Genomic DNA, 72,089 nt, shown 5'->3' with positions numbered 1-72,089 from the left:
TCTTTTTGATTTGCTGCTGAACTTGGTTTGCTAGTATTTTGTTGAAGATTTTTTCATCAATGTTCATCAAGGATACTGGCCTAAAGTTTTCTTTGTTTGTTGTGTCTCTGCCAGGTTTTGGTATCAGGATGATGCTGGCCTCATCGAATGAATTGGGGAAGTATCTCTTCTCAGTTTTTTGAAATAGTTTCACCAGAAATGATACCAGCTCTTCTTTGTACATGTGGTAGAATTTGGCTGTAAATCATCTGGTCCTGGGCTTTTTTTAGTTGGAAGGCTATTTATTATTGATTCAATTTCAAAGCCCTGTTATTGGTCTGCTCAGGGAATTAATTTCTTTCTGGTTCAGTCTTGGGACAGTGTATGTGTCCAAGAATTTATCCATCTTTTCAACGTTTTCTAGTATTTTGCATAGAGGTGTTCATAGTAGTCTCTAATGGTTATTCGTATTTCTGTGGGGTCAATGGTAACATCCACTTTGTTATTTATAATTGTGTTTATTTGGAACTTCTCTCTAGTCTTCTTTATTAGTTTAACTAACAGCATAGCTTATTATTTTCTTCAAAAAACCAACTCCTGGCTTCATTGATCTTTGTAATGGTTTCTTTTCTCTTGATCTGCTTCAGTTCAGCTTTGATTTGGGTTATTTCTTGTCTTTTGCTAGCTTTGGAGCTGATTTGTTCTTGCTTCTCTAGTTCCTCTAGTTCCGATTTTAGGTTGTTAATTTGAGATCTTTCTAACTTTTTGACGTGGGCATTTAGTGCTGTAAATTCCCTCTTAACACTACCTTGGGAGTATCCTGGAAATTCTGGTACGCTGTATCTTTGTTCTTATTAGTTTCAAAGAACTTCTTGATCTTTGCCTTAATTGCATTATTTACCCAAAAGTCATTCAGAAAGACGTTGTTTAATTCCCATGTAACTGTATGGTTTTGAGCAATTTTCTTAGTCTTGATTTCTATTTTTATTACGTTGTGGCTCAGGAGAGTGTTTGGTGTGATTTCAATTCTTTTGCATTTGCTGAGGATTGTCTTATGTCTGATTGTGTGGTCAATTTCAGAGTATGTGCTATGTGGCAATGAGAAGAATGTCTATTCTGTTGTTTTAGGGGTGGAGAGTTTTGCAGAGCTTTATCAGATCCATGTGGTCCAATGTTGAGTTCAAGTCCTGAATTTTTGCTAATTTTCTGCCTTGAAGATCTGTCTAATACTGACAGTGAAATGTTGAAGTCTCCCACTATTATTATGTGGGAGTCTAACTCTCTTTGTAGGTCTCTAAGAACTTGCTTTTTGAATCTGGGTGATCTTGTGTTAGGTGCATATGTATTTAGTATACTTAAGTCTTCTTGTTGATTTGGACCCTTTACCATTATGTAATGCCTTTCTTTGTCTTTTTAAATCTTTGTCGGTTTAAAGTCTGTTTTGACTGAAACTAGGATTGCAACCCCTGTTATTTATTATTTCCATTTGCTTGGTAGATTTTCCTTCATCCCTTTATTTTTATTTTTATTTTTATTTTTTTGAGATGGAGTCTCACTCTGTCACCCAGGCTGGAGTGCAGTGGCACAATCTCAGCTCACTGCAACCTCCACCTCCCAGGTTCTAGTGATTCTCCTGCCTCAGCCTCCAGAGTAGCTGGGATTACAGGTGCATGCCACCACACCCAGCTAATTTTTGTACTTTCAGTAGAGACGGGGTTTCACCATGTTGGTCAGGCTGGTCTCAAACTCCTGATCTTGTGTTCCACCCCCCTCTGCCTCCCAAAGTGCTTGGATTACAGACATGAGCCACTGTGCCTGGCCAATCCCTTTATTTTGAGCCTTTGGATGTCACTGCATGTGAGATGGGTCTCTTGAACACAGCTTACCATTGAGTCTTGCTTTTTTGTCCAGCTTGTCACTCTGTGCCTTTTAAATGAGACATTTAGCCTGTTTACTTTCAATATTAGTATTAATATGTGTGGATTTGAACCTGTCATTGTCTTGTTAGCTGGTTATTATGCCGACTTTTTTGCATGGTTGCTTTACAGAGTCACTAGTCTGTGTACTTAAGTGTATTTTTGTATTGCCTGGTAATAGACTTTCCATATTTAGTGTTCCTTTCAAGATCTCTTGTAAAGCTGATCTGGTGGCAACAAACTCCCTCAGAGTTTGCTTACCTGAAAAGTATCATTTCTCCCTCACTGAGGAAGCTTAGTTTGGATGAATATGAAATTCTTGGTTGAAGATTTTTTTTTTTAAGAATGTTGAATATAGGTCCTAAATCTCTTCTGGCTTGTAGGGTTTCAGCCAAGAGGTCCACTGTTAGCCTGATAGGGTTCCATTTGTAGGTGACCTGCTTTTCTTTCCAGCTGCCTTTAACGTTCTTTCTTTCATTTCAACATTGAAAAATCTGATGATTATATGTCTTGAGGATGATCTTCCTATGTAGAATCTTGCAGAGGTTCTCTATATTTCCTGAATTTGACTGTTGTTCTCTCTAGTGAAGTTGGGGATGTTTCCATGGATGATATCATGAAATATATTTTCCAAGTTGTTTACTTTCTTCCCATTCTTTTCAGGGATGCCAATAGTTGCTAAATTTGGCCTCTTTACATACTCTCATGTTTTAGGGAGGCTTTGACCATTGCTTTTCTTTCTTTTTTCTTTATTTTTCTCTGTCTAATTTCAGAGAGCCAGTGTTGAAGCTCCAAAATTCTTTCCTTCGCTTAATCTATTCTGCTGTTAATACTTGTGGTTGTATCATGAAATTCTTGTAGTGTGTTTTTCAGCTCTATCAGATCAGTTGGGTTCTTTTTTATAGTGGCTATTTCATCTGTTGTCTTCTGTATTGTTTTATCGTGATTCTTACTTTTTTTAGATTGGGTTTTGCAGTTCTCCTGAATCTCGATGATCTTTGTTTCTATCCACATACTGAATTCTATTTCTGTAATTTCAACCAACTCAGCCTGGTTAAGAACACTTGTTTGAGAACTAGTGCAGTTGTTTTGGAGGACATAAGACATTTGTTGGAGAACTAGTGCAATTGTTTGGAGGACATAATACATTCTGTTCATTTGAATTGCTGTAGTTACTGTGTTGGTTCTTTTTTATCTCTGCATGTGGGTGTTCCTTTAACTGCTGGGCTGCCTCTGATTGAAGTGGTCTGGTGGGGTCAGGGTGGTTGTGCTGAAGTCCAAGGTAAGATGACCCTAACCAGTGAGGACCAGAACCTGCAAGGAGAACTGTCGGCCTCTTTTCCATGAAGTGAATGCTCTGTGCTGGGGGTCCAGACCAGCTCCTGGTCCCTGTGGACTCTCCAGAGACTGTCAACAACAAGGGCAAGGACTGTGAAAAAGCAAAGATTGCAATCCACCCCTCCCACTGGGAATTGCAGAGCTGCTACTGTCCCAAAGGCCCCAGCAGAGTGTGCCTGGAGACCCAGGACCCTCCCAGTGAGGAGATACAAGATTCGGGGCCCATGTAACAAAAAATCTGCATGGTGGGGTTCCACTCCAGTCCCTGGTCACATTAGAGTCTCCAGCACCTAAAAGTATTAACAGTGAAGGCTGCAAAACAGCAAATATGCCAGCCTTCCCCTTTCTCGGGAGCTCCGTCTCAGGAAGGTATAGACCTGTTGCCAGCCTAAACACACCAGTAGGGGTGGTTGTAGTCCTCAGTCAGGAGATTCCACTCAGTGAAGAGAAACAGGATCTGGGACCCCCGTGAAAAAGCAGTGTGGCTACTCCTCTGTAGAACTGTTGCACTGTGCTGGGGGACCACTCCAGTCCCTAGTCACCTCAGACTCCCTAGAGCTTGAAGGCAACAATGGATTAGGCTGTGAAACAGCAAAGATGGCAGCCCATTCTTCTCCCTGGGAGCTCCATCCCAGGGAGGTTCAGAAGCACTGCCAGCTGGAAAACACTTGTGGGGGTGGCTGGTGACCCCAGTTGGAAGGTCCTACCCAGTGAGAAGAAGCAAGGTCAGGGATCCATATGAGAAAAGCAATCTGGCTGCTTTTCCTACAGAAGCTTTACTGACGGCAATGAGGGCTAAAGCTGAGAAACAGCAAATATAGTGGCCTGCCCTTCCCTCTGGGAGCTCCATCTCAGGAAGGTGTAACACTGCTACTGGTGATTGGCTGGAGTTCCAAGTCAGTGGGTCTTATCCTGCAAGGTGCCATGGAAGTGGGGCTTGAAGATCATTGCTGCTCAGCCCCCTGAATTCAGCCCCTTTCCTAGGAGTATTTAAAAGGGGCTATCCTCCTGCTTTGCCACGGTTGCAGCCACTTTTGCTGGGAAGCTCAGATATCTAAAGCTCCCAGGGCTCCAAGTGTGCCTAAGCAGCTGCTCTGCTGAGACTCCACATAGCTCTTCATGTCAGACAGCAGGCCCTGGTGGAATGGGTTCACAAGGGGGTCTCCTGACCCCAGGGTTACAAAAATCCATGGGAGAAGCATGGATCCCAGAGTCACTCACTGCTTCCCTGGCTCCCCTGGCCCCATGTTGCTCCTGGGTAAGCAGTCGTCCTGCCTTGCTTTTCTCCATTTTCTAAGAGTTGGGTTGTTTTCTTGATGAATCCCAATGTGTGTGCCTAGACATTTCAGTTCAAAATGCTTTATTGACTTACGCTTTCTATTTCTCTCTGTGAGAGCGGTACACATTAGCTGCTTGTAGTTGACCATCTTGGCCAGGTTCTTATTTATTTTTTAAAAGATGAGGTCTCCTTCTGTCACCTAGGCTGGAGTCTAATGGCGTGACCTTATATTGCATCCTTGAACTCTGGGTTCAAGTGATCTTCCTGCCTCAACCTCCCTGAGTAGCTGAGACTACAGGTACAGGTCACCATACCCAGCTAATTCTTTTAAATTTTTTAGACACAGGGTCTCACTATGTTTCCCAGGCTGGTCTCAAACTCCTGGACTCAAGTGATCCTTCCACCTCAGCCTCCTGAGCAGTTGGGAATACAGGTGCAAGCCACTATGCCCTACTGTTTTGCCCATTTTAAAATCAGATTATTTGTTTTCTTGCTATTGAGTTGTCTGAATTCCTTATATATTCTACTTATTAATCTCTTGTCAGATTAACAGTTTGAAAACATTTTCTCTGCTCTGCCAAAGCTTTTAGCTTGATATAATCCCAATTGTCTATGTTTGCTTTTGTTACCTGTGCTTTTGAAGTCTTAAACAAAATATCTTTGCCCAGACCAATGTCCTGAAGCATTTCTCCAGAGTTTCCCTATAGTAGTTTCATAGTTGTAGGTCTTACATTTAAGCCTGTAATCCATTTTGAGTTGACTTTTGAATATGGTGAAAGATGGGGATCTAGTTTCATTCTACTGCATATGGATATGCCAATTTTTCCAGCACCACTGATTAAAGAGACTGTCCTTTATCCAGCATATGTTCTTGGTGCCTTTGTTGAAAGTGAGTTGGCTATTAAGTATGTGTATTTATTTCTTGGTTCTCTATTTTGTTCCATTGGTCTATATATGTGTTTTTATGCCAGTATCATGCTGTTTTGGTTACCATAGTTTTGTAGTATAATTTGAAATCAGGTAGTGTGATGCCTCCAGCTTTGTTCTTTTTGCTCAGAATTACTTTAGGTATTTGGAGTCTTTTGTAGTTCCATACAAATTTTAGGATTGTTTTTTCTACTTCTGTGAAGAATGTCAGTGGTATTTTCATTGCATTGAATCTGTACATTGCTTTGGGTAGTATAAACATTTTAACAATATTAATTATTCCAATCCATGAGCATGGGATATCTTTCCATGTCTTGTGTCCTCTTATATTTCTTTCATTGATATTTCATAGTTTTCCTTGTAGAGATCTTTCACTTCTTTAATTTATTTTTATTGAGGTAGCATATAAATATGTAATTTACATCTTTAACATTTTTAGTGTACAGTTCAGTGGTAATAAATACATTTATATTTTCTTAATTTCCCTCCTGTCCCTTTTTCCAGGCCTCTGATAACCACCAATCTAGTCTTGTCTTCATGAGATCCACATTTTTAGCTTCCACATATGAGTGAGAACATGCAGTATTTGTCTTTCTGTGCTTGGCTTATTTTACTTAACATAATCACTCTAGTTAAAACCATATAAGAACCATATAAGAAATAAAAAGGATTCTATTCCTTTTTATGACTGAATAATATTTCATTGTGCATATATATGACATTATCCATTTCATCCATTGATGGACACTTAGGTTGTTTTCATATTTTGACTATTAACGAATAATGCTGCAATAAACATAGGAGTGTAGGTATCTCTTTGATATACTGATTTCTTTTCTTTTGAATATATAACTAGTAATAGAATTGCTAGATCACACTGTGGTTCTATTTTTAGTTTTTTGAGAAACCTCCATACTGTTCTTTACGGTGACTGTACTACCTTACATTTTTTTCAACAGTGTATGAGGGTTCTTTTTTCTCCACATTCTCACCATCTCTTTTTGATACAAACCATTTTAGCTGGGGTAAGATGATATCACATTATGGTTTTGATTTGCATTTCTCTGATGATTACTGATGTTGAGCATTTTGTCATATACCTATTGGCCATTTGTATGTCTTCTTTGGATAAATGTCTGTTCAGATCTTTTGCCCTTTTTTACATTGAATTATTTGTTTTTTTGCTATTGAGTTGTTTGAGTTGCATATATATTCTAGTTATTAATCCCTGGTCAGATGAATACTTTGCAAAACCCCCATTCTGTGGGCTGTCTCTTTGTTGATTGTTTCCTTTGCTTTGCAGAAGCTTTTTAGCTTGCTATAATCTCACTTGTCTGTTTTTGCTTTTGTTGCTTGTGTGTTTGAGTTCTTAAACAAAAAATCTTTGCCCAAATCAATGTTTTACAGTGTTTCCCCAATGTTTCTTCTTCAATTAGTTTCATAGTTTTAGGTCTTAGATTCAACTCTTTAATCCACTTTTATTTGATTTTTGTGTATAATGAGAGGTCAGGTTCTAGTTTCATTCTTCTTAATGTAGTTACCCAATTCTTTGGTTAAATTTATTCCTAAGTATTTTACTTTTTGTAGCCATTCTAAATGAGATTACTTTCTTGATTTCTTTTTCAGATTTATCGCTGTTAAGTGTACAGAAATGCTGCTGATTTTTGTATGTTGATTTTGTATCCTACAACTTTACTAAATTTGTGTATCAGTTCTATGAGTTTTTTTAATGGAGTCTGGTTTTTCTAAATATAAGAGTATGTCATCTGCAAACAATAATAATTTAACTTCTTTTTTTCAAAGTTGAATGCCTGTTTATTTCTTTTTCTTGCCTAATTTCTCGGGTTACAACTTCTAATACTATGTTGAATAAAAATGGGGAAACCAGCACAGTATATTAACTGTGTGATTATTATATATAGCCTTTATCATTTTGAGGTACATTGTTAATAGAATCAAAAACAAAAACCATATAATTTTTTCAATAGATGCTGAAAAAGCATTCAATAAAACTCAGAAAAGCCTCTTTTGCTCACCATATTACCTTCAGATTCTTGCATAAAACATCTTATTATATATATTCTATCCTCTTAAGAGTTACTTCTACTAACTTGTTAAAATTAAACCTTACGAAGTGCAAGGGCAGACAACAGAAAGAGAGAAGATGACAACAGGAAGAGAGATGACAAAAGAGGTGGAAAATAAAAGTAAAAGCTTTACATGAAAACCTCATCTACCCACCAGAGCTTGTTATCTTTAAGATGGAGAAAGATTGCTCCAGAACATGACTGGGAAAGCCTGAGCCACTCCATTTTAAAACCACCACTAATGTTCAGTTTTGTTGTTTCTGTAGGAGAATTCCCAGGGGCAACTCTGACCCTAGGTTGGCTCCAGACAAGCTGTCTAGACCTTGAAATTTTCTGATAGCCCCTCTGACCTTCCCTGAGCAGCCTAAATATTTCCCAATTTTTCCAGCCTAGCAGTTCCCTATTCCTTGGCCCCATACCATTCTGTTTGAGTTATGCAACAGGAAGTTTGAAGTCAGGTTAGGAAAGAGATAAACAATACCAAGAAAGTGGTGTCCCAGATGCCAAGAAATAGAGGTGTTTTTATGAGAGAGTAATGTAAATATATCAATGAATAGAAATTTTATTAAAAGAGATTTTAAAAAACACTAAAATTGAATAAATAATTAGGGTCAAATGGTGATAAGGGATATGAAGAAAATGAAACAGGGATGGGGAGAGAAAATGGCAAAAAAAGGAGGAGGACAGCAATGCATTTAATCATGCAATTAGGGAAGGCCTCTTTGAAAAGGTGATGTCTGAGCAGAGATCTGAATTATATCAAGAAGTAGGAGAAGAGCATCAGCATTAAGGGAAGAGGTGTGGAAAGGCTCTAAGGCAGGAAGGAGCACAGATGGTTTGAAGAATGTCGAAACAGTAAGTACAGCACAAGCGGAGGGAGTCAAGGAGAAAGTAATAGGAGAGTTTGACCACACTAGATAATGCAGAATAACGGGCTTTATTCCAAATGCAATGGGAACCAATGAGAAGCTGATCGCAGAAATGGCACAAAAGAAACATGAAGCCCAGTGAAGAGGCTATGTTGGGAGGCCAGGCCTAGCATGACAGTCAACTGTTCCAGGATGGATGGGAGCAGTGACAACAGTGAGGGGTGATCAGATTCAGGATGTATTAGAAAAGCAGAACCAACAGCGCTGGTTAACGGATTGGGTATGGAGGATAAAGAAAAGAGAGAAATCCACTATGATTCCTAGTTTGAGGACCAGAACAAAATATAATGCTACTTATTCAGTTAGAGAAGCTTAGGGAATCATATGTTTTGGGTAAGAATATAAAGAATTATGTTTTGGACACGTTAACATTTGAGATCTCAAGTAGACATTCAAGCAGAAACTTAAAATAACCAGTTACACCCACAAATCTGAATCTCAGGAAGGAAGTCGTGACTGAAGAATATAAATTTTAGCATACTGAAGGTGTTTAAAATCATTACACAGGGCTGAGCGCAGTGGCTCATGCCTGTAATCCCAGCACTTTGGGAGGCCGAGGCAGGTGGATCACTTGAGGTCAGGAGTTTGAGACCAGCCTGGCAAACATGGTGAAACATCGTCTCTACTAAAAATACAACAATTAGCCAGGCATGGTGGCAGATGCCTGTAATCCCAGCTACTCAGGAGGCTGAGGCAGAAGAATCACTTGAACCTGGGAGGCAGAGGTTGCAGTAAGCTGATATTGCACCACTGCATTCCAGCCTGGGTGACTGAGCAAAACTCCATCACAAAAAAAAATTACACAGAATAAGGTCAGCTAGGAAAAGTGTACAAGTGGAAGAAAAAGGAGAGCTGAGGACCTGAAACCTGAGGTGTGCCAACATTGAGAGGTCAGGGTTGGGAAATAAGCTAGTCAGGGGAAGGAGCAATCAGTGAGGTAACAAATCCCAAGAGAGTGGTGTCATCTCTGATGCTCAAAGAAGGAAGCATTCAAAAAGGCGAGAGTGGTTGACAGTGCCAAATATTACACAGGGCACAAGCCAGGAGGTGACAGAGAACTGACCTTTGGCTTGTCAAATGGGGAGGTGAGTGGTTTTATGAACAAGAGCAGTTTCTGTGAAATAGTGAGGGTGAAAAGCTGATTACAGTAGGTTCAATATATTAAGAATATATTGAGTATACCCAGTCATGGTAGGAATGTTACTAAAGAAGAGCAAAGAAGTGGGCTAGACATGGGTATGTGGTCAACAGAGGGTTTGTTTTTATTTAAGACAAAAGGCCTTATACTTGAAGCCTCATGGGAATAATTTAGTTAGATAAAATAATGATGCAAGAGAGAGATGATAGTTGTGGAAGGATGGATGGGACCAGTGACCTTAGAAGAGCACAGGACTCCTCATTTTAACAAGAGAAAAATTGATATACAAGAACATGTAAAGGTTGGTCAATTTGGTGATGCAAGGATGGGATCATTTTCTTCTGAATGCTTCTGTTTTCTCAGTGAAATAACAAATGAGGTCACCAGCTGATAGTGAAGAATGGGAAAGTGAAGTTGAAAGTTTGATGACAGAGGAGATGACATCAATTTGCCTTCTCAGAGATGAGGAAAGCAAGTACACCAGGGAAATGGAGTAGGGCTCACAGAGATCACTTTCCCTGATTCCTTTCACGGCTCATTGCCAATCCTGAACAGACTGCCCATTTTCACAAAAACATGATTGTTTTAGAAAATCTAAAGAATCATCGTTCAGAACTGAGATGGGCTTTGAGTAACCATAAGCCTCAATTTACTCATTGCCACGTGCGTAGAAAACTTGCTTCTTCCTAGTTTATGAAAAGGCACACTGATCATATGAGTAATGAGTAGGAAATCCTTTGAGAGGAGAATCATCTTCTTTATGTCCAAGACAAAGGTGGGATCAGCCAAATACCCTTTCTGCAGGAGGAGTATCCTTCTCTTCTTGAGTGAAATTGACTAGAGATGTGAAGTGAACAAAAAAAAAGTAACCTTTATATTAACACTAGTGTATCAAATTTTTATTTTTCATATTTTTCATTTAACTAATGAGGCATGTCATGATTCGATTTCCAGCTGTTGACATTAGGGTTAAAATGAAAATGCATTTGAAACAATTTAGGGAACTCCATAAAAAGCAGATTAAACCCCAGTACTGTGTTTTGTCAGCTTTTGGGGGCCCCCAAATAATTGAAATGCAGCAGTTACTGTATCAAATTTTTAGTTAGAATCAAAATAAATTTTTACACATAGAGTCATCCAGCCAAATAAGTCTAAAAGATAGGGAATAATATGATTAATGCCTTTCACATTTTTTACTTCTGGTTATATTTGGAAGATTTGAAATAAACCAGTGTCCATTATTTCTATGGAGATATGTGAGAATGTAGTTTTTAGAGGAAATCTGCCTGACTTAAATAATAAACAGACATGATATCTTTCTGTTGGGAAACGAAGAACAACTTGAGGTAAGAAGCAAACACAAAGAGAGTGTGTAAAGCCAAAGGCCCATAAACGTCCTCTGAGATGTTTGTAAATATTTTGTTTACTTGTCTGATTTCTCTGTAACTTAGCAGTGTTATCTGAGGGAAATGGCCAAAATTCCTAGAAACTACATTATACATTCACACACATTGAAGTTTAGCAAATCTTACAATCCCCTTGGCAAACCCTTTATGTTTTCCCTTTGGAAATATGATAAAGTTGTTTATTCTATTTGTCAGTTTTCCGTTTCTGAGTTTCTTCATTGAATTTGTTATCTTCTTTATGTAACCAAGCTGTCCCAAGCATTCTATGGCCACAACTACAAAGAGAAATTAAGCATATGCATAATAATGAGGAATAGCAGTTTGCATAGCACAAGGTTTTGTTAATTGTAAACAAGATGAAGCAGTTATTTTAGCTTTAAATCATACTACATATTACTTAAAATACGTCTTCTGAATTGCCTTTAGGAGGTACATTTTCTCTGTGTAACAAGATGGAGTTTTTCCCCTGCACTGAATGTCACATTCTGATGCTGGGATGTGAAGGTTTGGGAGAAGGCTGGCATAGTATGTCACCGACATGGTTAGGCTTTGTGCCCCCACCCAAATCTCATCTTGAATTGTAATCCCTATAATCACACGTGTCTAGGGAGAAACCAAATGGAGTTAATTAAATCATAGGGACAGTTTACTTCATGCTGTTCTCATGATATGAGTGAGTTCTCATGAGATCTGATGGTTTTATAAGGTGCTCTTCCCTCCTTGCTCTTCATTCTGTCTTGCCTGCTGCCATGTAAGAAGTGTCTTTTCCACTTCCACCATCATTGTAAGTTTCCTGAGGCCTCCCCAGCCCTGCTGAACTGTGACTCAGTTAAACCTCTTTTCTTTATAAATTACCCAGTCTCCAGAATGTCTTTAAAGCAGTTTGAAAATGGACTAATACAGTCACGTAGGCTGGAAACCCCACAGACCCAACTCCTTTGGCCTTCAGGTCTGCCAGAGAGAAAATGATGGTATGAGCATGCAATTAAGGCAGGTGAAAGCAGCACAGGGAAACCATACTGGCGAAACCATAAGTCAGCTAGCCATGGTAGTGGAGACCCTGCCATTGAAGGACTTTTTTATTTTAGTAGGCAAAAATGAAGATACCACTAGAAAGAACACAACATCTGTGTTTCAGTGACAGTCACAGTGAGACTCCTAAGCTCTCCTGTTCTCTCACTGGGACAACAGGAAACAGGAAGTAGGACAGACTCATTGGACTATATAAAAATTTCAGGGAGGATCTCGAAGTTATTGTTGGAAGAAGATCTCTGGGAAAGAAGTAAGACATTTTCTTATTTGTAGACCACATGCTCAGTCATTTAATCTAAATACTATATACCCCAAGGTGAAATAAGAGATATCAGTTATATCTGCTAACTTAGAAACACAGGGAAAATAAATTCCTTTATTATAGTTAATTCAGTAAGGGTCTAATAAATAGATTCTATCTAGATTTTGTAATACATCAAAAAAGAGGATTAAAGAAGTAGCACCAACCTTCTGAATCATGATATTAATTAGATTTCCCTCTTTCCTTTTAAGGAAAAACAATTCTTTGCACATCATGACCACTCAACATTTTTTTAACTGAAGTATTCTGAGATTTTAAAGAATTGTTGAAACATGTTGCATTATTTCTAACTAACTAACCATCTCGTCAGCTGTAAAACAATCAATCATCAAGTTTAACGAGGATATTGTTGAATAAGTCCTATAGTTCCTTAAGAAACATTTTTTTGCATCAAAATGAATCTTTTTTTTTTTTTTTTGAGACGGAGTCTTGCTCTGTCGCCCAGGCTGGAGTGCAGTGGCCGGATCTCAGCTCACTGCAAGCTCCGCCTCCCGGGTTTATGCCATTCTCCTGGCTCAGCCTCCGGAGTAGCTGGGACTACAGGCGCCCGCCACCTCGCCCGGCTAGTTTTTTTGTATTTTTAGTAGAGATGGGGTTTCATCGTGTTAGCCAGAATGGTCTCGATCTCCTGACCTCGTGATCCGCCTGTCTTGGCCTCCCAAAGTGCTGGGATTACAGGCTTGAGCCACCGCGCCCGGCCCAAAATGAATCTTTATGCTTAGATCTGCATATAATTTTGAGTTCAAAATACTTAATAGACTAATTAAATGTATACATTTTCTTCAGTACACAAATTAGAAAATCTTTGGATTAAGTCAATAAATTACTTCCAAAAGATAATTGTTAATGTGTGCTCAGTATTTTAGGAAGTGCTTTCACATACATGATCTCATTTGTTATTCACAACAACCTCATGAGTTGGGAATTTCCGTATTTCACAAAAAAGTTAACAAAGGCTCCAAGAAGATAATTAACATAGATATTAGTAAGAGGCTAAATGTGGTTCCTTTGTATCCAGATTTCACATCTTTCTTATGTTAATGCATAGTCTGACATAAAATAATGCTGTAAATGTGTGGCAAAATTAAAAGGAGAACATAAGCATCCTTCTTGTAATCCCAGGGTTTACCCAGTCGTCTAGCCTACCTTGATTTTAAGCTGCCCATGAGTCCTTTTGCTATATGACATTTCATGGGTGATCAACCCTTGCAGTGGATCTGGATCTCTATAGTCAACATCTAATAGGACAGCTTCCCTGTCATATTTCTCTGGCTCTCTGCCACAAGTTTACACCTGGTAGCCCTATTCCACTGGTCCTAGCTTACTGACCCAGAGGTAAATAGCTTCTTCACGTTGAGCCCATCAAAATACTTCTAACTGGAATCTGGAATTGGTACTATAAAAGAAATAATCAGTGTCTCCTTTACTTAACCTAAATCATATATATCCTGAACCATGGAGTGACCAAGTTCCTCCTTCTGAACTACAGGAAGAAAGAAGCACATATGTGAATTTCATGAACTTACCCTCCTAATAAATCCCACTTTTTTTCTCATACCAGAGCTGCAAAGATTTTATTATTTGTAACTCAAATCCCAAATAATGTATCTGATAATCCACCAAACTCATCTAGTCATCTTAATCACTTCATCCTCAACCCTTGAGCAGAACTTCCAAAATTCATTTAGGTAGATGATTATGAGCAGATAATAAAAATTCAGTTACTATAAACTGTGAGAATTTTTAAATTGAAAATACTATAGATGAATTTGTGGTAAAGAATTTAGCCTTGCCCAAAGAGAGGTCTGGCCTTGCCCATGGCTACTTGGAAGGAATCTCTGAGCTCCTGGAATGTCATGCTCAATAGGAGCGTCTTTGTTTGTCTGGCAGACTTGAGTCATACTGGATAGCCTAACAATTTGATTTAGAGTGGGAGCTGGAAACACCAGGTAGTTTTATTAGGCTACTGATTAAGTTAATAATAATAATATCATTAGGGTGGGGACTTTGGGTCATGTGGTATCAGTTGACCTCTGGAGAGACGGGAGACTGAAATCAGCTATATGAGCAATCAATCATGCCTATAGGATGAAGCCCCAATAAAAACTCTGGACATCAAGTAAACATCCCTGATTGGCAGTATTCCATGCATACTGTCACTCCTTGACACTAGTGAAGTAATGTTGTCCTAAGTCAACCACAGGGGACAACTGGAAGCTCCCTCTTTGATGTACTCCTGCACATTTCCTGTGTGTCTCTTCCTTTGGCTGATTTTAACCTGTTTCTTTTCCCTTCCAAAAACCATAACTGTCAGCATGACAGCTTTTAGTGAGTTCTGTGAGCCCTTTTCACAAGTTATCAAATCTGAAGTAGTTTTGGGAATCTGCTGAATTTGCAACTGGTATCAGAAATGAGGGCGGCCTTGTATGCTCTGATCCCTCTAACTTCACAGTTAACTTACACAATGGATGACCCTACTTTCCTAGACAAAGCAAGCTGTTTTTTATCACTTCTTTTAAAGTCTAAGAATAGTCCTCAAGTCTATTGGCAGTCTAGAGATCCAGAAGACTTTGCATTTTATGCATGCTTCTACAATTGACTTGATGACTGTGTTCATTGTATTTGTTACATTTCTCTCTGACCTTCTTGACTATAATGTTCTTGAAGATAGAAACTATGTCTTCTTACTCATTACAGCTCTAGTTACTAGCATAATACAGATACATAGGTGGCATTTAAAAATGCCATGTGGCCTATGGATGAATGGCTGGAAGGAAGAAAGGATGGATAGGTGGATACATAGATGAATGGTTGGTTTCATATCACCATCTTGTAAAGTTAGATGTACAATGTCCCAGTGAAATTCCTGTGACAATCAGAATAAGAGCTCTCCTCTTTTACCTTTATAGCCAGGTTTGTAGAGGAGCTTACTAGGGGGTATTAGGGGAAGCCTGCCCTTTAGTTCTGTGCTTTCCCAGGTTCAGAACCAACCTGAATAGTGTAAGAAAAGTGAGCATTGAAACCAAAATCACTTCATGGACACCAGTCCCAGACATGCCCATAAAGAGATAATTCAGTCCTGGACTTTCAGAAAAATGCCCAAGTCAGCATTGAAAAACATTTGTTTTGATTTTTTTAAAGCCCTGATATGTAATTATTTTCATTATTACTTCCAATAGTTCCCATTAATTTGCTGAATATGTTATACATTCTTATTTACTTCTCATGGCAACCCAATGGCTTCAATATTATTAGTCCTGCCCTTAAGGAGTGTATGCCCCAACATGGGAGGAGAAGAGGATGCACAGAGGATGGTCCAATACAAGCCGTAGAAAAGGCTGATCAGCAGAAGAAAGCATCACAGGGCTCCTTAAAGGTCCCTGGTTAATGTGATCAAGGAAGATTTCCTAAAGGGAATGGTATAGAAACTCGTGCTTCAAGACAGAGCAAGGGGTGGCCAGGTGCAGTGGCTCACACCTCTAATCCCAGCACTTTAGGAGACCGAGGTGGGCAGATCACCCAAGGTCAGGAATTTGAGACCAGCCTGGCCATCATGACGAAATCCCATCTCTACGAAAACATACAAAAATTAGCTGGGGGTGGTGGTGTGTGCCTGTAATCCCAGCTATTCAGGAGGCTGAAACAGGAGAATCACTTGAACCCAGGAGACGGAGGTTGCAGTGAGCTGAGATCGTGCCATTTCACTCCAGCCTGGGCAAGGAGAGCAAAACAGAAAGAAGAAAGAAAGAAAGAAAGAGAGAGGAGAGGAGAGAGAGAAGAGAGAAGAGAGAGAGAGAGAGAGAGAGAAAAAAGAAAAAAGAAAAAAAGAAGAAAGAAGAAAGAAAGAAGAAGAAAGAAGAAAGAAGAAAAAAGAAAGAAAGAAGAAAGAAAGAAAGAAGAAGAAAGAGAAAAGAAGAAAGAAAGAAAGAAGAAAGAAGGAAGGAAGGAAGGAAGGAAGGAAGGAAGGAAGGAAGGAAGGAAGGAAGGAAGGAAGGAAGGAAGGAAGGAAGGAAGGAAGGAGGGAGAGAAGGAAGGAAGGAAGGAAAGAGAAAGAGAAAGAGAGAGAGACGGAGGGAGGAAAGAAGGAGAGAAAGAGAGAGGAAGAAATTAGGGGTATTTAGGCAATGTATTCCTTTTTTCCTATAAAGGAATGTCTAGACTGAGTAGTTTCTAGGGAAAAGAGGTTCCTTTGGCTCATGGTTCTGCAGGCTGTACAAGCATGGCACTTCTAGTGGCCTAAAATCTTCTAGTGAGACTCAGCTTCTACTCAGCTTCTCAGCTTCTAGTGAGACCTCAGGAAGCTTTTACTTGTGGCAGAAAATGAAGAGGGAGCAGGCGTGTCACATGGCAAAAGAGAGCAAGAGAGAGAGAAGAGGAGGTTCCAGGCTCCTTTAACAACCAGATCTCATGTGAACTAATAAAGCAGGAACTCACACATTACCACAAGGGCGGCAGCAAGCCCTCATGAGGGATCTGCCCCCACGACCCAAACACCTCCTACTAGGCCACCTCCAACACTGAAGATCACATTTTAAAATGAGATTTGGAGGGTACAAATATCCAAACCATATCAGGCAGGAATAAGCAGAATGAAGAGAATCAGTACAAAATAGAGCATGTTAGCCCAATCTGGATGAAGTATACAAGTGAATATTTTGAGCCAGCTCTCTTTCTCTCAATAGCTATGTAACTCTTTCACTTTCCTGAGCCAACTTTTCTCCACATATCTATATTTATAAAAATAACACCTAGCTCAGGCAGTTGTTATGTGGATTAAATAAGGAAATAACAGAGTGGTGCAGACTCAATAAATACATATTGTCTTTTGTTAACGGTGTAGTCATACGCGTTCTCAACCAGGGACAGTCTTCTGCTCCCTTCTCCAAAATTTATGGACATGTTTATTATTTTATAATGCCCAGAGAGTTCTCCTGGCGTTTAGTGGATGGGCTCAATGTGGCTAAATGCTCTATAATTCCTGGGAAGTTATGGCTCAACAAATAATATTCCTTCCCAAAGGCCAATATTGTTTGCATTAAGAATCATGGGTAAAAAAAAAAAAAAAAAAGAATCATGGGTAAGAATAATAGAAGAAAAAGCTAGAGACATAAAATGAGACTAGGTTACGGTAAACTTTGAATACAAGGCTAAAGAGTTCACTTTGATAGATAAGGAGAAGCACTGAACTTAAGCAGAAAGTAATAACACCAACGCTTCAGGAGGCTAATGTAACAGGGGCTGGCAGCACAGACTGAAAGTGAGGGAGGCTGCTGGGAATGTTATAAGTTAGCAGGTGATCACCATTGCCCCTGCATGAAGCACTAGAGGATTGCGGTGAGCCAAGATCATGCCACTGCACTCCAGTTTGGGAAACGGAGCAAGACTCTGTCTCAAAAAATATACATATAAAGTGAAAATTTAAAATAAAAAGTCTGTGAAGACAGAGAATATATTTGTCTCCTGCACTTTAACTTCGTCACCTTCTGTGGTAGCTGGCACCTAACTAGTATGCAACATTTGCCAAATAAAGATATAGCTGAAGCTATAACTGTGAAAAAAAAAGTGATCTCAATAATAACTATTTAAAAAAGATGTGAAAGAAAAGTATATTCAACAATAAAAAAATTATTACTTATTATTATTATTGCTGTTGCTACCATTTGCAGAGTACCTGTTACCTAATCTTCACAACCACACTGCAAGGTTGTAGATCTTATTACCCATAGTTTAAATAGGAGGGAAACTGTGTCTCTAAAATTTACACTACTAAAAACATTTAGGGCCAGCGTTTAGCCCCCAACCTTTTGACTCCCTATTCCAAAATCTTTCTAGAACATCAACTTCTCTTCAGTGAGGGAGGGTTGAGGAACCCTGACTATTGTGTTGCAACCTTGAAAGAGAGAGAACACATCAAACAGTTGCAGAGATAAGTCAGGTGGCTTGGCAGGTTTAGCTTTCTAGGGTTACTTTGGTGAAGAAGCAGATCTGCCTGAGAATCGCAAGCCACCCCATATAGAGCCTGCACTGAATGTCAACTTAGTTGCTTCATTCAAGGAGCCTTCCTAAGAGAGATCCCAGCTGTTGCTGCTGGCCTTAGCTTGGCCACTATCTTGCCTTAACTTTGACTCTTCTGTTTCTGATTGAAACTTCTGGCATTCAATAGCCTATTACTTGTCTACCTTCTTCAGCAGCCACCTCTGCTGATGTGACATAAATGCCGTGTACCTTTCAACAATGAGGAAGATGGGTGCCTCATCAAATTAGGCTTTTGCCCTCACTTCTAAGATTCACTATGTGAGAACTCTAGAAAGTTTCCTATTGATTTTATCTTCTAAAAATCTCTTGAACCTCTCTACTTATCACTTTCTCTCCACTGCTACTATTGACAGCTCTCCCCTGCACCATTTTATTTTTATTTATTTATTTATTTATTTATTTATTTATTTATTTATTTTTATTTATTTATTTATTTATTTTTTTGAGACGGAGTCTCGCTCTGTCGCCCAGGCTGAAGTGCAGTGGCCGGATCTCGGCTCACTGCAAGCTCCGCCTCCCGGGTTTACGCCATTCTCCTGCCTCAGCCTCCCGAGTAGCTGGGACTACAGGCGCCCGCCACCTCGCCCGGCTAGTTTTTTGTATTTTTTAATAGAGACGGGGTTTCACCGTGTAGGCCAGGATGGTCTCGATCTCCTGACCTCGTGATCCACCCGTCTCGGCCTCCCAAAGTGCTGGGATTACAGGCTTGAGCCACCGCGCCCGGACCCCTGCAGCATTTTAATAGCCCCTAATATGGTTTAGCTGTACCAGACCCAAATCTCATCTTGAATTATAATCCCCATAATCCCCAAGTGTCATGGGAGGGACTTTGTGGGAGGTAATTGAATCATGGGGGCGACTTCCCCCGTCCTGTTATTGTGATAGTGAGTGAGTTATTAAAAGATCTGATGGTTTCATAAGCATCTGGCATTTCCTCTGCTTGCTCGCATTCATTCTCTCTCCTGCCATCCTCTGAAGAGGTGCCTTCTGCCATGATTGTAAGTTTCCTGAGCCCTCCCCAGCCATGTGGAATTGTGAGTCAGTTAAACCTCTTTTCTTTATAAATTACCCAGTCTCAGGTATGTCTTCATAACAGCATGAGAACGGATTAACACTGCTCCTTATCTGGCTTTCTCTCATCCACACCTATTTCCCTCTCTAATTTATCCTCCATGATACAGCCAGAGCAATTTTTTAAATGCTCATATGGTCTTTCTCCATTTTTTCTTAAATACCTTAAAAACTTACTTTGGGCTTAACATAAAATCAAAATGTTTAGCACAGTTTCAGATCCAACAAGATACAGACCTGGCTGAACTCAGGGGACACATCCTCCCTCGCCTTCTGTGCCCTGGGTACATTCACCTTCCTTCGGGTCCTCACAGATGCCGTGCTCCTTCTTATGCCAGGACCATGGTACATGCTGTCCTGATTCGCTGTGTGCCTGGTTGATTCCTACTCATCCTTCACATCACATCTCAAGGGTTACTTCTTCACCAGGTTCTTCCCAATTTTTCAGCCTCAATCAGGTCTCCCAAGACTCCCAACTTATTTCCCTCATCATACAGATCCCAATCTGTGATTATAGAGTTGTGTGTGATTATTTCATTAATGTCTGATTCCTCCACTGTTGTATTATCAGTACCAGTACAGTGCCAGCTGGACCTCGGTGAGTATTTGTTGAATGAGTAAATGAATGAGTTTACAATTTCAGAAAATAGAATGTGTTTCCTTAGGAGAAAATCCACACTACGTGGAATGCTTCGAAAGGACGTTCAATTTTGAATGATTTCATAATATTACTTTGTTACTCCATGAGTAATTTTATGTTAAGTAAAAAAATTTCTGTGGTTGAAAAATCAATAAATTAGTATGATTCGCAATAAGAACAACAAAAATTTAACTTTCCAGTATTAATGAGGTTCTTTTCCGAGTATGTAACTTTAAGCTACTTTCTATTTATTAGTAAAAAGATGATATTTTAATGTGCTTTTCTGCTTATCTAGATTTACAATATTTAAAAATCTTTGCTCTTCAAGTTTCATTTTTTCCTTTAAGGATTTTCAATCCAAAAGTTTAGTAATGAAGCATATATACAGTTCATGAACATGAACATATTTTAAGACTTTCGGGAAACACTCAAAACAAAAGCTATTTTGAGAATTAGGAAATAGCTTGTCTGAATATTGCCAAGTGAATTTGGAATAACCTTTTTGTGGGATGCAATAAAAAAGAAAGACAAAAACTTCAGCATTCTCAGTTAGTTCAAGGTTACAAGGGAATGTGAACAAAAAGTATTTCTCATTCTGTTAACACTTGGACACACAGAACATAAAAACAGTGTCTTCTTTCACTTAAAAAAATTTGAAACACACACAAGGAAACTTTGACCTTCTTGCCTTTTAGCTTCTCTGGGAGAGTTCTGCATAGAGTTTGACCCCTTTTTCTCATGTCCAACTTTTTACTGTGTATTTAATGAGCCTTGGATACCTATGCATCCCAATATATCCATAATGAGTTGGCAGTGGGAGAGGAAGAACAGGCCTGCAGATACTGCTTGTATAATGGACAATGCTGTTGTAATGTCAGGACTTCCCTCTCAGTTGCAAATGGAAGGAGAAGGAAAATGTTTCATTCATGACACATTAAACACAAATACCATTTTTGTTTGTTTGATCGTTTTTATTTTTGTAAAGACAGGGTTTCCCTATGTTGCCCAAGCTAGTCTTGAACTTCTATTTTCAAGCGATCTTCCAGCTTCAGCTTCCTAAAGTGCTGGGATCACAACTGTAAGCCACCATGCCCGGCCAAAATACCCTTTTTAAAAATAGTGCTGGCAGAGTCAGACCAAACAATTGCTCAGGACAACAGCAAATTTTTAGGCAAAGATGATTCCAGCTCTTAAGAATTAGGAGCCTTATTCTGAGCATCTATATCTTAATCGAATGTTTTACTCCATAATTAAAAGTCGGAGCCTCAAGTACTATTTTGTTCCTATGCAATCTGCTAACTAATGTAAAAGAGTTATAAAGATTTTAAATAAGTAGATAAAATAAATTACAGATTTAAAATAAAATAAAAATGTGTTTCAAGAGTGATTGCAGAGAGAAAGAACGTTACACAATATGCACCCCAGACCCAAAGGGAATTTAGAGTTTAAACCAAACGTAGTGTGGCCGGCGCCCCTACTGGACAAGTGAGGCTCTGCACACGCAGCCTGTTGGGCCTGGGCAATACCTATCTACCTGGAGAAGTACACTTGGACACAGGAAGGGGAACATCACACACCAGGGCCTGTTGTGGGGTGGGGGAAGGGGGGAGGGATAGCATCAGGAGATATACCAAATGTAAATGAGGAGTTAATGCGTGCAGCACACCAACATGGCACATGTATACATACGTAACAAACCTGCATGTTGTGCACATGTACCCTAGAACATAAAGTATTAAAAAAAAAAATTGTCGCATGTCAGTGGTGTGTGTCTGAAGTCGCAGCTACCCCGGAGGCTGAGGCGGAAGGATAGCTTGAGCCTGGAAGACATAGGTTGAAGTGAGCCAAGATTCCCCCACTGTGATCTGGCCAGGGCGACAGCGTGACACTGTCTCAAAAAAAAAAAAAAAAAAAAAAAAAAAAATGCCAGGACCTGGGCCCTAGAGTCAGGGTATTTCCTAGAACCACAGTGCCAGCATGGTGCAGTAGAACAGAACAGTTGCAGAGGGGAGAACTGAGAGTGAAGAAGAAATCCAAAAATTGTTGCTATGTACTGGATTAAAAGGAATTATCCCGTGAAAGCAAAGACTCCCAGCTTGTGTCTGTCTTGGAGCCGACTGGACAGTCTGCCTCTTCTTTGCCTAATACTTCCCCTTTACAGCATTTGGGCAAACTTCCTCCTGTAAAAATACATCTCAGTTTTTAGAAAAGAACCTTACAGCAAATAATCCAGCTCATTCATTATGACCTAAACACAGACATGAGGAAAATGCATTTATTCAATATGGTGTCAAATATTATTAAATGTATTTGTATTAGTCCATTTTCACACTGCTATAAAGAACGTCCCTGACACTGAGTAATTTGTAAAGGAAAGAGTTTCATTGACTCACAGTTCCACATGGCTGGAGTGGCCTCAGGAAACGTACAATCATGGCAGAAGGGGCAGCCAGCAACTTCTTCGCAAGGCCACAGGAGAGAGAGAGAGAGAAAAGTCCAGGGGAAACTGCCATTTATAAAACCACCAGATCTCGTGAGAACTCACTCACTATCACGAAGACAGCATGGGGGAAACAGCTCCCATGATCTAATCACCTCCTACCACGTGGGGATTATGAGGATTACAACTCGAGATGAGATTTGGGTGGGGCACAGCCTAAACCACATCAGTATTAAATATGCTACTGAACAGAAATAAATAGATTTATTTAGCATACTATTAAATGTGTAAGTCAATACATTTATTCCATGCACTATTAGTTTTATAAATTGAAAAATATACTAAAGCAAGAGGCTGAAAGAAAGCTAAGTAATTTTTTTAGAAAATCTGATGACATTTTACTTATAATTCACAAAGCATGAACACTGTGTACAGCAACAGAAGCAAGCTGTGATAGGACAGAGTTAATAAAAACTCAATGATAATCTCAAATTGCCCAATAGCAACTCATCAAAAATAGAGTATCTTCCCCAATTTTAGCCTTTTTGGATGTAGCAGTAGGTTAACCTCTTTCAACTGATGAGAAAACCATAGCCCAGCCTCCTGGGATCACAACTACTTAAGCAGCAAAACAAGGAATAGAACTCCAGTCATGTTAAGGCACCAAAAATCAAGATCTTTACTCAACATACAGTCTCCATCCTATGAGTTTGCTCCCAGAAATCTCATTTTTCTAAAATCTTTCCCATCTTTGAAAGTGGTCATTAATTAAGCTACTTTTTCAGACTTTTGTAGTACATAGCATATATCTGTTTCTACTTTAATTATGTATTAGTATTTTAATGACTGAATAATTAATTTTCATGTAAAATAAATAAGTTAAAATCTGTCCTGGTTGAAATAAACTAAACTTATGTAATCAGTAGACCTGGACATTTTAGTGAGTTAAAGCAATAGCAGTTTATTTCTCACATATGTAGGAGCAGAGGGCTGGTATTCATACTAGTGGGCCTCTCTCCACAACATACCGTGTGGCTCTCCTATCTTCTAGTGATGCATCATCATCTGTATCCAGTGGGCAGAAACTGGAGAAGAGCATGGAAAACCACACAGGTGCACTTATAAAAAGCTTCAGCCAGCCCAGATCTGACACAAGTCACTTTCACTCAAAAGCCAAGGAAGAAGTCTTAGCATTTGCCTGGCAATATTCCCTTCACTAAAGCAGAGAAGAGACTGGACTCAGGTAGATAGCTGACGACCACAGCCATTCTCTCAAATCCAGTACATAAGGCTTAGTCAATAAGGTAAAAAGAAAATTAATAAGGTAAAAAGTCAAATCTCAGAAAAATGCTGAGGTTTTACTCTTGTACTTACTGAGTCCACCCATTATTTATTAAAAGCTTGTGCTGAATGCCATAATAAATCCCTGACTTCACACAACTTATATAAACTAGCAAAGAATATAAGACTGTACAATTAAAGTTGCACAAATAAAATTTTTAAATCAAAAGCATACTCAAATTGAAATGAACTTTCAGTATCACCCAAAGCATAAAATTACTACTTTAAAAAAAGTAGTCAATAATACACATTCCCTGAACATATGATTTGCACAAGACATTGTGTTCTGCAATGCTCTGAGTACACACAAGTACAGTATTTGCATCCTAATAGTTTCTCTCTAATTGTGGAACTAATCATTGAAGGCAGTCTACGATTTCTTTTTCAATTTTAAAATCGGCAATGCTGCTGCCACACATCTGAGCTAAGGTTATTTCCTTGTTATATGTAATCCTACTCTCTTTTCACTTTTTGCTTCTGTTTTTGATTATTTTTATTTATAGAGTTCCCCTGTCCCGAACACACTACTTCTTCATCAAATATATCAGGTATATATATAATTCAATCTTTGTCTCTTCTATCACCACGTCTTGTAGACAAAGCAAGAAATGCCACAGTCTTGGTCTAATTACTGCTTAGCCAAATGAGTACATGCTGAGCCCTGTAAGCCCAAATCAACAGGCCACCCACCAAGAGAGTAAAAAGAAGACCCTGAGTCCTCCCACAGAGACCTGGAAGAGCTTTTGATGGAAACAGGAGATAATTGTGTTTTGCCATTGGCAAATGCATATAGTACCTAGCACAGCAACACATATGCTTTAGTGTTTAATATATATTACTGAAAGTGTGATAATGACAAGAAAAATAGTGGTTTGGCCGGGCGCGGTGGCTCAAGCCTGTAATCCCAGCACTTTGGGAGGCCGAGACAGGCGGATCACGAGGTCAGGAGATCGAGACCATCCTGGCTAACCCGGTGAAACCCCGTCTCTACTAAAAAATACAAAAACTAGCCGGGCGAGGTGGCGGGCGCCTGTAGTCCCAGCTACTCGGGAGGCTGAGGCAGGAGAATGGCGTGAACCCAGGAGGCGGAGCTTGCAGTGAGCTGAGATCCGGCCACTGCACTCCAGCCTGGGCGACAGAGCGAGACTCCGTCTCAAAAAAAAAAAAAAAAAGAAAGAAAGAAAAGAAAAATAGTAGTTTGACAGACATATAGCCCAGTGTCTTCCTCCAAACTTTCTCCCCACATTTCTGAAGGAGCAATTCTAGGAAGAAACTAGTGGAGAAAAAATATATGGTCATTTACATTAGGCCACTTATATTTGACTGAGGCTTTTCAAACTAAGATTCAAGACCCATTTAAATTAAAAGTTTGTGAGCCTCTAACTGGATTTCAAAATATTAAAAAATGTATACCTTTTTTCTACTATCTTGTAATGCTCTAGGCAGTTTTTCACTTCACAGAATTCCTAGTTTGTTTTTAATGTTACATTTTGCCAATTGGAAGCAAGTAAAAACTTGCGGATGTGCTACAGATAAGTAAGTCTCAAATGTGAGCTGATAAAGAATATCAGAATCTCTGCAGAGATAATGGAGCTAGGAATGTGTAGTTTGGAAAAACTCCCCAAAATGATTCTACAACTCCCCCACCCTCATCCTCATGTAGAACTACTGTTTGAGCTGTTACTTTATAATGAGATCAAACTGCTGTCATAGATGTGGAACACTAAGACAAATGGCTAGAAATCTTGTACATGAAAACAATGGCCCACCCAAAGTTTGTCTTTCCCTAGGAAGTTATAGAGAAATAGGAGGTATCAGAAGATCAGTCAATAAAAGAAAAATTTATTTTAAAGACATATGGGTGGGATGAGAACAAATGATTCTTACTTTATCTGTAGAAAATGAATTTTGATGCAACTAAGAGAGACCTGGATAATAGTGATTTACACAAACAAGATTTTGTTTTGTCAAGAAAACTGATATTCAGCAGTCCAGCCTGATGCAGTGGCCTCATGAGCTTTTCAGCAACCCAGACACCTTCCAGGTCTTCTTTGCCAATTTTAGTGCTGGTAACTCCTTCATCTCATCATCCAACATGGCTGCCAGAGCTCCAGACATCACGTGTATATCTGAGTTCCAGGAAACTAGACAGAGGGAGAAAAGAAGGGCATGCATGCTCACTTTAAAGAAGACTTCTAAGAAGAACCACCTAAAATTCCCCAACCTACTCCCAAAGCTCACTGGGCTGCTTTCAAGCCTGGAAATTGCAGTCTTTAAGCTGCAAAATGCTATGACAAAATCAAGTATTTATATTAAAGAAAGGAGAAGGATAATTGGGAGATAACAGTTTCTGCCTTAGAGACCTTTAACAACCTCAGAATCAGTCATAAAATTAAATTTATGTAACATATATGTAAATTAGAAATACATATGAATTTGCATTCATTGGAAATCATTGGGAAAAAAACTAATCCAAAATTTGGGGTTATATGAGATTTATATCAATCAAATGTCAATGTAAAAGACTGACAAAAAATCAGTCAGGTTAGGATCAATAACCTTATCTTCTCCTTAGCAATAAGTCTCATTCTTAATCTCAGACTTTAAATTGTTTGTAATTATTTTTTCGTATAAATTCAATGATTACCATCAAGTTTTTCTAAGCATCCAAAATTGGCCTGCAGCACTGATGCTTCAAAGTTAATTTATATTTCTGTGATTTCACAAGTATAAAACAGGACTTTCTCCATTGTTTAAGATAAACAATACATTCGCCTTTTTGAATAATTAGGTATCTCCTATCTGATTTTCACAACATAATAATTAGTGACTGCCCAACACTAAACAATATCTTAAGAATATAAATAGTTCAAAAGATGATGGTAAGAAGAGTGATATTAAAGATAATAATTTATAAAGGTAGCATGAAGCCAAATATTAAAAAATAAATAACCAATTTTTTTTTATTATACTTTAAGTTCTAGGGTACATGTGCATAACGTGCAGGTTTGTTACATATGTATATTTGTGCCATGTTGGTGTGCTGCACCCATCAACTCGTCAGCACCCATCAATTCATCATTTATATCATGTATAACTCCCCAATGCAATCCCTCCCCCCTCCCCCCTCCCCATGATAGGCCCCAGTGTGTGATGTTCCCCTTCCCGAGTCCAAGTGATCTCATTGTTCAGTTCCCACCTATGAGTGAGAACATGCGGTGTTTGGTTTTCTCTTCTTGTGATAGTTTGCTAAGAATGATGGTTTCCAGCTGCATCCATGTCCCTACAAAGGTTGCAAACTCATCCTTTTTTATGGCTGCATAGTACTCCATGGTGTATATGTGCCACATTTTCTTAATCCAGTCTGTCACAGATGGACATTTGGGTTGATTCCAAGTCTTTGCTATTGTGAATAGTGCTGCAATAAACATATGTGTGCATGTGTCTTTGTAGTAGAATAATTTATAATCCTTTGGGTATATACCTAGTAGTGGGATGGCTGGGTCATATGGTACGTCTAGTTCTAGATCCTTGAGGAATTGCCATACTGTTTTCCATAATGGTTGAACTAGTTTACAATCCCACCAACAGTGTAAAAGTGTTCCTATTTCTCCACATCCTCTCCAGCAACTGTTGTTTCCTGATTTTTTAATGATTGACATTCTAACTGGTGTGAGATGGTATCTCATTGTGGTTTTGATTTGCATTTCTCTGATGGCCAGTGATGATGAGCATTTTTTCATGTGTCTGTTGGCTGTATGAATGTCTTCTTTTGAGAAATGTCTGTTCATATCCTTTGCCCACTTTTGGATGGGGTTGTTTGTTTTTTTCTTGTAAATTTGTTTGAGTTCTTTGTAGATTCTGGATATTAGCCCTGTGTCCGATGAGTAGATTGCAAAAATTTTCTCCTATTCTGTAGGTTGCCTGTTCACTCTGATGGTAGTTTCTTTTGCTGTGCAGAAGCTCTTTAGTTTAATTAGATCCCATTTGTCAATTTTGGCTTTTGCTGCCGTTGCTTTTGGTGTTTTAGACATGAAGTCCTTGCCCATGCCTATGTCCTGAATGGTACTACCTAGATTTTCTTCTAGGGTTTTTATGGTATTAGGTCTAACATTTAAGTCTCTAATCCATCTTGAATTAATTTTTGTATAAGGAGTAAGGAAAGGATCCAGTTTCAGCTTTCTACTTATGGCTAGCCAATTTTCCCAGCACCATTTATTAAATAGGGAATCCTTTCCCCATTTCTTGTTTCTCTCAGGTTTGTCAAAGATCAGATGGCTGTAGATGTGTGGTATTATTTCTGAGGACTCTGTTCTGTTCCATTGGTCTATAGCTCTGTTATACCATGCTGTTTTGGTTACTGTAGCCCTGTAGTATAGTTTGAAGTCAGGTAGCGTGACGCCTCCAGCTTTGTTCTTTTGACTTAGGATTGTCTTGGCAATGCGGGCTCTTTTTTGGTTCCATATGAATTTTAAAGCAGTTTTTTCCAATTCTATGAAGAAACTCATTGGTAGCTTGATGGGGATGGCATTGAATCTATAAATAACCTTGGGCAGTATGGCCATTTTCACGAGATTGATTCTTCCTATCCATGAGCATGGTATGTTCTTCCATTTGTTTGTGTCCTCTTTGATTTCACTGAGCAGTGGTTTGTAGTTCTCCTTGAAGAGGTCCTTTACATCCCTTGTAAGTTGGATTCCTAGGTATTTTATTCTCTTTGAAGCAATTGTGAATGGAAGTTCATTCCTGATTTGGCTCTCTGCTTGTCTGTTACTGGTGTATAAGAATGCTTGTGATTTTTGCACATTAATTTTGTATCCTGAGACTTTGCTGAAGTTGCTTATCAGCTTAAGGAGATTTTGGGCTGAGACAATGGGGTTTTCTAAATATACAATCATGTCATCTGCAAACAGGGACAATTTGACTTCTTCTTTTCCTAACTGAATACTCTTGATTTCTTTCTCTTGCCCGATTGCCCTAGCCAGAACTTCCAACACTATGTTGAATAGGAGTGGTGAGAGAGGGCATCCCTGTCTTGTGCCAGTTTTCAAAGGGAATTTTTCCAGTTTTTGCCCATTCAGTATGATAATAGCTGTGGGTTTGTCATAAATAGCTCTTATTATTTTGAGGTACGTTCCATCAATACTGAATTTATTGAGCGTTTTTAGTATGAAGGGCTGTTGAATTTTGTCAAAAGCCTTTTCTGCATCTATTGAGATAATCATGTGGTTCTTGACTTTGGTTCTGTTTATATGATGGATTATGTTTATTGATTTGCGAATGTTGAACCAGCCTTGCATCCCAGGGATGAAGCCGTCTTGATCATGGTGGATAAGCTTTTGGATGTGCTGCTGAATCCGGTTTGCCAGTATTTTATTGAGGATTTTTGCATCGATGTTCATCAGGGATATTGGTCTAAAATTCTCTTTTTTTGTTGTGTCTCTGCCAGGCTTTGGTATCAGGATGATGTTGGCCTCATAAAATGAGTTAGGGAGGATTCCCTCTTTTTCTATTGATTGGAATAGTTTCAGAAGGAATGGTACCAGTTCCTCCTTGTACCTCTGGTAGAATTCAGCTGTGAATCCATCTGGTCCTGGACTTTTTTTGGTGGGTAGGCTATTAATTGTTGCCTTAATTTCAGAGCCTGCTATTGGTCTATTCAGGGATTCAACTTCTTCCTGGTTTAGTCTTGGGAGAGTGTAAGTGTCCAGGAAATTATCCATTTCTTCTAGATTTTCTAGTTGATTTGCGTAGAGGTGTTTATAGTATTCTCTGATGGTAGTTTGTATTTCTGTGGGGTCAGTGGTGATATCCCCTTTATCATTTTTTATTGCATCTGTTTGATTCCTCTCTCTTTTCTTCTTTATTAGTCTTGCTAGCAGTCTGTCAATTTTGTTGATCTTTTCAAAAAACCAACTCCTGGATTCATTGATTTCTTGGAGGGTTTTTTGTGTCTCTATCTCCTTCAGTTCTGCTCTGATCTTAGTTATTTCCTGCCTTCTGCTAGCTTTTGAATGTGTTTGCTCTTGCCTCTCTAGTTCTTTTAATTGTGATGTTAGAGTGTCAATTTTAGATCTTCCCTGCTTTCTCTTGTGGGCATTTAGTGCTATAAATTTCCCTCTACACACTGCTTTAAATGTGTCCCAGAGATTCTGGTATGTTGTATCTTTGTTCTCATTGGTTTCAAAGAACATCTTTATTTCTGCCTTCATTTCGTTATGTACCCAGTAGTCATTCAGGAGCAGGTTGTTCAGTTTCCATGTAGTTGAGCGGTTTTGATTGAGTTCCTTAGTCCTGAGTTCTAGTTTGATTGCACTGTGGTCTGAGAGACAGTTTGTTATAATTTCTGTTCTTTTACATTTGCTGAGGAGTGCTTTACTTCCAATTATGTGGTCAATTTTGGAATAAGTGCCATGTGGTGCTGAGAAGAATGTATATTCTGTTGATTTGGGGTGGAGAGTTCTATAGATGTCTATTAGGTCCGCCTGGTGCAGAGATGAGTTCAATTCCTGGCTATCCTTGTTAACTTTCTGTCTCGTTGATCTGTCTAATGTTGACAGTGGAGTGTTGAAGTCTCCCATTATTATTGTATGGGAGTCTAAGTCTCTTTGTAAGTCTCTAAGGACTTGCTTTATGAATCTGGGTGCTCCTGTATTGGGTGCATATATATTTAGGATAGTTAGCTCTTCCTGTTGAATCGATCCCGTTACCATTATGTAATGGCCTTCTTTGTCTCTTTTGATCTTTGATGGTTTAAAGTCTGTTTTATCAGAGACTAGGATTGCAACCCCTGCTTTTTTTTGTTCTCCATTTGCTTGGTAGATCTTCCTCCATCCCTTTATTTTGAGCCTATGTGTGTCTCTGCATGTGAGATGGGTCTCCTGAATACAGCAGACTGATGGGTCTTGACTCTTTATCCAGTTTGCCAGTCTGTGTCTTTTAATTGGAGCATTTAGTCCATTTACATTTAAGGTTAATATTGTTATGTGTGAACTTGATCCTGCCATTATGATATTAACTGGTTATTTTGTTCATTAGTTGATGCAGTTTCTTCCTAGCCTCGATGGTCTTTACATTTTGGCATGTTTTTGCAATGGCTGGTACCGGTTGTTCCTTTCCATGTTTAGGGCTTCCTTCAGGGTCTCTTGTAAGGCAGGCCTGGTGGTGACAAAATCTTTAAGCATTTGCTTATCTGTAAAGGATTTTATTTCTCCCTCACTTATGAAACTTAGTTTGGCTGGATATGAAATTCTGGGTTGAAAATTATTTTCTTTAAGAACGTTGAATATTGGCCCCCACTCTCTTCTGGCTTGTAGAGTTTCTGCCGAGAGATCTGCTGTTAGTCTGATGGGCTTCCCTTTGTGGGTAACCCGACCTTTCTCTCTGGCTGCCCTTAACATTTTTTCCTTCATTTCAACTTTGGTGAATCTGGCAATTATGTGTCTTGGAGTTGCTCTTCTCGAGGAGTATCTTTGTGGCGTTCTCTGTATTTCCTGAATTTGAATGTTGGCCTGCCCTACTAGGTTGGGGAAGTTCTCCTTGATGATGTCCTGAAGAGTGTTTTCCAACTTGGATCCATTTTCCCCCTCACTTTCAGGCACCCCAATCAGACGTAGATTTGGTCTTTTTACATAATCCCATACTTCTTGTAGGCTTTGTTCATTTCTTTTTCTTCTTTTTTCTTTTGGTTTCTCTTCTCGCTTCATTTCATTCATTTGATCCTCAATCGCTGATACTCTTTCTTCCAGTTGATCGAGTCGGTTACTGAAGCTTGTGGATTTGTGACGTATTTCTCGTGTCATGGTTTTCATCTCTGTCATTTTGTTTATGACCTTCTCTGCATTAATGAGTCTAGCTGTCAATTCTTCCACTCTTTTTTCAAGATTTTTAGTTTCTTTGCACAGGGTACGTAATTCCTCCTTTAGCTCTGAGAAGTTTGATGGACTGAAGCCTTCTTCTCTCATCTTGTCAAAGTCATTCTCTGACCAGCTTCGATCCGTTGCTGGCAATGGGCTGCGCTCCTTTGCAGGGGGAGATGTGCTCTTAGTTTTTGAATTTCCAGCTTTTCTGCCCTGCTTTTTTCCCCATCTTTGTGGTTTTATCTGTCTCTGGTCTTTGATGATGGTGACGTACTGATGGGGTTTTGGTATAGGTGTCCTTCCTGTTTGATAGTTTTCCTTCTGACAGTCGGGACCCTCAGCTATAGGTCTGTTGGAGATTGCTTGAGGTCCACTCCAGACCCTGTTTGCCTGGGTATCAGCAGCAGAGGTTGCAGAAGATAGAATATTGCTGAACAGCGAGTGTACCTGTCTGATTCTTACTTTGGAAGCTTCCTCTCAGGGGTGTACTCCACCCTGTGAGGTGTGGGGTGTCAGACTGCCCCTAGTGGGGGATGTCTCCCAGTTAGGCTACTCAGGGGTCAGTGACCCACTTGAGCAGGCAGTCTGTCCGTTCTCAGATCTCACCCTCCGTGTTGGAAGATCCACTGCTCTCTTCAAAGCTGTCAGACAGAGTCGTTCGCGTCTGCTCAGGCCTCTGCTGCTTCCCCTGTTGTTTTTTAGCTGAGCCCTGCCCCCAGAAGTGGAGTCTATAGAGACAGGCAGGTTTCCTTGAGCTGCTGTGAGCTCCACCCAGTTCGAGCTTCCCAGCGGCTTTGTTTACCTACTTAAGCCTCAGCAATGGCGGGCGCCCCTCCCCCAGCCTCACTGCTGCCTCTCGGTTAGATCGCCGCAGACTGCTGTGTTAACAATGAGGGAGGCTCTGTGGGCGTGGGACCCTCCCGGCCAGGTGAGGGATATATTCTCCTGGTGTGCCCGTTTGCTTAAAGCGCGGTATTGGGGTGGGAGTTACCCGATTTTCCAGGTGTTGTGTGTCTCAGTTCCCCTGGCTAGGAAAAGGGATTCCCTTCCCCCTTGCACTCCCCAGGTGAGGTGATGCCTCGCCCTGCTTCAGCTCTCGCTGGTCAGGCTGCAGCAGCTGACCAGCACCGATTGTCCGGCACTCCCTAGTGAGATGACCCCAGTACCTCAGTTGAAAATGCAGAAATCACCGGTCTTCTGTATCGCTCGTGCTGGGAGTTGGAGACTGGAGCTGTTCCTATTCAGCCCAATAAATAACCAATTTTTAACTGTCTAATATATTTAGGGACTTTAATGAGTGATTAAGTCATCTTTGATATAAACACATCTTAATTATTGAAATAATACTCAACAAACTCCTTCCTTATTCAGTTTGGCTTTGTCCATTTTCATTAGATTTGAAATCCATATGGATGGAACTCACAAGGAATATGAGTTTAATTGAAGAATTTCAATGAAAGAAAATGCTTAAGAAAAAAATGAATTAAATAGAACAACTTCAGAGTAAAAGACTTCCAGGATCTTGTTCTACACCCTACTCATTTCCACTGACATACCCTAGCCTTTGCCATTACCAATTGCAGGCTTTCTAAAATCTCAACTTTAAGCAGCCCATTCTCTGACCAACAGCTTCTGTTTTTGCAATGTATTCCTTCTACTTCTCCAACTTCTCCAATCCATTTACAGTACCATCTTCTCACTGTCTCTCAGTGCCCCCATTTCCTCACATCTCTCCTTACCCAACTAAAATTCCATTGTTGTTAACTGTAATTGCTCTCCTGAATACACCCGCAAACACTTCATCCTCCTTTGCCTTGCTGAATTTGCTAGGAAAACCTCCTACCATGGTTATATGCATCTTTCCATCTCTCCACACCTACATTACATCCAACTGAACACAGATGGAGAAAAACACACAACTATGTCAAATCTTTAGCAGCTCTTTCCCCATCCTCACTCTCAGTGGATGACCTGGCTTCCATTTTTAATGAGAATAACAGAAGAAACCAGAAGTTCTATAAGCTCTCACCCCACACCCATCTATATCCACATACTTTCCTTCCCATCCTCTTCGTGTAAATGGACTGTATGTGGTACTTCATCTCCATTTGTGTACCACATCCCATCTCTTCTGGCCTATTAAATGACATGTCTCCAGCAATTTTCCCTCCCTCATCTGCCTCATCAATTGTTTTTCCTCTCTTGGATCATTTCATTAGCAAATCAGTAAGTTTTCACTTTACCCATCTCACCAAGAAAAAAAAAAAAAAGCAAAACACAAACACCTTTTTGCCCCATTTCCTTCCTTAGTACATTAGTCTGTTTTCATGCTGTTGATAAAGACATACCAGAGACTAGGAAGAAAAAGATATTTTAATGGAGTTACATCTCCACATGGCTAGGGAGGCCTCACTATCATGTCAGAAGGCAAAGAGGTGCAAGTCACGTCTTACATAGATGGTGGCAGACAAAGAGAGAGCTTGTGCAGAGAAACTCCCATATTTAAAACCATCAGATCTCATGAGACCCATTCACTATCACAAGAACAGCACGGGAAAGACCTGTCCCCATGATTCAATCACCTCCCACTGGGTCCTTCCCACTGGGTGCCTCCCACAACACATGGGAATTATGGGAGCTACAAGATGAGATTTGAGTGGGGACACAGAGTCAGACCATATCACCCAGCTATCACTCTCTGCTCCATATTACAGGAAAGCTCCTTGGAAGTGTTATCTATATTTGCTGTCTCACTCTTTTCCTACCATTCCCTCTTGAACCCATTTCATTCAGGCTTTCCTACAGACCACTTTGTCTAAGCTGCTCCTGTCATGGTCATTGGTGACCTCCACATTGCTGCATCACAAAGTCAATTCTCACTCTTAACCTCACTTGATGTATCAGTACCGTATGACAAGCTGATCATTCTTGAGATACTTTTTTCACTTTGCTTAATGGATAATATGCTCTCCTAGTCTTCCTCCTCTTTTACTGCTGCTTCTTCTCAGTCTCATTTATTCATTGTTGGAATACTCCCAAGCCCAGTTCCTGGGCTTCTTATACATCTACACACTCCCTTGGTAATTTTGTTCAGTCTCAGGCTGATGACTCTCAAATGTAGATCCTTACCCACGACCTCTTTCTTGGACTCCAGCTCTTTATAGACAACCAGCTACTTGACAGCTCCACTTGGATGTCTAATAGGCATCTCAAATCTCACTTACCTAAACTGAGACTCCTGGTCTCTCCATACACATCCATCACCTGCTCTTCCAGCAGACATCTCCATCTCAGTTAATGCCCACCCTATCTGTATTGGTCAGGCTCAGCTGGGTTCTGCTGCAGCAATAAATGAACTGAACACTGCACCAGTTTCCAAAAGCAAAGGTTTATTTCTTGCTGCCTGTCTCCTGTAGTTGCCATCCACAGCAGCTTTACTCCAGGAGCCAGACTGACAGAGCAATTTTTATCTGGAAAATTGCTGGGTTTGTGGCAAAAGGAAAAATGACACATGAACCAAGTGCTGGCTCTTAAAGCTTCTGACCACTTCCATTGGTCAAGCAAGTCAAATGGCTTCCCATTTTCCACAGGGCAGAGGTGTATTGTCCCCTCATAGGAAGGGAGCCTACATGGAGTAAAACTAAAATATTTGGTAAACAGTAAAACAATCTACCACACTGGTCCCCCAGTTGCTCTGGCTAAAACTCTTGGCTCCTCTCTTGTTCTCAAATCAAATCCATCAATAGATCTACCACTCTGTGTTCGAGCGCCCTGGTCCAGACACCATGTACAGGTTTCTATCCTGTCTTCCTGTTTCTACCCTTTCTCCACTAGCCTATTCTCCAGATAGTGGGCAAAAGTGAACATTTTATTTATTTTAATTATTAAACTTTTAGTTTAATAAATTATCTTCTTTTGGAATTCTACAACATTATTTGATAATTTTTTTCAACTTTTATTTTAGAATCAGGGATATATGTGCAGGTCTAATCATACCTTTGTTATAAAGGTATGATCTGAGATTTGGAGTACAAATGAATCCGTCACCCAGGTACTGAGCATAGTAGACAATAGGTGGTTTTTCACTCCTTGCCCCTCTTCTTCCCTCCTCCCACTTGTATTCCCCAGTATCTATTGTTCCCATCTTTAAGTCCACGAGTACCCAATATTTAGTTCCCACTTATAAGTGAGAACATGTAGTATTTGGTTTTCTGTTTCTGTGTTAGTTTGCTTAGGATAATGGTTTCCAACTGCATCCATGTTGCCACAAAGGATATGATTTAATTCTTTACAGCTGCATAGTATTCCATGTTGTACATGTACCACATTTTCTGTATTCAATCCACCATTGATGGGCACCTGGGTTGATTCCATGTCTTTTCTGTCGTGAATAGTGCTGCAATGAACATATGGGTGCATGTTTTTGGTAGAATCTGTGGGTATATATACAGTAATCCGATTGCTGGGTCCAATAGTAGTTCTTAGCTCTTTGAGAAATCTCCAAACTTCTCTCCACAGTGACTGAACTCATTTACATTCCCACCAACAGTGTGTAAGCAAGTGTCAAAAGTGATCATTTTAAAACACAAGTCAGATTCTGTTACGCTTCTGCTCAAAATTCTCAAATGGCTCCCCCTCTCACTCAGGGTAAAAGCCAGCATGTCTCCAACAACCTTATAAATTCTGACATGATCCTTTCATCCATCACCTCCCTGACTCCATTGCTGCTTTTTCATCTCCAGTTCACTCTCTTCCAGCTATGCAGACTGCTCTGTTATCCTCAAACAGACCAAGCACGTTCCATTCCAGCCTCAGGACATTCACACTTGTAGTTTCCCCTTCCTGGAATGTACTTCTCCCAGAATTCCACACAGCTCACTCTCCAATCCTCTTCAGGTATTTACTCAGATGCCACCTTTTCAGTTAGTCTTCACCTGTCAATAAATTTAAAATTTTACCCCCATCCCTCACCCTGAAACTCCCCCTTCTCTTCCTTTCTTGTTTCCATAGCACTCATCCCTATGCAATTTTCTGGTGTATTTTCACTTATTGTCTCTCTGTTCTACTAGAATATAAACTCCTTGACTGTATGGATTTTTGACCATTTTATTCATCATTGTAGCCCTAACATACTTTATCTGGATCAATTGACAATAAACATTTATTTAATGAATAAATTCGTGAATGATTCAAACTACAGAAAGCTTTGAGGAACTCAAACATAGAAAGTTGTAACTTAAAGAAACAGAAGAAAATATGGTAAATATTAATAAATACTGTGCATTCATACAAACCCAAGAAGCTTGCTGGGTTATCTGTCCCAAACTGGAGAAAATGAAAAGAATCTGAGTGGGGAAATAACACTAAGAAAAAGCACTAGAAGTGTTATTTCTAAAACTATAGTATTAATGACCAAGGCAAAACTCTAAAGTTTCCTATTTCTTTTATCACAGAATGCTTAATTTAAATTCCAATTTGAAAGTATATATATTTTAACTATTTATCTCTGCCAAAGCAAGAAAGTAGTAGACTATCTCATAAATAGCTGTGCCACTCTAGGTGGTAAATCAAAACTTACTTTACTTCTGATTCCAGACTAAAAGGAAAGCCTTTTGGCTAGATTAATTATCTGCATCCTAGGCTGGTATTGTCTTAGTGCAGGATTTCTCAACCTCAGCACTATTCACATTTGTGAGCTAAGTAATCCTTGTAGGAGGATACTGTTCGCATTATAGAATGTTGAACAACATACCTGGCCTCTACCCACTAGATGCCAGTAGCACTTCCCAGTCATGACAATAAAAAATGTTTACAAACGTTACCAAATATCTTTGGGGTGGAGGAGGGAAAGGGACATCATCTTCTTCTCAGAACCACTGCCCCAGAGTATGACAATGCCCATCAAGTCAGCACTCCCATATGGTTTCAAGTTGTGACCCATAAAATGCTCTGTGGGATTATTAGAAATTATTGCACCAAACTAGGCAAGCAGATTCTAGAAGTATGATGTGGGGAAACAATGAAACGGCTTCCTTTCAAATAAAGCACTCCTGATTTTTTTTTCCTTAAAATTACTTTGTCTTAGAACTATAGAAAGATGTTGCCTGGAAGGCATACCTTATTATTAAGGCCTATCGGCCATTAATGATGGTCTAGGAACAGAGCTCAAAACCAAGAGGAAAGACAAAAGAAGTTTTAACAGAGAAAATGAAAGAAAATTCTAGAACATGAAATGGAGTCTCTCTACAGTAGGTAATCTTATTTATGGAAATACATGAGGTTTCTGGCTTCATGGTAAGAAGGAGGGGATTACTTTCTGAGGGAAAATTCTGCATGTCAACAATGTATTTAGAAATGGCTCTGCTAGTAACCTCAACTGAGGAAAAAATAAAACTGAAATGATCAATTAAAACTAATACGATAGCTTTTAATCAATATTAAATAACTAATTTTATTATTTTTATAGTCTGTACTAACATTTCAAGTTTAAATGAATTGAAAATGAAATTATTCGAAACTGATAGGAACTCTGACATAAGTACGTTAGTCAAATCTGAAATACTTTTGAAATCTTTTAAATGAACTCAAGTATTAAAACTTTTTAAAAATATCTTCTTAAGCCTTTTATGTCTAAAAAACTTTTGTTTTCCTTTTCTAGCAACTGTTACATTCTCAAACTTAATGTTAAAAAATGAAATGAGTAAAATAACTGATTATGCCAGAGAGGAGCCCTTAACTCTGAGCAGAACAACCAGCAGTACTGGCTCAATTCTTCTTCTGGAAACCACAAATAAGAGTTATTAGATATTTAAAGCGTTTGAAAATTTTAAATAAATCAACTTTTAACTCTTTATAAAGAAAGTATATTATCAACGTCACAGAAATGCAAATTAAAACCACAATGAGATACCACCTCACACCAGCAAGAATGATGCTTATTAAAAAGACAAAAAATAACAGATGTTGGTGAGGATGCAGAGAAAAAGGAACCGTTACACACTATTGATGGGAATGTAAGTTAGTACAACCTCTATGGAAAAACCATATGGAGGTTTCTCAAACAACTCAAATAGAACTACCATTCAATCCAGCAATCCCACTACCAGGTATCTATCCAAATGGAAAGAAATAATATATCAAAAAGATACCTGCACTCTTATGTCTATTGCAGCACCATTCACAATAACAAAGATAGAGAATCAGTCTAAGTGTCCATCAATGGAAGAATGGATAAAGGAAATGTGGAATATATACACAATGGAATACTATTCAGCCATTTAAAAAAGAATGAAATCATGTCCTCTGCAGCAACATGGATGGAAATGGAGGTCATTATCTTAAGCTAAACACTCCAGGAGCAGAAAGACAAATATCTCATGTTGTCACTCATAAGTTGGTGCTAAAAACAAACAAAAAAATGTCTTAACATGGATGTAGAGAGTAAAATGATAGATAATAGATCTTGGAAGGGTGAAGGGGTGTGAGGGAGAAGGATGATTTGGAATTAGTTAATAGGTACAATGTACGTTATTTGGGTGATGAATACCCTGAAAGTCCTAACTTGACCACTACAGAATCTATGCATGTAACAAAATTGCATATGTAGCCCATACATTTGTACAAATTACAAGAAAAAAATAAAATATGCTATGAAATTATTGACTCTGTATTTCTTTCTCTCCAATGAGGATATTCTAGCATTGAAATATGTATGGTTCCTATAATTTAAATCCATTTTTCAATTCTACATTGTAACTGGAAGAACTGGTGTAAATAAATCTAAATGCACACATCATTAGAAACTTTATTCCAGTTTCCAGAGTAATTTAAATCTTCTCAATTCCACCTGAATTTGTACTAGAGCTATATTCAAGGAGCAGAATTGATTTGCTTCATTTTTCTATCCTCATCCTGAAAAAATACACAAATTAATTACAACAAGACCAAAAGTAAGAAGTTAATGACATTTTTTAAAACTTCATGTATCTTTGAGTCCACAAATTGGATAACTGTTCTCTAAAATTAAATACTAGTCACAATTATATGTACTTTAAAGTACTCTTAGACTAACATCTAAATAAAATTAATAAACCAAAAGAATATTTGCCTTCATCTGTTTTAAAAACTCTTAAAATATGCTTTTGTTTAATACATGTCACTTTTATATGTTTACTTTTTTTTTTCTTTGAGATGAAGTCTAGCTCTGCTACCCAGGCTGGAGTGCAGTGGCCTGATCTCGCCTCACTGCAACCTCCACCTCCCAGGTTCAAACGATTCCAGTGCCTCTGTCTCCCAAGTAGCTGGGTTTACAGGTGCACGCCACAATGCCCAGCTAATTTTTTTGTATTTTTGGTAGAGATGGGGTTTCACATGTTGGCCAAGTTGGTCTCGAACTCCTGGCCTCAAGTGATCTGCCCACCTTCACCTTCCAAAGTGCTGGGATTACAGGCGTGAGCCACCGCACCCCAGCCTGTGTTTACATTTTATACTACAGTTAGAAATCAGTTTTAAAGGGAGAAAATATATGGCTCATCCATCAGTAGTGTGAATTAAGGCTTTCAGTTTAAGAAGAAAATTATGAATACAGCCCAAGTTCTCAAGTACCCATTTACAGAGGATCTTCCATTCTTCTGCCAAAGCTGATTTTTTTTTTTTTTTTTTTTTTTTGAGACGGAATCTTGCCCTGTAGCCCAGGCTGGAGTGCAGTGGCGCCATCTCGGCTAACTGCAAGCTCCACCTCCCGGGTTCACGCCATTTTCCCGCCTCAGCCTCCCAAGTAGCTGTGTTTCACCGTGTTAGCCAGGATGGTCTCAGTCTCCTGACCTCGTGATCTGCCTGCCTCAGCCTCCCAAGTAGCTGGCACTAAAAGAGCCTGCCACCATGGCCAGCTTTTTGTATTTTGAGTAGAGACGTGTTTCACTGTGTTAGCCAGGATGGTCTCGATCTCCTGACCTCATGATCCGCCCTCCTCGGCCTCCCAAAGTGCTGGGATTACAGGTGTGAGCCACCGCACCTGGGCCCAAAGCTGATTTTTTAAGAAACCGTGTTAAGAAATAGAGCAAAACCAAACACGCAGTGGTTTCCTATGAAATGGCTTACAATGTGTATATTCTTGAGTGATTTTAAAAGTCTCAGCTTTTATTTAGTTGTATTTGCAACTGTTTAGTTAATATTTATTGACTTGTGCATAACTCTCAGGAATAGGAATGTATCTGTGAGTGGAGAGAAGTTTCCTGGTGCACTCAAATGAACTGTTTACTTCCTTTGCTAACTCTCATGTCTGGTTGGGGATCTAGAAGTTTCTAAGGCCCAAAACAGTCACCTGGAATACTGTGCTCAGGGGAATGGGTTACATTGTTTGGGTATGTGTCCTATTTGAATCATAGAAAGAGCTTTCTTTGTTTTATTTTAGTTGGTACTAGCCAGTTATATTGCTTGTCGCTAGCATTAAAAACTAAGAGCCCTGAAAAAGGCACACAACATTCCATAAGAGATGAAAAATGAACGAGACCAGCCATGAGATGCGTGACACAATGCAAATACAAGTTAAGAGGATGCTGTGACTAGCATCCTCTTAATGCCAGAGACAGTGAGGCAAAGGTAGTTTTGGTAGTTTTGGTTGCATGGTGACAAAATATTTAAACTCAAAATACTTTAATCTGAATTAGCAATACGCACATCCTTGCCAAGTAAAAGCAAAGCATAAAACAAAAATAAACTTGTGCTGTGTTTCCTATCTCAGATAATATTACAAATTCAAGCCACTTTATCCCCAATTTCTAGCTCCCTAGACCTTCACAGCCATTAGTCACCATGTCTTGTCTATCATACCTCAAAATGTTTATCAAGTAAATACTTTCCTCTCCATTTTCATCATCATTGCCTTGTTTTCAGCTTTATCCTTTTTCCAGTCACATATCATGACAGTCTCCACCACGCAACCTACACTCCTGCTTCAACAGACTATTTGCATGTACCAGAAACACCGAGTATTCTCTGGCTGCTCTTTGAGTTGACACTGTGTTACCTCTGTTCATCCTTCAAGATCACCCACACCCCTTACTTCTAGAAGAATTAGCCCTTGTCTTTTTAGCATCCTCCTGATCCTATATTGTCATAGCATTACCATGTGCATTACAATTAAAAGATGATCACTGCTATCTCTTCTAATACAAAATGACTTCTATTGAGGGCAGGACTTGTCTTATGCTACTTTTTATATCTAGCCCCTTTAACAAGGTTCAGCACCTGATTTTTAAAAATCAGTAATTCATTTAGTTTAATCAACTGACCACAGAACAACTGATTAACCAATAAAGCACTTAAAATTAGCAATTTGAGGTAAATCTATTCATTGATAACTTACATAGGATTTAGTTTGGCTTCAATGCTTTTCACAAGCTTTATCCACACTTTACAATGCCCTCATAGGTATCAATTCATGTTAGAGAAATCAAGGAAGAAATTTCAGTAAAATCTTCATTCTTATCAGATGTGCTTGATAAACCACCACTTTCCTCATCTTAAACAGCAGGTAGTTCCTGGGGTTATGGACCTTACACCATCTCAGGTAATAACAATAATGAGTGTTATTACCAAAATAAATAAATAAATAATAAAAAAACCTTCACACAACATTTGGATAATGTCAGAAAGAAAAATTGGGCCGGGCGCGGTGGCTCAAGCCTGTAATCCCAGCACTTTGGGAGGCCGAGACGGACGGATCACAAGGTCAGGAATTCGAGACCATCCTGGCTAACCAGGTGAAACCCCATCTCTACTAAAAAATACAAAAACTAGCCGGGCGAGGTGGCAGGCGCCTGTAGTCCCAGCTACTCGGGAGGCTGAGGCAGGAGAATGGCGTAAACCCGAAAGGCGGAGCTTGCAGTGAGCCGAGATCCGGCCACTGCACTCCAGTTTGGGCGACAAAGCGAGACTCCGTCTCTAAAAAAAAAAAAAAAAAAAAAAAAATTGATACTAAGAAAACTTAATAAATTCACTTCCTAAATGTTGAACCTGCTCTTAATTTTATATTAACTTTTATTTCACCAAATAGAAGAGTTTTCATATGCCATATACATTTATATTTTCATCAAGAATAAGAAGCATCATTTGGCTAGAACTGCAATTATATTTTCTTTTCCTCAACATGATAAAAGTGTTGAAGTAGTTTTCCTAAGTGCTGTATAAAACCGGTTAAGAAACCAGTTTCCCACCCCCTTTAGACTTTAAACAATGAGCAGCCAATATGAAGTTCCAAATATATATAAAAATTATTTAAGAATTTACAGAGTAAACAGACAACTTACAGAATGGGAGAACATTTTTGCAGACTATGCATCTGACAAAGGTCTAATATCCAGCATCTATAAGGAACTTAAGCAAATTTACAAGAGATAATAAACAGCCTCATTAAAAAGTGGGCAAAGGACATGAACAGACGCTTCTCAAAAAAAGACACATGTGGCCAACAATCGTATGAAACAAAAGCTCATCATCACTGACCATTAGAGAAATGCAAATCAAAACCACAATGAGATACCCTCTAACACCAGTCAGAATGGCTACTATCAAAATGTCAAAAAATAACAGATGCTGGCAAGGTTGTAGAGGAAAAGGAATGCTTATACACTTTTAGTAGGAGTGTAAATTAATTCAGTCATTGTGGAAGACGGCATGGTGATTTCTCAAAGACCTAAAGACAGAAAGATCATTCAACCCAGCAATCTCTCTCTATATATATATGTATATATATATATACACAAAAGAATATAAATATACACAAAGGATATATACATACACAAAGGAATATAAACCATTCTATTATGAAGACACATGCACGCCTATGTTCATTGCAGCACTAGTCACAGTAGCAGAGACATGGAGTGAACCTAAATGCCCATCAATGATAGACTGGATAAAGAAAATGTGGTGCTTATACACCATGGAATACTATGCAGCCATAAAAAATGAGATCATGTCCTTTGAAGGAACATGGATGGAGCTGGAAGCCACTATCCTTAACAAACTATCACAGGAACAGAAAAGCAAACACCGTATATTCTCACTTTTACGTGGAAGCTAAATGATGAGAACACATGGACACATAGAGGGGAACAACACACACTGGGGCCTATCGAGGGTGGAGGGTGGGAGGAGGGAGAGGATCAGGAAAAATAACTAATGGGTACTAGGCTTAATACCCGGGTGATGAAATAACCTGTACAACAAACCCCCATGACACGTGTTTACCTATGTAACAAGCCTGCACATGTACCCCTGAACTTAAAAAAAAATTATAATGTCTGCAAATAATAGTAATATTTAACATTTAATACTATTTTATTATGAATGTCCTTTAAGTTAATTATTTTTGGCCTCATTTTACAAATGAGGAAAATTAAGGAAAATAAAAGCTAAATAATGTGGGCACTATGACACAACCAGAAGGTGGCAGAGCCTGGGTTGAAACGCAGCTATGAGTTCCAGAGTCCATGCATCTAATTGCAAAGTTTTGTAAGGTAAGGGTGGGAAAGGGTAAGAAAGACAGGGGAAGAGATGCTACCAAGCAGCTTAACCAAATTGTATTATTCAGTAACAATATGTGTTCTCTTCCAGTGTTTGTGTGTGTGTGTGTGTGTGTGTGTGTGTGTGTATAAAAACATACACACACATTTATTTCACTCTGAACCATCTAGGATCTTTTTTCTAGAAAGGAGAAATATACAAATATACAAAATGTACAAATACATTTTGAAGAGGAAAACAGTTTTAAAAGACTTTTAAGTATTCTAGAAATCTTAGAAATGACAAGTTTATATATCATGAGATTAAAGAGAAATAACCATGATTTTTTTTTTAAATGATCCTGGGAATGAAAGAGGTGGGTCTTCAATACACTAACATTTAAATTCTCAGCTTCGGGATAAATTGAGTTTTCATTCATGCTCTGAACCCTCTTCCCTTAGCAATGAAGCCTCGGCATCCCTTTGCTTCTTCTGTGCCCTGGAGTGAGAACTGGGTTATAGCTGGCTGTCTCAGGAAGAAAATAACTATTACAAGACATAAGATGGGCTGGGGTGGGGGAGGGCTAAGGAAAGGCCTGCCATTTAGCTTGTAAAGTGCAGCAGCTGTGGCCTGTTTTCACTAATATCTGACATGTTTCTTTGGCCACTTGCCAAATTGAGCTGTACCCAACACTTCTCCCATCCTTCCTGTGCCTCCAGGATCCTTTGTAAATGCTACTTGAGACTCCAGTCTACTCCAAATCAATCCCCTTGGTTCCTTCCTCCCCTTAATGCACAGGCATCCCACCCTAATTAATTAACCCAACACCAGCTTCATCCAGGACCTTCCCACACTTTGCCCCTTCACGCAGCCCAGAAACATCAGCACATTCCTGACTTCATCACTTGTCAACTCCCTTTCTGTTAAAGACCAGTGTCCCCTTTCCCTGACCTGGCCTCTGATTTGATCTCACTTTAAAGTATCCCACTTTAAGAGACAGTAACAAATGCTGCCTTTTTCCTGTTTGGTTTGTTTATTCATGCTTACCCAGTCTATTATAATTAAAGACCAGGGGAATTCTAAGAAGAGTCCAGGAAGATGGTTTATGTGTTTGATATGTGGATAAATCCAATACTGGATTTGTAACAAAGTTCACTTCACCTATTGCTAACTGTGTGAACTTGTGTGAGTTTCCTAAGCTCTTGTCATTCATTCGAATACTTATTGAGTGCCTGTTACCATGCTACATTCTATTGTAAATGCTGATGCTGCAATTTAAACAAGGAAGCAAAATTACCTGTCCTCTGTGATGTTTATATCTTAAAGAGGAAGAATAACTGTTAATAAATAGATGGATTTAAAAACACAGACATTTAAGAAAAAATATAAGGAATGAGAGAAGGATAGGGAATGTCAAGATTAGGAGTAGAAAGGAAGGTAGCAACTTGGAATAGAGTAGTCCCTAACTTCCTGATGTAATGCTTCACCAGGCCTGAGGTCATGCGGATAGCTGAGTAAAAAGCATTCCCAAAAGAGGAAACAGCAAGTGCAAAGGCCCTGAGACAGAAGAGTGTTGCCTGGCATGTTGAGCAAAGAGGCAGCTATGGCTGGCAGAGAACAAGAAAGCAGTAGCAGGTGATGTCAGAGTAACAGGGAACTAGAACTCAGAGGGTCCTTGTACATGATAATAGAGAATGTGGATTTTACTTTGATAGAAATGGGAAATCACTAAAGGATACTGAATAAGAGTAACATGATTTGATTTACCTCTAAAGAATCTCAACTAACTCCTCTGTAAAATAGTGTAAAATGTATAATAAATAGAGTGGCGAAGACCAGTCTGCCTCCTCAAATCTCAGTGCCACCACTTACTACCAGTGTGACTTTAAGCTAATTATTTAACCTTCCTAAGCCTTGATTTTCTCATTTTTTCCTTTTTTTTCCTTTTCTACAGAGGTAATCAAAGTGTTCTCATTTTTAAGGTGGAATTGATAGCAGTTCCCATTTTGTAAGGTTAAGAAAAAATAAATCAAACAGTGCATACTGAAGTGTTTAGTGCAGTGGATACCACATAGAAAGCCTGAGACACACTGGTATTATCAGGCTGGACAGAATCATGTCCTATAATGTATGTGCGGTATTTGCTTGTGTTGCCCAGCATAGTGGCATAGTGAGCACTTACATGTCATCTACTATTAGCTACTAGCATTACCAACTACTAACCCACTGGCTGTTTTAAAGTAACTTTGTACATTTAAAAATTTTATAATTTACCACCTTAAAAGAATCAGAATAGCAAAAGTTCACAGATAATGTTCAGATGTCTCTGAACCTTCTTAATCAAAGTACTCTGCAAAGCACTGGAAAGTCATATGTATTTGGGTAAAAAAGAGAGTATACATGCATACTGTCTCTCTCTTTCCCTTTTATCAAATATATAAAATAAAAGTTATATATACATAATTATCTATACAGTAAACATATATATCTTTATGTATATATCTTCCCCTTTAAAAATTATCAATTTATGTAGAGAGAGAATTTTATAGATATTTTTTGAAGCAGGGGAAATTATCTATATATACATAATACTTTAAAGAAGGGGAAAGAGTTAAGACAAGTTTCTGTGTGTTGCTGACCCCTGTTGGGTGGAAAAATTAAAATTGGTCTTCTGAAAGAAAGAAAAGTGAATTCTCAACTCCCTGGTCATGATCCTGACCTGGAACCTACTCTCATCCATTTCATTGATTCCATGCCTATGGCCATTGGTGGAGACACTGGAGGCCTACTGGTTCTTCACAGCCCTGCTTCCTTACCCAAATGTTATGCAGCTTATACCTCATTTCTTTCCTGAGACCCAGGCTACCTTAAACTGACAGGGTAGATCTCATCTTTCTTTCCCTTGCCCACAGTACTCACACACACATACATACTGACATACTCCCAAAACAAACACACGTCCTCCAAGCATAGGTCTCTTAGGAAACAACCACATATCCTAATCTGGTCTTGATAGTCAGCTCACAAGAACAAAGGAGAGAAAGATTAATGTAGAAACCTGCACTAAAGGCTGAGTACGGTGGCTCAGGCCTGTAATCCCGGCACTTTAGGAGGCCAAGGCAGGTGGATCACTTGCAGTCAGGAGTTCTAGACCAGCCTGGCTAACATGGTGAAACCCTGTCTCTATTAAAAATACAAAAATTAGGTGGGCATGGTGGCGGATGCCTGTAATCCCAGCTCCTCGGGAGGCTGAGACAGGAGAATCGCTTGAAACCGGGAGGCAGAGGTTGCAGTGGGATGAGATCGCACCACTGCACTCCAGCCTGGGCGACAGAGCGAGATTCCATCAAAAAAAAAAAAAAAAAAAAAAAAAAAAAAAAAACCTGCACTAGAATAAGTCCTAGTTCTTTATCTTCTTTAAAGACAGACAAAATGCGATGTTTTAATTCTCATTTTACCTAATAATAAAGAAAGGATGTACCATTAAAAATCGAGTAGGAAATTATCCTTGTCTTACTGTCACTTTTTAAAAATTGTGCTATTCTGCACAGGACCAGTTTCTCTAGAATGTTCCCTTGCTGACTTTTTCTCTAGTAGTATCAGTTATACTGAAAATCAGTCGTACTCTTACTTTATTTTACTGGGCACCATCAAACTAACAGAAGAGGTGTACAAAGGCAGGGAGAACTACCACTGATACAAGGCCTCTTCCTGATCGAAACGCGCAGCCGCACCTCTCTGTTCCGGCAAGGTGGACTAGGCCCCCCGACCTGGGATCTCTACCCAAAAGAAGGAGGTTAGAACACAGGTGTCCTATTCCCTTGAGTCCTCCATCATTTACTAGACAAAACTGAGCAATTAGAATAACAAAATGCAGCCGGGAGAAATTGCTAACTCCTGTAATCCCAGCATTTTGAGAGGCTGAGGCTGGAGGATCGCTTGAGTCCAGGAGTTCAAGCCTGCAGTGTGCTATGATCGGACCATTGTCGCCTGGGCGACAGAGTGAGACCCTGTCTTTAATAATAATAATAATAATAATAATAAATCCAAAACATCAAGAAATTGGGTGTGACCTTTTAAAATACACTTAGAAAGGGAACAGTTAGAATCTTAATTTCAGGGATACTTCACTCCTAAACCTCTTCTTTTTGTTTATGCAGAGATTGACCATGCCTACAGGAACAACTGGAAAACAGAAATGAAACCATATAAGCCAAGCACTCAGGCAATCTTTGTCCTCCCAGTTGACTTAAGAACACTTGCGAAGACAATGTGGCCTCTTTAGATCTCAGGTAAGGGATCCGGCTGCCCTCTTTTTCCTGATACACTTCCATCCTGCAGGATAGTTGGGAGTGAGGTGTGCTGAGAAGGAACAAGTTGTCCGCTTTAACTTGACAAGGCACGGTTTCCCCCTGCCTCCTACTTGAAGTATTCTAGTCGCTGGAATAAATGTTCAGGTGTTTTGGGTTTTGTCTCTTCCAGTTCCGCCCCTCTGCGCCTCTCCGGCAGAGGGCGCCTTTTCCACTGGGTCTCATTGTGGGCTGCTGGGAGTTTTATTCGGTTTGGGCCGGGAAAGAGCTGTGTTGGATCCGCGCCCCCTGACTGGGCGTCGCCTTTGGCCCCGTGAGCCCTGGCCCATCCCATTCAGAATCAATCGGGGCTCCTCCCGCGCCTGCTCCCTGGGGGCCAGGTGCCCGTGAGATCCCAGGCGCTCCACCAGGAGGCCCTGCCTGGATCGAAACTCGCACGCGCCCCGCCCTCTTGTTACCAGTTCTCTCCGGGCTTGTGGAAAGAGTTCCCCAACCTGGGATCTATACCCAGGAGGCGGTTAGGACACAGGTGTCCTATTCCCTTGCATCCTCCATCTTCTCCTACTCTCTGTTACTCTCCACTTTTGTTAGTTTGATGGTGCCCAGTAAAACAAAGCAAAAGAATAGAAGTGATTTTCAGTATAACTGATACTACTAGAGGAAAAGTCAGCAAGGAAACATTCTAGAGAAACTGGTCCTGTGCAGAATAGCACAATTTTTTAAAAAATGACAATAAGACAGGGATAAATTCCTACTTGATTTTAACGGTACATCCTTTATTATTAGGTAAAATGAGAATTAAAACATTGCATCTTGCCTGTCTTTAAAGAAAAGAGAGAACTAGCACTTATTCTAGTGCAGATTTTTTGTCTGTTTTGTTTTGTTTTGTTTTTTGAGATGGGGTTTCGCTCTTGTTGCCCAGGCTGGAGGGCAGTGGTGCGATCTCAGCTCACTGCATCCTCCGCCCCCTGGGTTCAAGTTATTCTCCTGCCTCAGTCTCCCTAGTAGCTGGGATTACAGGCATGTGCCACCCCGTCTGACTAATTTTCGTATCTTTAGTAGGGACGGGTTTCACCATGTTGGTCAGGCTGGTCTCGAACTCCTGACCTCAGGTGATCCACCTGCCTCGGCCTCCCAAAGTGCTGGGATTACAGGCATGAGCCACCACTCCCGGCCTTTTTGTTTGTTTTGTTTTTGTTTTTGTTTTTGTTTTTGAAACGGAGTCTCGCTCTGTTGCCCAGGCTGGAGTGCAGTGGCGCCATCTCGGCTCGCTGTTACCTCCACTTCCCGGGTTCAAGCGATTCTCCTGCATCAGCCTCCAGAGTAGCTGGGATTACAGGCACTCGCCACCACGCCCACCAAACTTCCCCTTCTTGCTGCAGTCTCACCAAGACCGCTCTTCTCTCCTGAGTAGCTGTGGTCTGCCCCTTTCTTGGATTCCTTAAGATCGGCAAGGAACGGGGAGAGAAAGCATAGCTAGCCAATAAGGAAACACGAACTGAGAAGTATTTTTGAAACATCACCCCTGTCAGCGTTATTAGAGTACTGATGGCCCATATTACGGTGTCGCTGGTTGTATGTCTTCCCCCGCACAGTGTCCAGTGCACCCTGAGGACAGGACTGCTTTTACTCTACCTTTGAATCCTCAAAAGGTACAGCACCCAGCCCAGTGCTTGGCACAGAGTCTATTAATGATTGATAAATAATAATCTACATCAAAATTTGGATGGGGTTTCTCATCTTTGTGTCCTTACTTTTATTTGAATTTGACCTTATAATTGGAAGTGCAGGGGACAAATATTTGCTACCATGTTGAAAATCTTAATACTACAACCCTACTCATTGATACAAATGTTAGTAAGACTATGCTAGCTAAAGCATCTGACTACATGTTGATTGCTATCAGGATAGTGATGGAGTATTTCTGCTTTCTAAAAAATTTAAAGCTTTCCAGAGAAATCTGTCAAAATAATTATTGCATCCTAACACCTTTTATTTTTGGGGGGGAGGGATGCCTAAAACATCAGAAATTTATTGTCTTACAGTTATAGAGACCACAAGTCTGAAATCAAGGTATCAGCAGGGACATGCTCTCTTAAAGGCCCTAGGGAAGGATCCTTCCTTCCTTCTTCAGGCTACTGGCGTTTGCTGTCAGTCCTTGCCATTCCTTGACCATAACTTCAATCTATGCCTCCTTCTTCACATAGCCTTCTCCCCTCTACTTGTGTGTCCAGATCTCTAGGTATGTAAGGACATCAACCATTGAATTATGGCCCGCCCTAATCCAGCCCCACTTCACTTTAACCTGCTTATACCTGCAAAGACTTTATTTTTAAACAAGGTTACATGCACAGGTCTGGATAGACATAGATTTTAGAGGAATACCACTCAACCGAGTACAACAATTATATTTGGAGATTTTAACACTCCAGTTTCAGTAATCGAGAAAATAGACAAAAATCAGTAAAGATATATCAACCAACTTGATCTAATTGACAGATGCAGAACACTATAACCAACAGTGGCAGAACAGTCTTTTTAAGTGCATCCAAAACATTCAACTAAAAAGGCTATATGAAAACCAAATTACAATCAATTCCACAGGATTGAAATCATGCACAGTATGTTTTCTGACAATAACAGAAAGAAAACAGAAAACACAAACAAAAAGAAATATATAAAAACTCAAAATACTTGAAAATTATGAAAAAACCTAGTAAGACATTTCTAAGAACTTTGGAATTATACAACAAACTTCTCAATTTGTCCTGTATCCAAAGAATACATCAAAAGTAAAATTAGAAACATGTTGATCTGAATGTGACTGAAGACAATGAATGCAGTATCTGTTTTTATAAACATATCTGGAAAACTGGCATGTCATGAGTGCTAGAAGTCAAAAACTGTTGAAGGGATGAGGGTGTGATGGTGTCATACAGCTGCAGTTAGATGACCTACCTTTAGGTCAGTTGCTTGTTTTAGACACATTCTTATTTCATTAATATATTGATTTCTAAAACTCAGTACATCTACCTGCCTTCTATGGAAGTAAACAATCCTTAGATAGAAGCAACCAAGATTTTTGAGCTTTCAACGACTTGAGGAGATTTTAAAGGAAGTTTTAAAAAAATTAAATACATGTATATCCTATAGCATATACAGTGCATACATACATATCTATGAACATGTATCTATATCATTTTGTCACAGGGCTCTCTAACCTGTGATCTATAAACTTAGAGACATCATGAGAGCTTTACTGAATATTCAGATTTTTCTATTGTGTGTGCCTTTTTCTGGAGAAGGCTATACAGCTTTCATTAGATTATCAGAGAAACCCGTGAACCCAAAACTTTAAAAACTGGTCTTAAAGACAAAAGTGTATTTCAATACTATTCTTTACTCTTGATAGTATCTCTTGAATAGGGACCGTTTAGGGTCTTGGTTTGTTATTGAGATTTTGGATGCCCAAGTAGTGAACATTGCAAAACGTTAGGAATAATCCTAATGCAAAGAACGACCAGATGTGATAACATAACACAGCCCCGTTTGAGATTCTTGATGTGTTTAAAATTTAAGTAGCATTATATCTCTTTACAGAAGTAGCTTAAAATTAAAATGGAAACAGTTTTTATGCTGTCTCTGAAGCCAAAAATATAAATTCAACTCTGCACATTTTTTATTTGAAGGCATTCACAAATGACATGCAAGGAATAAACACTGGCCAAAAGCCATAGCTAAGCATTGTATTAAAAAAAAAAAAAAAAAAGAAAGAAAGAAAGAAAAGTGTGTGATTTTAAGCCAAAAACTTTAGGAATCAGTTTCTCATGTCCTAATTATTAAATTAGGAATAAAACCAGGAAAAAGATGTTTAAAGTGGTATGCTTTAAATATTAAGTATTCTCTTTAGGTTTAATAACAACTTTTAAAAATCAAACAAAAATCAAACAAAATTGATTTAAAATTTTAAAACTTTTAAAAATCAAACAAAACTGATCAACAGTCATGCAAAATTGTAAACAGTCGTGCAGGACTGAAGAAGACTTCTCTATTTAGATTAACAAGAAAATGGTGCTAGAGGCAGCTTGGTGAGACACTGAGAACTAAAGTCAACAAAACAAATGTGTACTGGGAGAAATGATTTACACACATGTTCTGAATGCTTCTGCTTAGATTAATATTTTCCTTCAAATAAAACTGGTCAAGTTCAATAATGCAGCTAAAAAGATGAATCTACAGTAAGCAAGTCATCTGGTCATTCAGAGCCAAGATATGAGAGTTATTCTAGAAAAGTATAAAATAACCAAAAGTACTTTGGAATCTCTAACTATAGCATGTATAAAATTTTTTGCGTGTATGACAGTGTATAATGGAACCTCCAAACAAATCCAAACGTACAATGTCTTCAAGATGTAAGTGTCAGCATTATAAAGTATGGGAAAAGCAAGTACCTTACTTGGCATCCCATTCAAACCATATATGGCTTTTCTTTGCCTCTTGAGTAAAATGTCCTGCCATTTGCCCTTAATTGTCATGCTAACATCCATCTCAGAATCCGCTTCCATCTTGGAAAAGGATTAGTAAGATGTACATGAATAGGTATCTCTAACAAATCTTGATAATTTGCCTTCAGAGAGGATACTCTAGAAATAATATCACAGCTAAGACATCCTCTTGACTTTGAACTCAAGTCAAGACTTAGCAATGTATTTTTCACATTGTGGATTAAACATGTGCTTTCCTTCAGGGTGCTGTCAGAGTTAAAAATCAAGTATTAATTACTATATAAATGAATATAAGTGGAAGGTTTATGAGTCAAGGGAAAAAAGATACTTAGAAGGCAGTGTTACCTCCTGCTGTCTAAAACTGGTCTCAGGAAAGCCCAATGAGCCAGAGCCATCTCCTCTGCTGCTTTCTCTTTTCTGACTATCCAGGTATCATAGGATTGACAAATCCACATTCTTAAACTGTGTTTCCTCACTTAGTATGACACTAAGTGCTCGAAGCTGTTGTTTAGGAATCACCCTCTCACTCTAATAAGAACTTCATTATTACTGAGTAATAGCTCAGTAATGAGTTTTTTTCACTCTTCAGTAATGATTCCCAGATGACATGGTATAGGAGGAAAAGAAGCATTCTGAGAAGACATTCTGAGAAATGGTGTTTGGTGATCCTAATTACTATCAATGAAGAGTCACGCTCTCACTGTTTCATTGTTTGGGGCCAGTATACAGAAGTTGCTAATTCCGAGGCCTATGGGGCCAGGTGGTTCTTGTGAGATCAATGGAGAACAAAAGTTTGTGCCCCTCATAAATGGGCAATCCGTGTCCCATTCCACCTGTTACCTTAGGAAAAGAACATGAAGTATGGCTTTTCAAGATTTTTCTCAAGATAACTTAGACATCTGGATTTTTATACGAATACTCCTGATTGTTAAATGCAGACACGAATCCCAAATTCTTAAATATTCATAGGCCTGCAGACCTGACATAGCAGCAAATGTTTCACAAATCTGTGACCTCTAAGAAAAGAACTTCTTGAAACCAGGTTTAGCCATGTAGCCATGTGAACTTGAACTCATGACCTCATAGCTAGGGCTTCAGTGACTTCATCCGCAGGATGGAGGAGAAGACTGCCCTAACAGCAGCTCTGGAGTTCTTTACAAGGTGAGCACTCAACAATTCTTGAGTTATAATCATCCTCCCCACACCCAATTTCAGCTCTCAGATGAGGATGTGACTTCTGACCTAACTGCTGACAAAGTATAAAGTGTACCTCAATCTATCAAGATCCAGTGTGGCTAGCTTTCTATACTCAATTCCAAAACATGAATGATTTTTAAAATTTATTGTACTTATAAAATCAATTAAGATTCACTGTAGAAAAATTACTAAATACAGATATACAAAGGGAAATCTCCTTAAAACCCACCAAGTACCTTGACGTAAATCCTTTTAAATCTTTTCCTATGTGTATATTGTTTTTAGAAAAATGACATCATATCTAATGCATTTTTTATAGCCTGCCCTTTTTAATGAATATATTTACTCAATAAACACTGATTCTTTAGAGAAGTAGAAATATAATTCTTATAAGATTAATTTCAATTCGGGCTGGGCACAGTGGCTAACGCCTATAATCCCAACACTATGGGAGGCTGAGGCAGATGGATCACCTTGAAGTCAGGAGTTTGAGACCAGCCTGGCCAACATGGTGAAACTTTGTCTCTACTAAAAATACAAAAAATTAGCCAGGCATGGTGGCACACACCTACAATCCCAGTTACTTCTGCCTCAGGAGACTGAGGCAGAAGAATCCCTTGAACCAGGGAGGCAAAGGTTGCAGTGAGCCAAGATCGTGCCACTGCATTCCAGCCTGGGACAGAGCAAGATCGTTTAAAAAGGAAAAAGATTAATCTCAAATCATTTTTTTCAACATAAACACAAATATGTCCACTTTGTCAATAGTATAGAGTTTAGGATTAAAAACATAAAACTAAACACCAAGTGCAAAGCAATTCTTCCCAAAAAAACAGCTTTCCCCAAATCACTCAGTAATTTAATGATAGAATTTCCAAAATACTAAGAAATCTAGGACTATTACCCTGTAATAATAAAGCCCTCAAAATCTGAAGAAAAAAATAGACCAAAATACATTTGTTATTGAGATGTAAGGACAAAGTATTGGAGACTATAAGTTGTTAATAGTCTGAATAATGAATCTAGAGAAAATAGGAGGAAAACTGTTGGGGTCACTGCAACCAATTCTGAAAATTCTAGACTGCATATGTGATCGAAAAGAGAAAAAATAAGTACACTTCATCTGTATTTATATATTTAGATAATATATTAATATACATTAAATAGATTTAGATATATATTAATATTAAATATATTTATGTTTATTAAATTTATTAGTATTAATATATACTAAAATGCAATATAGAAGTAAAATGCAAAGTATATTGAACCGTCTACTAAATCTCTTAATTAAAACCTAACTGTTTTATTGCTTTAGGATTCAACAGTGGTACAAATTTAAGTTCACGTTTTCCTGGAGGACTTAATTAGTGAAATAAATGACTAGAAGACCAATTCATAGTAGAGAAATAAAAACTTGGCATTTTCGAATGTGGTATCTTTGTCGAATCTCCCTCTATTTCTTGACCTTCTCTTGCAAAGTCTGACAATGTTACAAAAGTACATAGCCAAGAGTGAGTGAGGCACAGAGCAAATGTGAAAAATGCTCTTCTATTATACAGCAAGACAGTGAAAGGTTTTTCTTAGAAAAAAATTCTCCCCTATCAATAGTTCCAAATACTAATGCAGACTTTATTTCCAAGTAAGTTTCTTATGTCAATCTGTTTTAAATAAATTCTGATCACTTTAAAAGCAAAACTTGGGAGAAAATTACTTGTTAGTGGCTTTGATCTGTTCAATAGTCTCACAGTGTACTCTCAAACTTGGGTGAACCAGGATTAAATTCCAGTAGTCTTACAGAAAAAAGACACAAAAATCTACTAAAGATGTCATATCACTAGTCTTATACTCATAATGAGAAATTATTAGGCCCATCCAAAGATGATAGAACTTGCCATATTTTCAGTCGCTTCATGTTTACAAGCCACAGATAAACTTCCCTGCAAGGCATCCTGTTCTCCATTCCTGAGATTAAATAAATCAATAATAAAAATCATCTTGCGATACAGATGCTTCCTTCCCCAACCAAAATATTCTTATAAAAATTTAACAAGAAAATTTTCAAACATCTCATAATGTTGTTTTTACAAAGCAACTGTTAGTTGTAAACAAGTCTTTTAGGTCTCAAGGAGATTTAAGATACTTCAAAGCCTTGGTCTAAACCCTCTAAATCCAGGTTGCTTTCATATAGTTTCTAAAACATAGTATGTTAAATTTAATGTTTTAAAAAATGTTTTAAGTGTTTTGTTATGCACTGGAAAAATTTAAACAGATCTTATTCTAAGAAATTAGCATTTTCTGGAACTTCCATTTTTACTAATTCCTTTATAAAAAATAAAGAAACAAGTACCTGTGTTAACTGTTTTTCTGTAAATGTTTTCAAACTTATTAAAGAAATAACACATCTCATCTACCCAAGGCAGTGTACATTAACATATTTTTATGTACATTTAAAAAAGAAATTCCTCACAACCTAGTTGTTACAGATGTTCCTCTTAGTGACTCTTATCAGGAGAGAGACTGATCTGTCTTCTTTTACTATATCCTATAGGTCAGTGGCAAGAAAAAACAAATAAAGGCCATTTTAATAATTATTAGAAGTTTGTGCAAATATTAATTACAAAAACCTGCTATTCTGAATTGTTCAGTTAATATTGAATGCTACATAATTTTTTAATTGACTTGAATAATTTATAAAAACATGCATAGTGGTATTTATTTTAAACTAAAAGTTATAGTATACATTTATTTTCCTGTCAGCTTTAAGTGATGGTGTAGATTGGGCTTACCCTGACAGGTTTGGGTTATCTGAAATAAAAGAAGTCACAGTTTCTTAGGGCGGTATTTTTTATTTCATAAGAGTGATTCAATTGGACTGAATAAATAATTTCTCAGTTTTCCACTGTTCTTTCCTGGGAAAAAAAGAGTTGTATACAACAATAATTTATTATTTCTTGTTTTAGTACATATTTTGAAAGTTTTACAACCAAAAGGAACACAGATAATTCTTCAAAGGTCCATTTCCTCTGAAATAAAATCATGTGTAGCTCTTACCACCGGCTGGACGTATTTCCCTTAATTTCAAAATAAAAGAAGCAAATGTTGGTGTATTTGTTATACTTGTTATTATTTCTGTTTATCCATGCAAAATGACAGAAGCCTTAAGAGACATTCATTTACACCAATTTTGCACAATGAGATTCTGTAATCTTTCTGTTGCATGTGTAATACATAGAAGGTGTTAATTACTTAGCAATTGAATAGGCAACCATTAAAAAAAGAAAGATAGTCGTATTATGAGATTTAATTAGAATTGAGTCATGGTTATAATTATCTGTTACTTTATGCTTCCTGAATTTTCAGATTGTTCCAAAATAGATTAAATATACATATTTTTAAAAGAAGGAAATTAGGATAATAGTTTTTAATGTTCCAAGGACTTGTCTATTGATCTCCTAACTCATCTTTTAAATACACACAGACATTAAAAACACAGGAGTAATAGAAACCAGAGTCCTTTCCTTGAAGGAAAAATTATGTAATTGATTTTCAGTTGTATTTTGTAAGGATTGCTGCTAAAAAAATACTGTACTATAGTGAAAACTGAGTTTATTCTGTCTCCTATTACAAAATTTAAAATTTAATAATTTTCTCTGTTTATTCTTCTAACAATCCTAAATATGAAATTTTATTTTGAGCGCTATGTACCTAATTTTGTTAGTTACTACAGAGTGGCAAGTTCAAGTTCTTTTAAATCTCCTTCTTTTTTCACACACATGTGCACACACACAAAAGCACAGAGTTGTATATCTGAACACATAGTAATTATTCAAGCAATCATTGGACATTTACAGGGCACTCACGGTGTTAGACAATAATAGAGCTCGGGTTCCTAAAGTGGGAAGATCAATGTTTACCACAGTTCCTTTGTCCTCTGTATTTTCATCAAGATCCAGCCCCCACCCATTAACACAGATTCTACAAAAGAATTAAACTAAAACATTTTAAATTTCCAATGAGATACATGCTTACCTTCCAAATATTCATTCTCTCTTCCCTAGAATATAAGCCTTGAAAGCCTGTGTAGTAAAATAGCCCAAACTGTTTAACTGTCCAGGTAGTAATAATAGTAACTTGTATTCTCATAGTGCAAGGATTCAAGAGAGAAGATGATAGAATGCAAATTTCTGAATTAGATTCAAAAGTCCGTGATAAATTTGTTCTTCCCTCCTACAAAGAAAGCAGATATCTGGATTTTATAGTATATTTATTCCATCATTCATTCTCTTATTTATTCACTTATCTTTGTGTCTTTTAAGTTTAACTGGAAACTATTAGACAGTCTATATAATGGTTTTAGAAAGTGATTTGCATGCTACTAATGTCAAAATATCTGTAGTTTAAAAAGACATATGCACATGTATGTTCATCACAACATTATTCATAATAGCAAAGACATGGAATCAATCTAGATGCCCATCAATGGTGGACTAGCTAAAGAAAAGGTGGCACATATACACCATGGAATACTATGCAGCCATAACAAAGAATGAAATGACCTTTGCAGCAACACGGACACAGCTGGAGGCCATTATCCTAAGTGAATTAATGCAGGAACAAATAACCAAATACCACACGTTCTCACTTATAAATGGGGGGTAAACATTGAGTGCAAACAGGGAAACAATAAACACTGGGGCCAACTTGAAGGTGGAGTGGGGGAGGAGGGAGAAGTTCAAAAAACTACCTTTTGGGTACTGTGCTCACTATCTGGGTGACAAAATCATTTATGCAACAAATCCCAGTGACATGAAATTTGCCCATGTAATAAATCTGCACATGTATCCCCTGAACCTAAAATAAAAGTTGAAAGAAAAAAGAAAAGAAAACATAACCCAATTAATTTGGCTTAAAAGAGTCACAATACCAAACTAACTTTGACCTCCCTAGAAAATTCAGATGGAATAGTTTCTATCATATTAAATATCCACCAACTAATTTATAGTATTTGTAAGATGCTATGCCTTTATAAAAATCACAGAAACCTCATTTGAACACTGATGGTTCATTTATAACTTTTCATCATTTTTTTTCAAAAGTCATTATTAAAGAAGTGTTTGTTAGGCCGGGCACTGGTAGCTCACGCCTGTAATCCCAGCACTTTGGGAGGCCGAGGCGGGTGGATCACGAGGTCAGGAGATCGAGACCATCCTGGCTAACACAGTGGAACCCCATCTCTACTGAAAATATAAAAAATTAGCCAGGCATGGTGGCAGGCACCTGTAGTCCCAGGTACTCAAGAGGCTGAGGCAGGAGAATGGGATGCACCCGGGAGGCAGAGCTTGCAGTGATTGAGCCATGCGCTCCAGCCTGGGCGACAGAGCGAGATTCCATCTCAAAAAAAAAAAAAAAAAAAAGTGTTTGGTTTCACACACACACACACACACAAACATTAATTACTGTATTCTATTCTGAGGACAGTGTGTCAAGATGCTACTTGTCCTGTGATATGTAAATAACATATTTATGTTATAAATTGCTACTTGTCCTGTGATATGTAAGTAACATATTTATGTTATAAATTTCTGTGTCATTAAGAAGATAAATATACACAGCTATAAGAAATATTAAGTTTATTTATATTCATGAAAGGAAGTCAGGTCTCTTTTCTTGCAAAGAAAATTACGAGAGAATAGTTGTGCAATGAAGAAGCTTATGTCTGGTGTGCCCAAGTACCTTGTCAAACAGTTCCGACATTCTTCATTGCACCAAAGCACCTTCCTACAGTATTCAACACCCAAATATCCTTGATTCCATGTAGAAGCACACTTGGAACCAAGCCTTCCAACACTCAAGGGAATGTTTGCTGTGTAGAGTATCTTTTGAAGTGCTAGTCAGGACAAAACAGTAAAAAGCTTTAGCCAATAAGATATCAACTGAGTGAAGTATCCTCACCTGAACTCCATACCACAAGAACCATGCTACCATATTTAAAATTCTGTTCTCAGACAACTAGCTGTACCCAATTCCAAAACACGCTTCTTGCCTATACAGGTTTTTAAAAAGGGACTTCAAGGTAAGGGATTAGCTTGCATCAAGGTTTAGAACACAGATGCATTTAATCAAGATCACACATGAGAGAAAGGGAATTGGAAAGCTCTAAAATCCTGTTGAATCTCATTGCATTAACTCTACAGCTTACACAGTCCAGGAAAGCCCATGTTCTCTTTCAAACAAAATATAATACTGGATCTGGACTGCTGAGATTATAAAAGAGTCAATGACATCTTTTTCAGGGGTTATTATTTTAACCTTGATGCCATAGTTGCCTGAATAACTAGAATCTAAGATTCTTTCTTGCTAATTGAAAGAGATCTACTTTATTTCATTTGAAACATTATATATGTTGAGATTTTTGGCCAAGCACAGTGGCTCACGCCTGTAATCCCAGCACTTTGGGAGGCCGAGGCAGGCAGATCACCTGAGGTCAGGGGTTCAAGACCAGCCTGGCCAACATGGCAAAACCCCATCTCTACTAAAAATACAAAAATTAGTTGGGTGTAGTGACACACGCCTGTAGTCCCAGCTCTCTGGAGGCTGAAGCAGAAGAATCACTTGAACCAAAGAGGCAGAAGTTGCAGTGAGCTGAGATCACGTCACTGCACTCCAGACTAGGTGACAGAGTGAGACTCGTCTCAAAAAAAAATCAAAAATCAAACAAAACTAAACAAAAAAAACATATACATTGAGATTTTTGCAAAAGCGTTGCTGATACCACCAAAGTAAGTTTTCTGAATTATCTGCAATTATTAATGTGTATTAACTATATAGTAATAACCACTAGCTCTATAATTCACTCTGTGCAATGTAAACCTTAATTCAGTTGGAGTTACATTTGTTATTTCAAAGACAGCAAACTGCTGTGCGCTACAGATCATGTTCCATGTAACTTTTGAGTTCCGAAAAGGTCTCAGATAGTCTAAGAGGTGCTAGGTGAATCTGTATAATAAATAACACTTTTATAATATCCTAAAGCAGAGAGATTTTAATAGCTATAGTTGGAAATCAATAAATATCTGTTGAATGAATGTATAACCCCTTTATACAGAGAACATGTAGAAGTGCTAATAGCCATTCATACAATCCAATATCATACCATGTTATGTCCCTGGAGTTCTACTTTGGAAACGTTGTTTTAAAATACATGGTGGAGCCAGATTCATCACCATTGCAAGACAGAATACCAGAAGTATTCTGTTAAACCTCCTCAACACACACACACACACACACACACACACACACACACACAAACAAAAACAAATAAGCCTGCTGCCATAGAAATCAAATATTCCTAGATAGGATCAAACCAAAAAAAGGTTAAAGAAGCTATGCTTACCAAATGGAATAGAATATTACATAAAGTGTAAGATGCATAGTCTATGGGAATATAGATGCTCCTTGACTTACGATGGGAGTTACCTCCTGATGAACCCATTGTAAGCTGAAACGATCATAAGTTGAAAATGCACTTAAAACACCTAATATACCAAACAGTATAGTTTAGCCTAGTCTACCTTAAGTGTGCTCAGAACACTGACATTAGCCTACAGTTGGGCAAAATTATCTAATGCAAAGCCTATTTTGTAATACAGTGTTGAATATCTTATGTAATTTATTGACTACAGTGCACTGTGTAGTATCTGTTGTTTACTATTGGGATAGTGTGGCTACCTGGGAGCTGCACTGCCCAGCACCAGAAGAGGGTATCGTACATATCCCTAGGCCAGGAAGAGATCAAAATTTGAAATTCAAAGTGTGGTTTCTACCGAATGTATATTGCTTTCACACCATTGTAAAATTGAAAAATTGTTAAGTTAAACCATTGTAAATCGGGGGCCTTCTGCATAGGAAGTACAATAGCAAGCATTCAAGGAATGGGTATTAGTAGGCCGAGCACAGTGTATCACACCTGTAATCCCAGAACTTTGGGAGGCCGAGCACAGTGTATCACACCTGTAATCCCAGAACTATGGGAGGCTGAGCACAGTGTATCACACCTGTAATCCCAGAACTTTGGGAGGCCGAGGCGGGCGGATCACGAGGTCAGGAGATCCAGGCCATCCTGGCTAACGTGGTGAAACCCCGTCTCTACTAAAAATACCAAAATTTTGCCGTGCTTGGTGGTGGACGCCTGTAGTCCCAGCTACTCAGGAGGCTGAGGCAGGAGATAAACCCAGGAGGCGGAGATTGTAGTGAGCCAAGATCGCGCCACTGCACTCCAGCCTGGGCTCAACTGAGCGAGACTCCGTCTCAAAAAAAAAAAAAAAGAAAAAAGAATTGGGGATTAGCAGAATAAAAAATAATCATCCAAATTGTACCAGATGGAAAGTCCATAAGCAAATATAGTTAGTTCCTAACACTTGAAAGTCACTTAATTTGGTTAATTATATTAATTTGCCTAGATGCAAACAAAACAAATATTCTTCTGTTTTCTAGATCCCTTGTTTCCAACTGGTTCAAATGAATAGACAACTCTTCATTCCTATGGTACTTCTTAGAGATAAATCACATGCATGTATCAGAGAAAACAACTCTCAACCTGGTAAATGAACAGGAAAAACTTGGGTTAGAATTCTACTTCTTCAAGGTAGGGAGCAAATTTCCATAATATCACATGGACATACAGACCAAGTCAGGCTTGGCGCTATCTACACAATTAAGGCAGAGAACATAAAAACTTGGACATGAATGTTCACAGCAGCATCATTGATAATAGTCAAAAAATGGAAACAACCAAAATGCCCACCAACTGAGGCATGAATAAACAAAATGTGGTGCATCCATTCAATGGAATATTATTCAGCCATTAAAAAGGATAAATTACTGATACATGCTACAACATGGATGAACTTCAAAAACATATGCTAAGTGAAAGAAGCCAGCCATCAAGGACCACAAATTGTATTATTCAATTTGTATGAAATTCTGAAGTAGGCAAATCTATAAAGACAAAATAGATTAGTTGCTGCATAGGGCTGGGGTTGGGAGAGGAGAATAGGAGTGACTGCCAATGAGCAAGAGGTTTCTGGTGAAAACGTGGAGAAGAGGTTTGAATAATTATCTGAGATTAGATTTGTTATTTGGAGGCTCCGTTACCTACTTAATTTCCTTCACAATTCGAATTCACTAGAAAACTACTGTTGGCTGTACTTTTTTGATAATGTAATTCCTGTATTTCTAAACTGTTTTTAAGGCTTTTCTTAATCTCTCCCTTTAAAAAAAATACTGAGACAGTTAAAAGTACAATAGACTTTTGTAAATTTTACTTTCAAAAGAAGATAATCAAAAGTGATACAATTATCACAATTGGCATTAAATTACTGTTTTGATCTTAATATTTTATTCTCCATTCATTTGTTGTTTTTTTGGTCTGTTCTAATGTTATAATAACTTACCTCAACTTTAACAAAATGAAACTTTGTTTTCATGCTTTATTAACCTGAAGCTAATAATTTTACCTTAGGTGTTATCAAAAATGACTTATTTTTAGGATAAGTTAATATCTCAAGCCACAGTGTTATGCTCTGCCACCTACCAAACTCTGGAGTGAGAAAATCCAATCAGTTTAACTGACCTTGCACAATTTAACCATCAAATAAATTCCATATGCGGGCTTGATGGCTCATGCCTGTAATCCCAGCACTTTGGGAGGTCGAGGCAGGTGGATTACATGAGCCCAGGACTTCAAGACCAGCCTAGGCAACATGGTGAAATCCTATCTTTTCTAAAAATACAAAAATTAGCCAAGCATGGTAGCGTGCACCTGGGAAGACTAAGGTGGGAGAATCCTTGAGGCCAGGAAGTTGAGGCTGCAGTGAGCTATGATTGCACTGCTGCACTTTAGTCTGGGTGACAGAGCGAGACCCTGTCTCAAACAAACAAACAAATAAAAAATCTATGATGGACAACTTAGAAATCTAATTTGATAATCCTAATCCCTCATGTTCTCTAAAATGTTCAAGAAACAACCATTGTAACACTGACATCTAAATGTAATTTGTAAAACATTTCTTATGCTCTCCCTGGTATTCTCCTTAAAATCATTCTAGCTTACCCAGAACCTAGACAATATTGTCTTCTAGTTAAAATTTTCATATGCTGATGTTTTCTGCCATTTCTGTTTGGCAGAAAAGTAAACTGGAAAACTGGATAAATGAGAAAGACCTCAAGTAACAAAAATTATATGTCATTCTTGGCTCCACTAACAGTTCCAAATCTCTGAAATGTGGTAGATCTTTTTCCAAAGGAAGATCTTACTAATTCTCGGTGTAGATCTGTACCTTATCTTTATCACTGTTTAAAATCCATCTCTAAATAACAAATAGGCTAAGATCTCCAAAATCGATAATGAGGCAACTGCTCAACAGTGTTCCATAAGTTCTTAACCGTAAGAGTGGTGCTACAGTAGAAAGTAAACCATGAGGCATTATGCATCTTGACTGAAAATTCCACCCCACACCCACTGAGCTAATCTGAAGCTGCCATAGCAGACAGGGAAGTTGGAAGTAGAGACCTTTGCATAGGCCATCACCCCTCGCCATCCATCAAAAGGAATTCTGTGAGCTTCTACTGAGAGCCAAGAACTCTGCTCAGCAGCACAAAGACAGAGCCAGGCAGAAACAACTCCAGAGCCACACCTCCTCTGAAAGACAATTGTCAGGTGAGATGTTCAAATAAAATCACTGGGGATTATCCACTATCTCCCCAAGAAATTCAAATGTTAGGAATATAAACACAACACATACTTTTTTTTAGTATTTTATAAAGTTCAACAGTTTTGATGATAATCACATGTATGCCAAATGATTTGTAAAGTGTAAAATTTGAAAAAGATCAGATATTAAATAATAAATTGAATGAGAAAAATACAACAGTAAAAACAATTTTATTAATGGACCACCAGTTTTTGCTTTTTTGAAAAGAAATATTATAATAAGGTTATTGGTTCAAATAAAACCTCCTTGACACTCTTGCAAATGTTTAGGGAGGGAAAGTGTGTCTCCCTTTTATTTACTGTTTCTCTCTGAAGCCAATTTCATTTGTTTCAACATCCTGGCCATCTGCATTCATATAATGTGGTTATTTTCATGGATAATTTACCTTATATATGAAATGTAAAAGACATCTGGAATAAATTCATTGCAAAATTGATGTTACCTAGTAACATCTAGTAGTAGTTCATCTACGAGAAGTAATATCTTCCTAGTAGTTTATTTTCACCAAAATAAAATGATTGAGATTTGCTGCTTTCTTCTGATTTTTTTTTCTACTTCAGTAACAGTTTTAGAAGCAAAACTGCTTCTAATTAAAAGATAATTATCTTTTACTTTAGATATCTTGAAGTTTGCTTGAAGTCATTCTGGACCACTTTACAAAAGCTACCTGCGGACCAATCCTGGGGCTCATATTAATTTTACAGACGTCGGGCACCCAGGGTTGCCCCGAGTAGGGGAGGGAGGAGTGCTTGATGCCACGTGTAAGTTAGCAATCATCGGCTCTATTAAAGCGGTTCCATATCTTCCAGCCCCGCACTCATGATTCACAATAATGCCTAGTGTTAGCACTCACTAATCGACAATTTGATGGGGAAGGTGAGGAGGAAAACGACCCTGGAAGCAGAGTGCTGGTTTCACACCCGCTGGGTATCTGTTACATGTGAATTTCCTCTGGCGCCAGCAGGTATTTTGAGCAGGCAGCTAGAGGGATCCCAGAGGGGAAAGATGGGAGTGCGTAAGATGGAGCTGTAAACCTGCGGATCAAAGCTTCAAAGATCCCAGAGGAAATCGGTAACATCCGGATTGATTGGCCGAAGGGGTTTAAGTGGAATGTGGAAGATAATTCGAATTTCTGAGGTTTAGAGGAGCAGGGGGAAGAGGGTGGAAAGGTAGGGAGTAAACAAGATCTCAGAGGAGAGCCCATGTTAGGCAGGCTCACATGGAAGATGGGAGGCTTTACCCTCGCTTTTAACCTTGGGGACCCCAGAGGGCAACTCCAGTCAGCAGATAGTGCCAGCGTGCAGGTGATGGGCTGCGACCGCTCCCAGTGACCCCACGAAACCCGGAGGGGAGGCTGAGGCTCTGAGGCCAGACAGGGGAGCTGAGGATCGCGGAGAGGCCGCGGCGAGTCTTCCCCGGAGGTCTAGGAGGCAGAGCCATTAAAGCCAGGCTGCCCTCTGAAACGCACAGTAAAAGTGACTGCGATTTATTTGGATTAGTCACTATAAAGGTCTGGGGAGACAGCTATTTATTCGATACGGGACCTTGATAAATTGGGCAGTGCAAGAGAGGACAGTCCCTCTGACCTCAGGCGGTGCTGGGGCGGAAGGTAGGATCCTCCCACCTGCTGCTGACCCCAGGGGGCGTGCATGCCCCGCGGGAGCGCATCTTCACCTGCGGACGCGCGGCTGCAGCGCTGCCGGCCCCAGCCAGCCAGGGTGCCCCCTACGGCTTGAGGGGCTTGAAGGGTTCGGACTGCTGCCTCCAGGCCTCCAAGGGAGATTTCCGCTAACTCTCCGTCGGCACCTTCTCCCCAGCTTCTGGGACGGTCACCAAATCTGAGCTCCTGCCCAGTTACCCTGCAGGTGACCCAGTACCCGCGAAGGGTTCACCTGGATAAAAGGCATTTGGTCTGGCAGCATCCGGGTCATAGATCTGAGAGGTGGTTTAGAAGTCTTTTTTTTTTTTTTTTTTTTTTTTTTTTTGCGCTGACAAGTGATTTCAACGTGAAATTTAATTCCACTTAATATTAAAGGTAACTAAAATATACTGGTTCCTAACAGCAGATAACCCTTGGTGTCAGTGACTCTGCAGCAGATCCGCTCCAAAACCCTGCAAGCCTTGCTCCTAATGTGAAAAGAACAAACCACTGCCAAATTCATTCGTTCTGTATTTCTGAACTTTATTTCTGTTGTTAGTATATTAGGTGCTACATTAAAATCCTTCAAAAACAAAGATATTTGTATTAAATATCTACACACAAACATAAATAGGTAAATTTCTAACTGCAATGCAATCAAAAGGAATTATTTTTCCGGAAGTCTATTACTTTTAATGTAATTTATTGCTGCCTCAGCTTTAAGGCCAACGCTGTTTTATCAGAATATGCAGCCTTAGATATCTAAAATTCGTCGTTCTGAACAAGAACTCCCCTGTTGATAACAAGTAAACCTAATCACTTTGCTTTCAGGATCTTAAACAGCACTTTTTAGATAGGACAATATCTAAAAAGCTGTGCATGAAGCAGTGAGGTTAATTTGTTTAATTGTTTGCCTTTATTTTGGTTAAAGACCTAAGACTGGGAGAATAAATTGAATAAAATTCTTTCTTATTCAGTAAAAGGAATCAGATCCCTTGAGTTAAAAAGATGAAAGTTCAATGTGGCCAGAAGATGAGGGTTTTAGCCCTTTTGATGGAGACTATTTGAACCTGAAAATTTTGCGTGGCTATCTATCTTGCTAAAAGTCAGGGTGAGATAAAGTGTAATCTGGCTCTGATTTCGCCTGGAAAGAAAACATTGAAATGACTGCTCATTTATCACTGTGCCCACCCTCCCCCTCCTCCACCTTGGTTTAATTGACAATGTAACACCGAGCTGTTTGTGTCTTCCCTTGACTGTTGGAAATGAAACCAATCCGGTTGAAGGGAGAGTTCTAATTATCGGGTTTATTATGTAAAGAAATTATAAGAAAAAAAGTAGAGGAAGCAATTGTGAAAACTCTACGGTCTGCATGAACACTGGAGAACCATCTAAATTTTGTGATAATTCATCAGGCTTTCCTTCTTATATGACTGCTTGGTGAATCTGCATATATAGGTTCCCGACAAAAGCAGCTATTTAAGAGATTAGTCAAGATACTATTTGTGGCACTGTTGTTAAACTGATTGCAAGGCTATCTACTTAATGATTATGGAAAGCAAAATGATCAGTCCAGATAGTTATTTTAGTCAAACAGGCACAGCATTAATTTCTTCTAAATAGATGCCTAAACTAACAAAAGAAAAAAAACCCAATATGCATATATATTAAAATTCAATCTCAATTATAATCATTTATGTAATATTAAAATAATAATAGTACTATCTTTCGAGTGGTCTAATTAGTCAAAATTTCCTAGTATGTAACACCCAATATTGACAAGAATTCAATGAAAGAGCCACTCCCAAATACTGTTTGAGAATGTGTAAATTAGAACAACCTAGGAATGTCCAAAGGCATTAGTGAAAGACTTTACAATGCATATACCCTTTAAATGTAGCAATTCTGTTTCAGGGAGTTTATTTGATAAAAAAATTAGGATAGACACAAAGATTTTACTTAGAGAATATTCACAGTAATAAAAAAAACTAGGAATAAATATATACAACATGAAACATCGTTTTGTCATCAATTATGTCATAGAAGAAAATTTTATGACGTTCAAAGATGTTTATGATGTTAGATCACAAAATGGATTATCATAAAATATAATTCATTTTTTGTGAAAAATAAAATCATAAAAAAGATCAGAGAAGATATATATAGAGGTGGTTTATCACAGGATAATTATGTTCTACTTTTTTGTTCAAAAGTTTTACATGTATATAATTTTAAAATACAAAATGATTATATGATAGAAGTATTTTTCCTTTATCCATGTTGCAATTTAAGTTGTTGGCTTTTTTCTTATTGGTTTGAAAATTTCTTGATAGATTAAGGAAATGAGCTGTCTTTCTATCATATATTTCCAAATGTTTTCTACTTGAAATGTGTCTTTTTATTTTATTTTTACACATATATGTAAACACATTTATCAATCTTCTTTCGTGGTTTTTAGGTTTTACATTTGCTAAGACAGCTCCCTCCCCTGCCTACACACACACACGATAAAATTACATTTTTAAAAACTTTTCTCACTTTTCTTCTAGTACTTTTATAGCCTTCATTTTTTACTTTTACATCTTCAGTCCATTTAGAAATTATTTGGGTTCAAACAGTGAAGTAAGGATATAGTTTATTCGTCCTAACACAATTTATGGAATATATTTTTCCACTGATCTAAAATATCAGCTATCCCATAAATTAAATTTTTATTTATATGTGAGTTTCTAGGCTCTTCACATTGGTTGAATAATGTATCTGTTTACTCAGGTGTCAACACATAATTATTTAAATTAGTATATATATTTGTTTATATATACTAATATATATTAGTATATATACTAATTATACTAATATATATTAGTGTGTATATATACTAATATATATATATAACATTCCTCCCTCATTACTTTATTACTTATTCTTTTCTTTAATGTTTCTGGCAATATAAGAATGTGTACCTAGCTTTAAAAAATGTACATATATTATGATTGAGATTGCACTGAATTGATTAATTAGATAGGGAGAATTGGTGTCTTCAAAATATTGAATCTTCTTACCCAAGAGCAACTATGGTTTTATGGCAGAAGGTTTTCTCCCAAGTTATAAAAATGCTCCTTAGTGAAATTTAGATTGTACAGGAAGAAGTATATTATACTGATTAAGAGCATAGACTCACGTTTATGAGACCTTGAGTAAGTTGCATGAACACTTTGTACCTCCATTTTCTCACAAACAAAATAGAAACAACAATAGCACCTGCCTCAGAGAGTGGTAATAAGAATGAAATGAATTAAAAGAATTTAAAGTTCCATTCAAAGCACTTAAACCATGTTTGGCAATAGTAAATGCTCAAAAAATATTTCTTAATTATTATTAGGTCCTGAGCATTGCTTTTTGAGTTTTTTTCTAAATATTGTTTCCTTTGTTTTATTGTTTTATTATTCTTATCCTTTCCATAGCTTTTCAACTGATTCTCTTCAATTATCCAGGTATACAGGTTTATGATCTGAAAACAATAATAAACTGTCCTATGCAGTTTACTGATTCAATTTCTTCCTCTTATTTACTTGCCTTGGCTAAGACTTCCAGAACCATAATAAATAATAGTAGAGATAATATATCTTTTGTCTCTGACTTCAGTGAGACTGTGTCTAGTGCTTCATCATATGTTTTTGTGATATTACTAACATTTCTATTTAGTTATAACAATACTTTTATTTTTTTTAATTATTATTTTTGGTTTTGGGGTACATGTGAAGTTTTGTTACATAGATAAACACATGTCACATGGGTTTCTTGTACATATTATAACATTACACAAGTATTAAGCACAGTACCCAATAGTTATCTTTTCTGCTCCTCTCCCTCCTCCCACCCTCTACCTTCAAGTAGACCCATGTCTGTTGTTTCCCTCTTTGTGTTCATTAGTTCTTATCATTTAGCTCAGACCTATAAGTGAGAATATGTGGTATTTGGTTTTCTGTTCCTGTATTAGTTTCCTAAGAATGATAGCCTCCACCTCCATCCATGTTCCTGCAAAAGACATGCTCTTGTTCTTTTTAATGCCTGCATAATATTCCATGGTGTATATGTTCCACATTTTCTTTATTCAGTCTGTCATTGATGGGCATTTAGATTAAGTCCATGTCTTTGTTATTGTGAACAGTGCTGCAGTGAACATTCATGTGCATGTGTCTTTATGGTAGAATGCTCTATATTTCTGTGGGTATATACCCAGTAATGGGATTGCTGGGTTAAATGGTAGTTTTGCTTTTAGCTCTTTGAGGAATCGCCATACTGCTTTCCATAATGGTTGAATTAATTTACGCTCCCACCAACAGTGTGTAAGGGTTCCCTTTTCATTGCAATCTTGCCAGTATCTGTTTCTTGTTTTTTTTTTTTGTTTTTTTTTTAACTTTTTAATAATAGCCATTCTGACTGGTGTGAGATGTTATCTCATTGTGGTTTTGATTTGCATTACTTCAATGATCAATGATATTGAGCTTTCTTTAATATGCTTGTTGGTCAGATGTATGTCTTCTTTTCTTCTTCTTTTTTTTTTTTTTTTTTTTGAGGCAGCGTCTCACTCTGTCACCAGGCTGGAGTGCAGTGGCACAATCCCAGTTCACTGCAACCTCCATCTCTCGGGTTCAAGTGATTCTCCTGTCTCAGCCTCCTGAGTAGTTGGGACTACAGGCACAAGCCACTATACCCAGCTAATTTTTGTATTTTGTAGTAGAGATGTGGTTTTACCATGTTGACCAGGATTGTCTTGATCTCGTGACCTTGTGATCTGCCTGCCTCGGCCTCCCAAAGTGCTGGGATTACAGGCATGAGCCACCATGCCCAGCCCGTATGTCATCTTTTGAGAAGTGTCTGTTCATGTCTTTTGCCCACTTTTTGATGGGGCTGTTTCTCTCTTGCAAATGTGTTTAAGTTCCTTATAGAAGCTAGATATTAGATCTTCGTCAGATGCGTAGTTTACAAATATTTTCTCCCATTCTTTAGGCTGCCTGTTTATTCTGTTGATAGTTTCTTTTGCTGTACAGAAAATTTTAAGTTTAATTAGATCCCATTTGTCAATTTTTGCTTTTGTTGCAATTGCTTTTGGTGTCTTTGTCCTTGCCCATTCCTATGTCCAGAATGATATTGCCTAGTTTGTCTTCCAGGGTCATTATAGTTTTGGGTTTTAAATTTAAGTCTTTAATCCATTTTGAGTTAATTTTTGTATATGGTATAAGGACGGCGTCCAGCTTCAATCTTCTGCATATGGCTAGCCAGTTATCCCAGCACCATTTATTGAATAGGAACTCTTTTCCTCATTGCTTCTTTTTTGTGAGCTTTCTCAAAGATCAGATGGTCGTAGACATACGGCTTTATTTCTAGGCTCTATATTCTATTCCAGTGGTCTATG

General features: G+C 38.4%; 1 long non-coding RNA gene across 1 annotated transcript; it reads left to right on the top strand.

Moving 5' to 3' along the window:
• Positions 1–25,596: 25,596 nt before the first annotated feature.
• On the top strand, positions 25,597–65,558 carry LOC104678244. Its single transcript, XR_004056655.1, has 4 exons — positions 25,597–26,184; positions 48,408–48,539; positions 62,753–65,476; positions 65,509–65,558. It is a non-coding gene; the product is annotated as an uncharacterized LOC104678244 (long non-coding RNA).
• Positions 65,559–72,089: the final 6,531 nt, after the last annotated feature.

Source organism: Rhinopithecus roxellana, chromosome 4 (genome assembly GCF_007565055.1).
Source record: "Rhinopithecus roxellana isolate Shanxi Qingling chromosome 4, ASM756505v1, whole genome shotgun sequence".
NCBI classification, from domain to species: Eukaryota; Metazoa; Chordata; class Mammalia; order Primates; family Cercopithecidae; genus Rhinopithecus; species Rhinopithecus roxellana.
The sequence above is the reverse complement of the archived record's forward strand: the minus strand, read 5'-3'. Positions and strand labels throughout refer to the sequence as shown.